Consider the following 72,089-nt stretch of genomic DNA (forward strand, 5'->3'; position numbering starts at 1 on the left):
GCGGATACTTTTTCCCCGGAAAAAATTTCCCGGAAAAAATTTTCCGGAAAAAATTTCCCGGAAAAAATTAAAAAAAAAATCCTCTGGAAAAAATTTCTTGTATACTTGTACTGTTTGTGTTGTGGTGAAAATAAAATCGGGAAATTTTTTCCGGGAAATTTTTTCCGAGGAAAAAAATTCCTACAATCATTAATTCTCATAGAATGATTGAAATAAAATTTACATTAATAATCCATTAATTTTGCCATTAAATTATGAATTTTCAATTGCAAAATTCCCCCAAAAGTTGCCTGGAACTGTCACTGAAAAAACAAATGAAAAGAAAAATAAAATGAAAATGAAATTTAAAAAATATGAAAATGTTTTTGAATGAACCATCATAGGGGGTAAAACGGTTTGAAATATTGTGCGATATTTTGATCCCCAGACGACTTGAAAATGCTGGCGCTATTCAGATGTTAGAACAGCCCGACTGAAATATCGGGGTATTTGCCTTGGGCCTCCGTAGAGTGAGACACAACTTAAGCCATTCGGGTGTCGAGAAATGGGTATATACGAGTGAAAGACAAGTGCCTCGCAGGCTGAGACTTGAGCACTCGGAGGAACTAGCGGCTGGAGGAGCTTGAGTAAATGTGTCATAAAGCAGACGTCAGTTTCCCACAATTAAAGCTGTTATCCCATCTTCTTTGTTCCACACACTCGACTCGCCGAGTTTTCCCACACGAGATGCTGGCATTCGGTGACAATTGCAATGGTGCAGGGGCTCGGATTTTCACACACGGCGAGTAAACATTGTTTGCAATGGGGTTTTGATGGCATCCAGTCGAAATGAGTTGGATTGTGGCACTCTGAAGGGTGCATCGTTCTCATTGCAAAAAGCAATACGACCGATGACAATCATATGTCCCAATTTATCAGCTGCTAAATTTTCGTATTACAAGACATGATTTGCTCATGTTCTAATTCCTACGCTCTCTGAATAAGATTTTAATCATAATTACAATTCAATTCCTTCTAGAACACATTTTAGAGTCTGAATTTCTGGAATTCAGTGTTTGTTGATGCTCTGGTCAAAGTGCGTGCCCACACTGTTATCAATTTTTAATTAGCTCACACGGTAATTCAATTAATCTGTTGTTCATCTCATCAATATAATTCCGTGCTTAGAATATTGTCATCTCGTGTTTTCAGCACCAAATTAAAAATTCAAACTTCATTTCAGTAGCGAAGCGGTAAACCGGGTTAAGTCGATTTTGACTATTAACCAGTTTTTGACGCATATCTGGGAATCTAAAAGAGAGAAAAAATTTTGTCATAACCTTTTTTGTAGAGTCAAGTGAGGGTTATAAAAAAGGTAATGAGCAAAATTTTGCTATCTCTCTTAGATTCCGAGATATTTGTCAAAAAATGGCCAAAAGTCAAAATCGACTTGACCCGGTTTACCGCTTCGCTACTGATTTGGAATATTGAGTCACAGCTTCTTTTTATTCATATCAGAAATTTTGTATTTGGATATTAATATTATCTGTTCAAAGTGAAAAAATCGATCATTATTTTCACTATATTGCATTCAGATTCTCCTATCCTTAACGTCAAAAATGTGAGATAATCTCATAATTCTAGCTATTAATTCTAATCAACTTTGTTCGAAAACAACCTTAGTATAGGAAACGCAATATTAAGAAAGTACAATTATTATATTTTCCTCTGACCTAAATGATTTGGACAATTATGATTCGTTTACTCATGTTTCATAGAATGGCATTCAACTCGCTTTTGTTCGTTAGGCGGGCTTCATCAAAATTCGAATGCCTTTTTCCATTCGTTCGACATATCGCCCATGCTTGTCCAATAAACATCATAATCTCATTATTTTTCTCTCGAGGCCGAAATCTAAAAAAAATCAAACATCACTCTAACGTTCACATGAAATACCTCAAGAAACTTAACATAAACGTCTCTCCAACGTCTCGAGTTAACCCCTCTCCCCTTCAACTCTCAAAAATAGCCCGATGCCAAGCCCGCAAGCAATACCACCCGCATAAACTCCAAGAACTCCCCTCCAACCCCACCCATTATTAAGCCCACAATATCGTACCTGTTGCCATATATTCCCCACAAACAACCCCGTCTTTGACCCCGCCGGCCCCTTTGAGCAGTCCAAACATCTGAAGGCAAATCCTCATAACAATCCCACCAACTTTACCCTACTCACCTCCTGCGGATGAATACACCCTTTTTTTTCTTCTCCAAAGTTTTCCTCGACAGATCGACCCAAAATCATTTGTCTCGTCTCATAATGCGGATGACCCTGTTTAAAAATTCAATCTCGCGATCGACTTGCTGCGGGCTCGTCGTGCGAGATTACACATTACGACGATAGGGTGAACTGCCCATTTACGGAACATTTAAGCCGTTTCAGAAGTTTACACAGTCATGAAATATTGAAATTTTCTCTTGAAAAATTTAAGAAAAATACTGCCTAATTCCAAATTTAGTCTATTTTCTGAGAAAAAATGAAGGAACCTATCACTTGATGGGAAATAATTGGAAATAATTAATAAGTACACGCACATCGAATATACCAAGGACGGAACACTTTTGCCAAGAGTGGAACATCGTCTGCCCATTTACGGAACATTGGAGGTTAGTGTGACGTTGAGAGATTAATTCCTGATGCGAAGTCATATCGAGGAGGATATTAATCAGAAAATATACAATTTTGTTCAATTCCTCCCGAAATTTATATCTTTTCGGTGGATTTCCCCAACTGTCAATACAGACTGACGACCATGAGAGTATCCAGATACTTTGTCGTTGACTCGTGAATGCAATGTAGTTTTGGGGATACCATAATTAATTGATGCATTATTTAGAGAGCTGTTCCCCGATTTCACAGCCTCAATCGCTTCTTCTAGATTTTTTTTGTGTATTCAAACCGTTGAGAGGGTTTCCTAACCTCTTCTGCCTTGGCTGATTGTTCTCCCTCCTCTTCGTGTATTTTTCGTGTGTTTTTACCTTTTGAAGCCATCTACGCGAAAAAATGAAGAAAATAAACTAATTTAGGGATACGATTCCGATTAACTTCATTAAATTATTAGTTCATTAACCGCCAATACACTTTCCACAGTATCACCGTATTCCCACTTGACATAGGTATATGTGGATATCCACCCGTATGAGTGTTCCGTTCGTTTGGAATTCCGTGGAAAACTAACCCTAAAGACGGAACCCCCATATATTCAATACAATAGCATTTTTCTGATGAAATTGATATGGAAATATTGAAGAATAAAGGATTTTATATCAATATCTATCACAACTTACCGCATTTTGTGATTTAAAATCTAAAAAACATCGCTTCAAAAAAAACCCGTCAAATGGCACGCGTAACTATCAATCACCGCAAACTGGCTGCTGCCAGGATTTTTCTCCAATATTCAGCAGGAGGTAATCGATAGCCGATCAGATTTGTGATGACGTCATGGGGAGGGATATAAACTTAATTTAGAAAAAAAAATCAAATCGATAGCTTGGCCAAAATTTGAGAAATCTCGTAAAATCTGAGAAATGTTCCGTTCTTGGGTAGTGTTCCGCATATGGGCAGTTCACCCTAGTCACTCTAAGGAGCGCAGCGGGCTCACCGCGCACTGCTGCCGCGCTGCAAAGGGTCAATCCCCGTGTTGGACTTCTCACAGACGTGAGAAGCGACACTGATGCGGGATTCATGAGCGCGAATGGAGAAGTCTCCATAACCTCCAATGGTAATGACAGAATTATCAAAACTTGGAACACGTAAATTCATCAAACATTAATACAATATATTTTAACACATTGCGAAGTTCTTCGCGGTGAGAGTGAAAATGTGACGGAGGTTTTAGCAGTATTTTGCAGTTATTACTTTTCCCTACAGAAGGATATTTTGTTGTACTCTAGTAACTCTCAAGATTCCACTATTTCTCTTCAGATCGAACATTTTTATCAGTCAGTGAACGATAACAGGGAATGAATATGGAAATCCGAGGAATTGAGGAAGGCTCAGTCGTTCGACAAAAGTCAGAATAATGTAGAAAAATAACAATCCCACAAATTCATCCCACTCACCTCCCGCGGGTAAATACACCCTTTTTTTCTCCAAAGTTTGCCTCGACAGATTTGTGGCAGCCGCTCTTCCCAGGAGCAACAACATTATAGTCAACGGCTTACGACAAAAGGGCGGCCCCTGTAAACCAGACTATCGCAAACATATTGTGACCCGAATATATAACGCAAGCACTTGCCACCGAGCGATCCTTTACCGAGAGTTACCACAGATTCACCGGAGGATCCGCTTCTGTATAGATTCGCTCCAGGCGATCAGCCCCGCTCCCCGCTGAAGGGGGATGGCCGTTGTTAATTCATTGACGCATAACTTGTCACGTAACTTTCCGCACAATAACTGAAACACAATGATACAACTCCGAAGCATTCAATGCTCCCCGAAAGTTGGCCTTTCGCCAGTTCATTCCAAATTTAATAGTAATTTCCTTCGGAACTGCATGCTCTCACCATAATTGCGAATGCTAGATGGGGATAATTGTAACGGACCTTAACGAGCATGTCAGCACATAGTATTTTTACGGGATAGAATTGTTGCGTGATCTCGTGGCCCCGAGGGCTTTTAACCATTAGGTGAAGTGGAATTGTTGATTATCTACGTGCAACATGTTTAACGGAAGGCTTTGAGATATGGGGGCTAAACGATCTCGCGGATAATTCAATTAGCAGTTGTTGCCTGCGGGTGCATTTCGACGAGGTGCTTTCTTCGTGACTTTTAGTTAGCGCAGTTGATCTTGAATTTCAAAGAAGAATTTAGAAAATTACTCTTGGAATTATGAGTAAAAAATCTTGACATTTTTATCAACGAATAATTTACATGGAATTTCTATTGTTCTTGTTATTGATAAATCAGTCAATGTTCTTGAATATTCAATGAAATTTGATTTCTCATGTTCATACGGCAATGAAAATTACTGGAAATCCTGAAAATTCAGGCAATTTTACTTCGGAATTTTTAATCTGTTATTTAATTTTCACGATAGGTTTGAAAATCTAAATTGTCATTGAAAATTCAATGACCGTTCATAATGAAAAACTTAATTTTAGTGAATTTCCAAGATGAATCAGGAATTCCATTAGCAATTTACTCTGAAATTGGATTCAAGTTCAGAATCCTATTCTAAAAAGAACATACACCGTAAGGTGTAGCGTAACGCTCATTCCTCGAATTTCATTGGTCGAACATTCGGATCCGCCGGCACGTTTTCGACTTCGGTCGGCTTTCGCTTTCGCGATTGTTCTCGTATTGAAAAATCAAATGTATCTGTTACGTAAATTTCAAATAATTTCTAACAGTGTAGCAAATTTTACGGAACCGTCACGGAATTTTTCTGAAGCGTTCTGTAATTTTTACCTGAATCTCCTGTGAAAAATTATGATACCGTCACTCCAATTTTCTGAGTCCATTCCGTAATCGGTGAACGAGTTGTGAAAAAATTGTTATGCAATTTCAAGTTTAGAATTCACGGGAATTCATAAGGTTTCAGGAGGAGTTCAGTGATGCCGCGAGACATCACGAGACAAAACTTTGGAGAGATGATCTCGGTCTCAATGAACATGGAAATCTTTGCTCTCGTCTCAGTCTCGAAATACGCAATATCGACTTCTTTCGTCATGATCCCGACTAAATTTATCTCATCTCATTTTTCAGTTTTTCGGGTTTTTTATATATAGAAAACCGAGACGAGACAAACCGAGACAAAAGCCGAGATTTTACATTAAAAAACACAAAAAACTGGAGACCGAAATGAGATAAATTGACTCGAAGTCATCACGAGTGGAGTCGATACTCCGTATTTCGAGACTGAGACGAGAGCAATGATTTCCATGTTCATTGGGACCGAGATCATCTCTCCAACGTTATGTCTCGTAAAGTGTCTCGCGGCATTACTATGGGAGTGAGATGGAAATTTCACAACTCGATTGAATTTTCAATGAAACATGAATATTCAGAAACAAAATATAATGAATTTTTAATTTTTCCCTGAATTTTTCCTGAATAATTTAACTGAAAAATCAAATATTCTGGAAATCAATAAAATATTCAATCAACAATATTCAATATTATGTCAATCAAATATTCTGAAAATCAATAAAATATTTGATTTTTCAATGACAAGATTTCCTGAAATTTCAGTGAAACTTCAACACGATAAAAATTTCGGATTTCGACACGGAAAATTCAGACAAAAATTTTTAACATTTCAAACTCCCATATATTCAATTGTTTCACATGTTCACTCTAGTTCTTTCGCCCTGAAATTTCGCGCTTGCCAAAATCGCCCAGTATTTGTCTTTATCGACAGCCTCACCGAATCCATCCCTGGACTATTCGAAATTCATCCACAATTCCCCTCCCCCCGGCGCAGTCTCTTTTCCGGGCGACCCCCGGCTTCCAATTAAAGTAATCAACGTTCTCACGTTCAATCTCTCCCGTTGACACTGTTGGAGGTACCTTTAATCCGCATCCCCCCGTGGCAAAGTGAACAAACCTTCCAATCACCGCGGGCGAGGGTCGTGTAATTAAGTGTGAACTTTACTGGGTGTCTCCGTCTGGGGGTCATATGGCATTAATGGGAAATTACCCGACGTCCGTCTGGTGGTTTCGGGTGGGCCAGAGCGATGGCCCCAACATCATTTGTCTCGTCTCATAATCCGGATGACCCTGTTTAGGAATTCAATCTCGCGATCGACTCGCTGCGGGCTCGTCGTACGAGATTACACATTACGGCGATAGTCACTCTAAGGAGCGCTGCGGGCTCGCCGCTCACTGCTGCCGCGCTGCAGAGGGTCAACCCCGCGTTGGACTTCTCACAGACGTGAGAAGCGACATTGATGCGGGATTCCTAAGCGTGAAGGGAGACCCTAGTGGAAAAACCTAAGGCAGAGGCGTAACACGCCTGATCAGAATTTCGGATCGGACTTGATCAGTTTCTGATCAAGACCTGAACAGAATTTCCACTCGGGGAAGTCTCCATAACCTCGAATGATAATGACAGAATTATCAAAACTTAGAACACGTAAATTCATAAAACATTAATACAATATATTTTAACACATTGCGAAGTTCTTCGCGGTGAGAGTGAAAATGTGATCGAGGGTTTAGCAGTTTTTTGCAGTTATTACTTTTCCCTACAGAAGGATAAGAGAGAAATTTTTGATAAAAATTACCCTACCGTTCTATAAAAGTGTATCACGAGTCATCGTTTCTACATTTCTATCGCAAAATTTAGTAAAAATTAATATATGATGATCAAATTTTATTCTACGTAAGAGAAATTTTATCCTGACGCATAATAAATTTTACCCTTCCAGTCCAGTAATTTTTATGTAGATAACAATGAAAGTTCTAGAACGGTTGGTCAATTTTACTCTACCGGCACGGTAATTATTATTTTTTGTCAGGATAAAATTTCTCTAACGTAGAATAAAATTTGATCATCATATATTAATTTTTACTAAATTTCGGGATAGAAATGAAATGATGACTCATGATACACTTTTATAGAACGGTAGGGTAATTTTTATCGAAAATTTCTCTCCGTGTAGTAACTATATCAAGATTCCGCTATTTCTCTTGAGATCTAACATTTTTATCAGTCAATGAACGATAATAGGGAATAAATATGAAAATCCAAAATCCGAAGAATTGAGGAAGGCTTAGTCGTTCGACAAAAGTCAAAATAATGTAGAAAAATGATTACGAGTATTTGAATTCAATGGTTTTTTGCCATTCAATGAGAATGTCTAGAGTAAAGTTAGGTAATCTCAAACTCAATATCAATTTTCATATTTTGGAAATTTTCTCCTCCATTCCATTCATAATTCTATATTTTTTCTCTCACTGTCACTTTTTGTACTTGATATTTCAATGAAACCTATAAAACCTGTTGCATAACCTGCCACAACCGCTTCGACATAAAGAGAGATTGTACAATTCAATTCCACTCATATAAATTTTGGTCTGTTTGACTTGAGTGACTGCATTTCACACTAATGCAATTTCAATCAAACCGCCATATCTATCTCCCCGCATACCTCATCACTTCAAAATTCAGCCGATGTACCGTATAGCCAATGTTCAATCCCCATTATCCAAATTACTGATCCATGGTACCGAACGTCCCTAACATCCGTACAATCTCAACAGTAACATCATTCAAGGGTATAATTGGATGCTGCATACATCAGACCTCCACCAAAGTACTGAACCCAATTTCCAAATCCCTTCGTCCCGGGAAAAAACCTGTGCCCCCGCATCGTGATGAAAGAATATTCTTCATAAGCGAAATTTTACAACCTATCGTGGCCTCGTGAATGCACGAGCATCAACGGATATGTCTTCCGACGAGTGCTCAAGAGAGGCCATTATCGAAATTGCACCTAGGACAGAGCAATATCGACCCCCGTCCCACTTCCTCCTGTCAGGCCGCAGGACAGACGCGCTCAGTTATTCACCGGATCTCACCAGGGCCCACCCCAACGATTAGTCCCTACTAGAGTTATGCTCGGGGACGTGCATTTTACCTCACCACATAAATCGGATTATCATTCCATCGGTATTCCAATCACTTCGAAGTTCTCCAGAGTGAGAATCCCCTTTTAAAAAAAGCATGTAACGTTTTTTGTCACCGTTTTTTGCGGCATAGCTTAGCTATCACGTATAAAAAATGAGAAAAAAAAATTAATATTTTTGAAAAATATAATATATCATATATATAATACATTATATATATATATATATATATATATATATATATATATATATATAATGTATTATTAATTTTGAAAAATTTTAAAATTAATTAAATCTATTAATTAAAAAATTTAATACACTTAAAATTTTTTAAGTGAAACGTGCTGTTTGAACGTTATCATCATCATTATTCTTATTATCCCTTTCTTCTATAGAACCGATTGTCTTTTTTACAGTTCTATCGCTCCCCCCAGCCCTTCAATAAAATTCGAAATTTTCAATAATCATCATAAAAATCAAATCATCCAATATAGCTATCGTAATTATCTTTAAACTTCGACGTAATGGCTTGAAGCACACATTTTAAGCTATGATTGAATTCAATTTGAAGCATGATATTCAAAGATATCCCCTGAATTCTGATTTTCAAAAAATACAAAATTTATGCAAACTTTCAAATAAATCAAAATAACAATTATTGCTATCGCCTTTAAATTATTCTTATACATTTCTATGTTAATTGTTGATTATTTTTTCCAATCGGATTTCTACCAATTAGAGCGCAGTATTTGAGGCTACACGACAGTTTTATTTCGAAAATTTCTGCCTGGCTTTTGAATATTTCGCAGTAGTTCTTCATTTTTTTATCTGAATAAATCTACATTCTTATACATTTAGATGAATAAAAATTGATTCATGTAAAAAATTTTCACAATCGCTTGTTTTCCACTCGATGTTTAGTTGTTCTTTTCGCCGCCCTTGTCCCACGTCAACAGACCTAGTTCTCACTGATTTATAACGTTTTCCCAATAAAATTCGCAGAAGCGTACGGTAAATGTACAGCCCTACACAACGTTATAACACACCCCCCCTGACAAAGTATCAGTCAGCATCATAAAACTTGAGTACTCACTGCGCTGCGGAGGATCGTCACGTTATCCTCACAATGTCGTAACGAGCTGCAAGGTTGCTACTTTAATCGCATACCATTATTGGAATTGCGAGCGCGAAAAACAATCCACCAGAGATGATGCGCGTAAAAGTTTTAGTACGCGTTTGATGAACGGATTAAACTCTCCGTTTTCGCTGAGTTTCGACGCTTGATTAATTTATTTTATCCCAAAATTGTCATCAGGGGAAATGATTTCAACTGTATTTTGATTATAATCAATCATATGCGATGGAATCGAGAACAAATTTGAAGTAAATAAATAAGTTTTTTTAAACAGAACGAAATAATGTTTTTGTTCAAATTGAAAAATTTTCTTTCCGTGGGGTTTTGATTATATTAAATAAATGTTTCTTTATTATTAATCAATCTTTATTCGATCCACGTCAATTCATCACTGGAAATAAATACGGATTTTGCTTGCATTAAATTTTCTTTATGTCGAATTAAATACATTTTTTGTTCAATCTTAATAAAAATTTATTTGAAATTAATAAATGGTTTATTTGATATGATTAAATCCTTGCTTTTTGAAACAAGCGAAATATCTCTCTATATCTCTCTATATAAATAAAAAAATAAGGCGAAAAATTCAGGGGACACTCAAGTTCAGGGGACGCTTAAATTCAGGGGACGCTCAAATTCAGGGGACGTTGGGTGCCTATACGAGGAGGTGCGTGTATTTATAAGGGATGTCTATATGAGGGGGTGGTCATAAAGGGGATATCGATATTTATGGAGGATTACTATATTAGGGGGTGCTCATATGGAAGATGTTTATGGGTACGGTCACACCGCTGCGGTCACACGGACGGGGGGGGAGCGAGCGAAGCGAGCGAGGGGGGCAAAGCCCCCCCCCGGGTTGGCGAGCGGAGCGAGCAGGGGACGAAGCCCCCTAGTTTAGAATAAAGATTTTTGAGAGACAAAATTAGCTCTACCGAAAAAATATATATTCCACGTGATAATATTTGATGGAGTGAAACAGATTTACTTGAGGAAAATTAACCAATTAAGAAGGAAATTTAATATTCTTCACAAAAATTAAATTTTCGTCGCGATCATCAGAAATATCCCCAGAAGAATTCGAACTGTTGGCCGGAAAAAATATAATCTATTGTACAACAATCATTTGATCTGAGAGAACTCCACAGGTTTATACCATAGAAAGAATACATTGACGAGGAAAGAATATTTTTTTCCCAAAAAAATTGTCCCCTCGAAATTATTTAGTTTTGCCAATAGCACAGTTTTCGGCAAGAAAATTGTAGTTTCCTCTTGAACTTATCATTTGTTCCATGGAAATTATAAGTGTTTATTGGACAAAGATGTACACTACTCAATAACATTTACTTGATAAAACCGGAGCCTCATATAATTCTCTGTAGAACGAATGTATTTACCCGAAAGACATATAAATGTCTCACGAGACCAATTACTACTACGATGAAAATTGTCATATTTTGATGGAAACTTTCTTTGTTGTGAACAAGTAAATTGGCACGACAAAAGTCCTCTTCAGGGTAGGATATAATTTCTCGGCGGAACTAATTTTTTCCCTCAGTGTGCAGTCATTCCATCGAAAGCAAAATGACGACACATTTGGCGTCCCACGAGTAAACCACAACCCCGAATTAATGAAACCTGCATCGCGATAGAAACAATCGACCCGCATTATTTCAGAGAAGCCTTTGGCGGAATAACCGTTGGATTATTATGCAGCCCCGATCACCCACGCCCCCTGTCCCCCGGGAATAAAATGCGCGACAGAACCGCCCTCATTTCCCTTTTCTTCCGAGCGAAATGCGAATAATGCCATTCCTTTCACCTCGCACTTCCCTGCGCTGCAGACCTTAGCGCCTGGAATAACTCGACGGTACATGCGCCACTGATGGAACCCGAGCAAACAGCCCTCCAATACCGAACGTTGTCCTCTGGCGAATCTTGATTATATGAATAACAATATCATACGTTATCAACAATATCACAAACGATAGAGTCCGGGGGAGAAGCAATATCCGCGGGAATGAATATGGAAATTCGAAGACCGAGAAGCATTCGATTGGTTTCTAATACAAGGAGAGTTCGGTGGGAGTCTGCTTATTTTCATGTTCAAGCAGTGGGGAAGGACTCCGGAAATAAATGTTCAGGAGGGAGAACAATTTTCAGGACAGAACAATTCGTCTCATATTCAGGACGAATAATTTTCAGGACAGTTACACTGGATACGATTTAGGGGAAAAAAATTCCTGAAATCACGCACGAAAAAAATTAATAGAAAAACCTATCGGATTCGTTAGAAAATTTTATTGAATTTCTATTAAACTTTCTATTAGTTTTTGGCTGATTCTATTGATATGTTCAATAGAAAACATTCAATAGGAAAAGTCAACAGAATTCGATTTTTCTATATAACTTATTCTTTTCATATATTTTCCATAGAATTTGCTCGAGTCGAATTTTATAAGTTTTTTTCGTTCTATTTTTGTTTTCTTCTCATCAAGAAAATCAAACGAAAAAACTTGGAAAATTTGAGCCGAGGAAATTCCATAGAAAATATCTCATCAATGGAATAAGTTATATAGAAAAATTGAATTCTATTGACTTTTTCTACTGAATATTTTCTATTGAACATTTCAATAGAATTGGCCAAAAACTAATAGAACAGTTCAATAGAAATTCAATAGAATTTTCTAACAAATTTGATAGGTTTTTCTATTAAATTTTTTCATCCGTGATTTCAGGTTTCACTGAAAATTCAGAAAAAGTCCAGGATTTTAAGGGACATAAACGCCGAGAATTCCTTAACTTATTGAAATTTCTAATCTATATGACTATTCAGTGTCAAATTGGATTGAATTTTCAGTGAAATCTGAAATTTCACGATTTTTCCCCCTAAATCGCATTTACTGTCCTGAAAATAACAGAATTTTCTGGTTTTCTATTCGTTTTCGGGTAAAAATGGAATGAAAATTTACAGTTCTGTTTGATTTTATCACGAAATTCTGAATTTTCGATGACGAGATTTCCTGAAATTGCAGTGAAATTGCAACACGATAAAAATTTCCGGAATTTGGCACGGAAAATTCCGACAAAAATGTTTAACAGTGTAAGGAAGATTAAATATGGTTTTTCACTTTGATTATTCAATAAATCCCCCTCTCCCTCGTCCTTTGAAAGGTAGAGGGAATATTTTTTTAACCGACGGAGTAAAAATTCATGTTTATGCTTCTAAATTTTACTCGTCTCAATTGAAAATTCAACTTTTATGCTATCATTTTTTCCTATAACGACTCTCAATTTTTAACATGTTCAACAGTAATTTTTTCAACTATCTCCATCATATTTTAATTTTGTCAGCCGTATTTCTTTAATTTTTTCTCAAAATTGCCATGTTAAATAGTAAATTTTCGAGTGTGACGGGTATGATTCTGCATTCTATTTCTCATATTAAAAATTACGATTGAATTGAATTGAATTTGAATCTTGATACTGAACCGTTAGAAATCATTTTAAAAATCTGAAAAAAATTAGAAATTTGTTTACTTTTGGAAGCGGATTGATGAAATGATTTTAAAATAGCAATTTTTGAAAATTCCAAGCATTTCCTATAAATAATTTATAAACAATAAATTTTCCACCGTAAAAATCATGTGTTCGGAATCGTAACAAATTTATTCATATTCTTAATTTTACCAGAACTCAACGTCACTCTTAAAAAAAAATTAATGAAGACTCCGAAAGTTTAAACAATTTCGATTGTTTATGTATAAGCAAGGAATGTTTAACAAAATAATAATTCTTTAGCATTCAAATTAAAAAAAAAAATTCTCACGAAATTTAATTGACAAATTTGACGATTAAAAATAATTAAATCCATGGTACTTCTATATTCTTAATGCTTTAAATTCATACGTCGCCGGCGAAAAGGACCAGCCGTTAAGGGAAAAACAATTCCCAAAGCCGTCAATCATCAGTGCCGCTTCCCTCCGTCGTCGCGGAGTGCCGTGACTCCCTGAAAAATGCATTCTCATAAACAGAAGAAACTTCCCCCATCCATCCACTTCAATATTAAATGGAACACACGAGACTGAACGGGTATCTCCTCCCCGATCTGTGCCATCCGAATTAATTGGCGGTTGCGCCCTGCTCGAAATACCAACCTCGTCAACACGAGGAGGGACGCAGAGGGTGGGTGAGAGTGAGCGGAGTAGGTTGATGTCGTCCCTTTGGGGTCGGAGGATCCCTGGGATCTCCGTCAATGCGACAGGCCAGACGTGCATCCACACTCACTCGGGCGCCGAGGTATGCTCTCGCTGGAAGCTCCTACGTGATCTCAAGCACCTTTGTGCATCCCAAAATTCCCTGGGCTTGTTGGCATGACGCACAATGTCATGCATTTGTCGGAGATTTATAAAACCACGCCCTCCAGGCCTCTATCATATCGTGGACTTTGTTTTCGGAGGGTTGGGCTGTTAGGGTCGTGATCTAAGAGCGAAAAAATCATGAAATTTCATGTTTCAGTGAATTTCATGGTTCAAGTGAATTCCGAATTTTTTCGCTGAAGAAAGATGAGAATTACAGGGCATCACTGAAATATTGAAGATTGAACTGTGTATTTACCGGATTTTTATGGAATTTTACAGTTTTCATAGATTTTTCCATGAAATTGTGAATTTCATGGAATTTTTTGTGACAAAATTCCTTGAAATTTTAGTGGGGTTTTTACATGTTACATATTTGTGAGGACTTTACTGGAAATTACATCCAAAAATATTTCACAGAGTGCGGACAATGTTAGAAAAAATAAAAATGAGCAGTATTGAATTCAATTTCGCGAAGACAAACTCATGAAATTTCACATTTCAGAGAAGAAAGATGAAAATTACAGAAAGTTAATGAGACATTGAAGATTGAAAAGTATATTTACCTGGATTTTACGGATTGCGGCAAATCTTTATGGAAAAATTGAACTGATATTAAGAGTTTTCATCAATTTTTTCATGAAACTGTGAATTCTTTATGACTAAATTCCTTGAAAGTTCAGCGGAATTTAAACTTGATAATAAAATTCGAAAATTTTGCGGGAATTACTGCCAAAAACATTTCAGAGGGTGTGCAGATATCCGAAAAAAATAAAATGAGCGATATCAAATTCAATTTCCGAAAGAGAAAATCATGAAATTTCACATTACAGCGAAAGTTTAATGGAATCCCGTATTTTTGAGCAACAGGAACACAAGAATTACACAACTTACTTGAATTTTCAATTTAAACATTAATATTTAGTATCAAAACGCTCAAGATTTCCAATCAATTAAAAATTGAAGCATTTTTTATCTGAATTCTACTCAATTTGATGGAATAATTGAACTAAAATTTCTAGTTTTCATTGATTTTCCCATCAAATTGTGAGTTTTCAATCGCGAAATTCCTTGAAATTTCAGTGAAACTGGCACTTTATGAAAATTTCCAAGGAATTTACCAAAAATATCTTCAAAAATTTTAGTAGTAACTTTCAAGAGGCCCTATTGAATCCCATTTACCGAAGGAAGAATCATGAAATTTCACATTTCGCTAACAGTCTAATGAAATTCCAATTTTTTGAGCGGCCGAAAGAGGAAAATTACCCAATTCTCTTAGATTTCCAATCAAAACATCAATATTCCGTACCAAATCGCGCTGAATTTTCAATTTTCATATTAGAACCTCAAAAGAACATTCACCAAAATTTCCTCATTTCCACACAACAATTGACCTTAAATTCACAGTTCCTCTTAACTGTCTCATTAAATTGCGCATTTGCAATAACGAATGCCCTCAGAATCTCCCTGCAACTGTTGATAAAAAATACAGAAAAAAGTACCACAAAATTTCTAGCAGTGCACCACCGATTCCTCCCACCCCGTTCTGAGACCGATACGTCAATTGCAGTGGATACACTCTAACCCCAGTATTGAATGTCAAATCAAACGATTGAAATCAATGAATGCACCCTCTGAGTTTGAGTGCACATTTCTGGCTGTCTCCCCCACCGAGCCACCGAAATGCCACACGCTACGATGATAAATCCATCTGGGATGCTATGTCACATTCAATTTAAGCACGATGTAGCATCCAAAGTTGCATGCAAACGTCGCGTTTCATAGTATGCCATGACTAGCAAGCCCCCACCTCCCATCAATGTCTCTGGCAATGCATTCGCGAGACTTGAGGTCGATGCACGATGCCGTGTATCCCGATGCATCTTCCAGGGTGGAAATTATGGTCTGTCGTCTTGTAGGAAGGATCCAGCATGAAGATTTGTGGAGCAAGGGGTGACACTGCTCTGTGTCAGCTGTGGGTACTCATAAATTCAGGGGGAAAGGGGAATCGTCGTGAAAATTTTTTTAATCCACGAAATTACGTCGCATCGAGCGGATGTGATCAACGATGCAAATTTCGAGAGCTCGAGGGGAAATTTATGAGACGGGTAAGGTGTAGTGACGCCACCGCTAGGTGGTGTCACGGCACTATGAAGTAATTCAATAGAAAAATCTAGCGAATTCGCTAGACAATCCTATTGAGTTTGTATTGAAGTTTCGAATTTTATTCTATTGAGGTATTTTCTATACAATTTCCTCGGCTCAAATTTTCTAAATTTTTTTTGTTTGATTTTCCCGTAAAAAGAAAAACAGAATGAAAATTTGACATCATGAACAAATATGACATTTTCACTTGGAAAATTTGAAATTATGGTCTGTCATCTTGTAGGAAGGATCCAGCATGAAGATTTGTGGAGCAAGGGGTGACACTGCTCTGTGCCAGCTGTGGGTACTCATAAATTCAGGGAGAAAGGGGAATCGTCGTGAAAATTTTTTTAATCCACGAAATTACGTCGCATCGAGCGGATGTGATCAACGATGCAAATTTCGAGAGCTCGAGGGGAAATTTATGAGATGGGTAAGGTGCAGTGACGCCACCGCTAGGTGGTGTCACGGCACTATGAAGTAATTCAATAGAAAAATCTAGCGAATTCGCTAGACAATCCTATTGAATTTCTATTGAAGGTTCGTTTATTTTTTGGCAGATTCTATTGAGATGTTGAGTGCAAAATATTCTGTAGAAAAAGTCAATAGAATTCGATTTTTCTGTAGAACTTATTCTATTGAGGTATTTTCTATAGAATTTCCTCGGCTCAAATTTTCTAAATTTTTTTTGTTTGATTTTCTCGTAAAGAGAAACACGTAGAATGAAAATTTGACATTATGAACAAATATGAGAATTTAACAGAAAAACCTAGCGAATTCATTAAACAATCCTATTGAATTTCTATTGAACTTTCCATTAGTTTTTGGTTGATTCTACTGAAATATTTTATGGGATGGGTAAAGTGCAGTGACGCCACCGCTAGGTGGCGTCTATGAAATTATGCAACAGAAAAACCTAGCGAATTCGTTGGACAATCCTATTGAATTTCTATTGAACTTTCTTTTAGTTTTTGGCCGATTTTATGGAAAATTTTAATAAAAAATGTTTTGTAGAAAAAGTCAATGAAATTTTATTTTTCTATTTGAAATATTTTCGATAGAAGTACCTCCGCTCAAATTTTCCAAATTTTTTTGTTCAATTGTCTTGAAAAAAAAAGAAAAATAGAATGAAAAACACTTAGAAAATTAAAAATTATGGCCTGTCTTCTTGTAAGAAGGATCCAGAATGAAGATTTGTGGAGCAAGGGGTGACACTACTTAGTGTGTCAACTGTGGGTACTGCTCATAAATTCAGGGATAGAGGAAAATCGTCGTAAACATTTTTTTAATCCACGAAATTACGCGGCATTGGGCGCATGTGATCAACGATGCGAATTTCGAGAGCTGGAAGTTCTTTGTGAGGGAAAATTTATGAGAATTTATGAGGGTAGAGGTATTGTAGACGGTATTTCATATATTTTTTGGGTTAAATGAAAGTTTCATTCGGGCGTAAAAGGGAGATCTGGACGATGGTTATTGGGTTTTTTATGGGCTATTAATCGGGGAGTTTTTCAGCTATTGGATGAACCTCATTAAAATTTGAGATGGAGTATACGGGGCTGGAGAGAGTACTTGGACTAGTTTTCAGGCGATAAATAGTGAATTGTGAATATTATTGGCATTTTAGGGAGACGGATGGATAGTCAGGGAGTATTTATTGGGTTGGCTTGAGCGCCACCTAACGGTGGCGTCACTGTACTCAGATTGTCAGACCCAAAATTTGAGAATAGGAAAAATCACCATTTGATAAGCAAGAATTTTCGCAACTTATGATCCCAATTTTCTGAATTGAAAAAATATATAATTTTAAAATAAAAGTAAATGATCATAAATATCCTGCAGAATGACGATACGAAATCCGATCTTTTTGTCCGATTTATCACGCAAATGTTCTGAGAGTTAATGGATATTTTATTGAAGCTTCATTCGGGAATAAAAGATAAACTCTGGGCAGTGGATATTGGGTTTTTTATGGGGTATTAATGGAATGGGGGACATTTTCCGTTATTGCTTCACCTCATTAAAATTTAAGGTGAAGTATCTGGACTAGCTGGGCGAGTTTTCAAGTAATGAATAATGAATTATGAATATTATTGCGATTTTAGAAGACGGATTACGTATCCGGGGGTTACCTATCCCTGAGGGTGAGTTTATTAGGCTGGCGCCACCTAGCGTTGGCGTCACTGTACTCGCATAGCCAGAACCTGAATTTTAGAACAGGAAAAATCATTATTTGATAAGTGATTATTTTCGCAATTCAAGTTCCCAAAGGTTCCGAATTCCAGAAAAAATTGTATCTCGAAATGAAAATAGATGGCAAAAAATACTCTGGATAAAAATGAGACGAATTTCAAACTTTTTATCTGATCAATAATACCAATACGCTCAGAATAAATAAAATGTTTATTAAAGTTTTATTAGAGCATAAAAAATAGGCGCTGAGTGATGGATATTGAGATTTTATTGGATAGTAATGGAATGGAGACATTTTCCGTTATTCGTTTACCTCATTAAAATTTGAGGAGGAGTAGTGGTGTTGAAGAGACTAGCTGGACTAGTGTTTATGTGATATATTTAATAAATTATGAATATTATTGGAATTTTAGGAGATTGATGAATAGGGGGTATTTATTGGGTTGGCTATGGCGCCACCTGGCGGAGGCGTCACTGTACTCACATACGCAGAACCTGAATTTTAGAACAGGTAAAATCATTACCTTAAATAAATACATTAAATAAATCAATACATGAATAAATTTATTTAAAGTAATCAATAAATAAATTTTCTCTTCCATTCCTCACGATCAACTTCAAACCCCCCACTAAAACTCCTGTGCAATCACAATACTCTCTCCACATAACAATTTCTCCGCTAGATTGAACTCGTAATATCCAGCTACCCACTTGAATCTTCAATTATATCGAACCCACCAACTACAACTGAAATACCGGAATCACTGTCCTCCGAGACGGAAGGTTGTTTCGTAAAGCTGTTACTGAATTCTCCGAGTTGCGTCGTGTGTCATCCTTCAGCGGGTTGGTACATAATCAGGAGATATTCACGTGGATGCGGCGGTGACTTGGCTATTCCATTTCCATTCGAAATGGAGGTGTTCGCAAGACATGCATGACTCTCCACGCTCCGACGAGCATTACCTTGAGGGATTTGAAACAAATATGAGAATTGGGCTCTCTGTCATCAGTGAATCCTTGAAAATTTTCAGTATGATCTCTATATTATAAAAATCCAAATTGATTTCTCGTGATGAAAATTTAGTACTCGAAATTTAGACTCCAAAATTAAGGGTCAGAAATGAAGGGTCGTGGGCAAAAATGCGAGGATCAAAATAAGATTCACGACGGTCAGATTAAGGGTCACAAGGGTTAATAAGGGTCCTGGAGGTCACATGGGTTCCGAAAAAAAATTGAAGTAAGAATTCGTTCCCAAAATATTTACAAATATTAATCACTTCCACTTCAATTTTTTTTAATAAATTTTTGGACAATTAACAACTTTTGCACCTGAATTTTTTTGGCTCAAACTAAAATTAATCCTCAAAATTAATCGAGACTCCCTGCAACACCTCAACTAATCGCTCTATGTTTGTGTTTCGCTTGTTTCAGACGCCTAACACTAGCATAACAACCGACCGATCGATCGTCGATTTTTAATCTCTCGAGAGGATTCGAAAGTTCTCGAGGAAAAAAAATTGAAGAAAAAATTAAGGAGAAAAGTGAAACAGGCTGAGCTACCAGTGAATTCAAATGCCTCACCCCTGAGGCGGGATCGCGCCATCAGGGAGACCCGGGTGAGTTCTCCACCCCGCACTGTGGACACTTCATTTCAACGCTCATTATCTAGTCAATCGATACGCACAGACATGGGTGAAGACGGGCTTTGTCATACTCTCACGTCTTGATTCCCCGAAGCTATTATCATTCCTCAGGTTTTTCACGCCCCACTGGGGGATCTTAAAGGAGTCATGTTATAACATCTTTCCCTATTCAAAATACGAATGAAAAGAAAACCGAAAAAAACTTTTTTGAAAAATAAAAATTTGGCTTCATAATAAAAAATAATAATACCTTGTTTTTCCTATATTGTGATGGGGCAAAACGGGTCTTTTTTAGGGTCATCCATGAATTTCTCCAATTTTTCCTGCTCATGAAGTGAGAAAAATTGTTCTGAATTTAAGAAAAAATTGAGTTTTTTCTTCTAAAAAAGAAATCTCTGGAAAAATTTTTTTTCTCATGTGTTCTGATAATCAAAATTTACACCTTTATGTCAATATCAGTCACAGTCGTGTTTTATTTTATTTTCTTCAATAGTCATGAACTGAGAAAAATTATTCTAAATCTAAAAAAAAGTTGAAATTGTTCTGCTGAAAAAAAAAAACATCTACCGGAATGATAAATGGGTCACCCTCCCTTTTTATATTCCTCTTCCAATATCATTCCCCTCGCAACTGCATAAAATTGATTTGTATCCCCAAAAAAAGTCGACAATAAGAAAAATAACGCGTGAAATCCCATGTGGATTTTTTGCCACGCGTGTTTTTGTTAGCTAAATTTATTGCCTTTAAGCCAATATCATTCCTCAGATTTTCCAGATCGTGCTGAGAGATCCTACAAGTGATGGTATAATATTTTCCCCTATTCGAAATACAAATAAAAAAAAAATCAAATAAATTTTTCAAGTACTTTTGCAAAAGGAGTTTTTTTTTTCATATTAAAGTAAATAAATTTCTCGTTTTCCAATATTGTAATGGGGCAAAACGGGCCTTTTTCACTCATCCATTAATTTTTCCAGTTTTTCCTACTCATGACGTGAGAAAATTTATTCTGAATATAAAAAAAGAGGGGATTTTTCTTCCAAAAAACAACAATTTACCAGAAGGACAAATATGAGTCCCCCTGCCCTTCTATCATCCTCTCTCAATATTATTCTCCTCTCAGAAAAAAAAGACACAATAAAAAAATTCGCAATTCATTTGAAGAAAAAAATCTTTATAATTTTTAAATTCTTCTATAATTTTGAAAATTGTTAAAAATTTAATTCCTCACTCGTTCTCATATTCTGAAAAATAACGGGGCAAAAGGGGTCTCTATTCTAATGAATTATTCAATTTTCCTACATCTCCATATAACCTTGAACTCAAGTCCTCAAGTGTGAAAAATTATTCTGAATGTAGAGAAGTTGTGATTTTTCTTTTCTAAAAAAACGAAAAAAATCCACCGGAAAGACAAATATGGGTCACTCTCCCCTCCTATCATCCTCATTCAATATTATTCTCCTCACAACTGCATAAAATTGATCTGCATCCCAAAAAAACCGTGAAAACAAGAAAAGTATAACATAAAAACTTGTGTAGATTATTTCTCCCTACCTCTTTTTTTTATGAAAAAATTTAGTTGGTTGAATATGAAACCATGAATAGTCGATTGTCACATCTGGTACGAGCAGTCCAAACCAGAAGAAAACAGAGAGAGAGAGAGAGAGGATGCGGGAGAGATGGGAAATCGTAGCCAGAATAAATTTCTTCGTGAAGGCAAACTCCCGATTCAATGGATTTATCACGAGGGGTTGGGCAAGAGGGGTAACGCAGAATACACGTGGAGAGTAGAAGGATCGGGACTGATCTGGAATTGGTGTGCCATGTACAGCCTATATGGAAAGCCTGGAAAATTCACAGAGAAATGGTGAATCGCGTCCGACGAAATCCAATGAACGGTTAAATCCACTTGTCGGGTGATGATGCAGCGGAAAAATAATGGAAATAAAAAAGTTAATGGAAAGAGGAAAACGGCCAGTTTCAGCGGGATGTAGGGGCTAATGAAATAGACTCACGATCAATTTTGTTTTTTTCAATCAGTTGTTTTTATTATTTATTTTTCCTGACGTAATGGCTTTCCCTTAATCAATGGAAGAAATGAATATTTCGCAATTTGGAAAACCATTCGTTTTTTTACGGACACTGGCCCATTTTCTTGAGAGCCTGGCTCAAATCTTGTGGACACGGGCCCTTTTTTTTTAAATTCTCGACCATTTCCTTGAAAACCTGGCCAAATTCTTTGAAATGCTGTCCCAATTTTATGATAATCTGACCCAATTCCTTGGAAGGCTGACCCAATCTCTGAAATTCGGGCCCAATCTGTGGGACTCCAGCGCAATTTCTCTAGAGCCGGACCCAATTTTCGTGGACGCTGCCCCAATTTTTTGGGGCCGTGTTTGAATTTTCCGAGATAGGTCCATTTTTTAAGGACACTGGCCCAATTTCTCAAGCTCCTCGACCATTACTTTAAAACCAGGCCCAATTCTTTAGGAAGCTGGCCCAATTTCGTGAAATCCTGCCCCAATTCCTTTCCCTTTCGAACGGCTGACCCAATTTCTGAGATTCTGGCTCCATTAATTGTAAGGCTGGCCCATTTTTCTAAGTGCCTGGTCTAACTTTTTGAAATTCGGGCCCAATTCCTAGGAAGGCAGACCCAATTTCTTGAACTCCAAGCCAATTTCGGGGACTTGGGCCCGATTTTTGACTTTTCCCCAATTCCCATGAAGACTGACCCAATTTCTTGAAAGGCTGGCCGAATTTTATGGATCTCTGACCCAATTTCCTAGATCCAATCTTCATACTTTCGTTAACATAATCGTCTTATCTCAATGAAAATAATAAAAATGAATATTCAGTGCATGAAATAATTTCAGGAAGTGCACGAAACGCAACGGAAGTAAGAAAACAAACTGTTGCAAATAAAGAAAGCCAGGAGAGGGAAAAAATTTTGAGGATAAATAAGATAAGACACAGGAAACGGAAAAAATAACAGACGAAAGCGTACCCCTGGGCCTTTCGTGCTGTTGTCTGCAGGGGGCGGTGGTGGTGGTGGTGGTGGAGGCGGCGGCGGCGGCGGTTGCCGGCGTCGTGAATACGAACGACGCAGTGGTGGCGCTCGGGGTGCTCGGTCATCCGGCGTCACAACCATCAGCTCCTCCGTCGCGGGGAGCGCTGGGGGCTGCGGCCCCGTGGTGGGGCTCCCCTCCTACAAGAAACGCCAAGGTATCCATTTTTTATCTTCAAATTGGGACCGAAAAGAGTTACTTGGAAAAAGAATCGTGGACCAAAAATTCATAGATTTTCGAATACATTTTTTGGCCCACATATTTTTGTGCACTTAGAAAACTAAGTAGGATATTTCTCTCACGAGTTAGTGGAGGTTTTTTTAAAAATTGGGACGGTGTCCCAATTTCTTGGAATGTAGTCCCAAATTTTTGGAACCCCATCGTGAATTTTTGAGACAGTCTTAATTTTTTCATAATGTCACATGATTTTATATGGGCCCAATTTTTCAATAATGTTGTCCTAATTTAATGGCACACATTCCGTATTGACAAAAGCAAGTTCCAATTGCCTGCGACAATTGTTCGAGACTGATACATACTCCTACCACCAGAGAGTCTAACCATAAGGAAAATTGTTCGAAACTCAGGCCCAATGATCAGAGAAACTGACCCATTTTTGCTCAATTTTTTTAGGTACGGGCTCAACTTTTTCGCAATAGTATTCCATTTACTAGAATCCTGGCCCCATTTCCTGCAGTGCAGTTCCAATTTTCAGAGACTGGTCCAATTTTTTGGGACTCAAGCTCAAAGTTCTTTAGACAATGTTTCAATTTTCCGGGACTTCCAGGATTTTTCTATAATCCTGTCTCATAATTTTACATGGGTCAATTTTTCCACAGTGCTGTCCTAATTGAATGGCCCACACAGCCCAATTTTTTGGGACTCAGGCCTAATTATCTGATAAACTGGCCCATTTTTGGGAACCAAGTCTCAATTTTTTCGGACCCAATTTCCTGAGAAACTGGTCAATTTTTTCGGACCCAATTTCCTGAACAACAGGCCCATTTTTTGGGACTCCACCCCAATTTTACCGATACAATCATCGTAAATTCTAAAAAAAACTTCACTAACAATAAAAAAAGTGATGTTTCTCCGCAAAAAAACCTCACATCCATGAAATTCGAAGGGAGCTCAGCATCATGGGGACGAGGTGGACGTGGACGTGACAGAGGTCGCGGGGGTGGCAGTGGAACACCGCCCATCGGATATCGTCTGGATTCAGGCGTTGCCCCCGCGAACTATCCATCAGGACATCAGAATGTTGGTCCCGGATTTCGGGAGGTCGTGAATATTCTAGGCGCGAGAAATCAAGTGGGCACATTGACTGGCGTTGGGCCACCACCTGGCGCCGAAGAAACCGACGAGGAGGAGGACGAGGAAGAGGGAATAACCCCAAAACGACCGCCAAGGCCGCTGTACAGGAGATTTATCAACTATGTACGTCAAGCGTGGACGGGCGTCAAATTTGCATTAGGTAATTAACACCCTATTTTCGCGCTTTTCGTGTGTATTTTGTAGCTTTGCTTCTGCATTATGGCTGAACGTTTTGTATGCTTTAACGTGGAGTGAGAATTAACTGAAAATTATTTCTCAGGTTATTTTTAACAGTTATTTGATGTACAATTGGGGAAAATTGTTCATTTTTTTTACCACATTATTTGTCTCGAAAAATTAATGTCTGAAATTAAGACATTCAGGCGTGTATCCTAGTTATTCTTGGTGTTTATTCAAATATTTTTCATTTCAAATTCATGTTTTATTTTTTTTCGAATACTTTATTTATTTTTTCCCAATGATAATACTGAAATCGAAAAAATTTCAAAAGATTACCATCAACCATTAATTCAAAATGGCGTTTATGTGGATTAAACGATGCAAATAACATTTTATTTGTCACGTTTGATGACTTTGAAATAACGAATGGTCAAGCTCTACCCGGCACGTATCGCCGTTGATTAAAAACGAGCTATTCAGGTGGAGAGTAAACGCGACGGGGATGAAACTGAATTTAATATGGAAGCTTTATAGTTGGATTAACACACCTCCAGGATCAATGATTCTTCATAAAAATAAATAACCGTGTATTGGGTTTACGGGTAATAACACACGCCAGACGTGTTTCGAGCTTGTCAGTGATATTGACGGAGTAGATTCCACGGAATGCGTTTTCATTTTCGACATGACAGGTACTAACGTTGCAGTGCTTTGTCATATTTCCAAAGAATTTATAACCGTTTTAGGTCGGTTGAATGTAGTAAAATCGTCAATTGCTGTTACCCGCAGCTGCCAGTGATATCAGAGAGGCAATGAAGCTTGGTTATGGACTGTTGGGTATTGTTCAGGGCCTTTTTCAGCTGGTGATTTAGGTCATGATTTATAAAATCAATATTAACGTCCGCTATTGGATGTTGAAATCCAACATTGAATGTCGACATTCGACATTTAATATCATCATCTGACATTGCATGCTGTTATCCAACATTAAATATTGGTATCCAACATTAAATTTCGTCATCCGACATGGCATGTTGAATTCTGACATTAAATATTGGCATCCAACATTAAATCAAATTATCCGACATTTAATGTTGACACCCGAGATTACCTGTTGACATCCAACATAGAATGTTGAATTCTGACATTAAATATTGGCATCCAACATTAAATCAAAATATCCGGCATTTAATATTGACATTCAACATTAAATGTCATCATCCGACGTTACATATTGACATCCGACATTGAATGTCGCCTTTCAACATTGAAAGTCATCATCCAACATTCAATGTCAAAGTTCGAAATCCTAGAATCAACTTTGAAACGATTCGAATTATTGAGATTCGAGATTAAATGTTATCATGCGACATTGCATGTTGACATTCGACATTAAATGTCGTCATCCGACATTGAAGGTCGAAATCCGACATTAAATATTGGTATCCAACATTAAATTTCATCCTCCAACATTAAACATCGACACCCAACATTCAATGTTAACATCCGACATTGCATGTCGCCGTTCAACATTAAAAGTCATTATTCAACATTCAATGCCACACTAGAATCAACTTTAAAACTCCTCGAATCATCATTTTCTTTCCTTTTCTTAAACATAAAAATCCATAAGCCAACGAAAATCAATAGATCCATTCAAAAAGTTGATCATCTTCATCGAAACCAAATGACTCCACCATTACCAAAAAAACTCTGACCCTCAATGTCTAATACACTTCCCATTCCTCCAACACATTAAAAAAAAAAGCCCCTTCCATTTCAGACTCGGAATACGAGGAGGAGCAGACACCTAGATACAGACCAGACTCGTTGGCGAGTCTCTGCAGGGCGACAAGATTTACCGAGGCTGAGTTGAAAAGAATATACCGGGGATTCAAAGCCGAGTGTCCCACGGGTGTTGTCAGAGAGGACACCTTCAAATGCATTTACTCACAGTTCTTTCCCCAAGGAGGTGAGCCATGCTTTTTTGTTTCATTAGTCGCAGCGATGATGAAGAGCTGACGCACTCGTGATGTGTCACCGCGAGAGAATTATCACCTGTGTTAGCAGTTTTCGCGCCGTGTTCAGTGGTACGAACGTACTTTGGTCAGCCGTCAGGACATTTCCACTGACACGACCTTGAATTTCAAAGTTTTCACTGATATTTTCATATGTTGCGAAAAAATTGAATTTCATAATGAGAAAAGACTTGGTGAATGTCAGGATTTTCCCGCTTTTACTCGGCCCTAGGAAAATTCGAGAGAAATAGTTATTTTTACCCGAACGAAATTCTCATTTTATCCTCAATTTATCGTACACCAGGCGAAATCAGCGCCGGCACAGGGTCAATATGGGGCATGGCTTCAAATGAAGGGAGGTAAAAGCGAATATTTACGATGTAGAAGCACGTAATAAAAGTGTCCAAAGGGGCTTTTGAGTAAATGGAATACGTCGATACATCTTCACAAGCCGTCCTGCAATCTAAAAGCCCCGGGTTTCATCCATTCCCGAGATTCCTGGTGTGCCTTCACCGAAAGTAACCCAGGAATGCATAAGTAATTTCTCCCCGCCTTAATAATTTTTTTTCCATAATCCTCTATTTATGAATACCATGAATATTCCCAACCCAGTCTTGCTCGTTTTTTTTTATTATTCTTCATTTAGGCTGACACAATTCTATAACTAGAGGATGAAAAAATGAGGCGAGTCGAGTCATAACTGTCATCCAATTCCGTAAACAAGAAACGCCCGTGCGCGCCATCTAGAGTGACGCTCTCACATCAGCGGTGTTATTACACTCTTGCACCCGGTGGTGGCGTAATCAAAAGCGCAATCAGTGCCCACATAGTGCGACAAAAAGGAGAGTGCGAGTTGAGGGCCCAGGGAAAATGTACATCAGTTAATGTTGATTACTCGATTCTCTGGTGTTTTCATTTCATTCGTGTGGGAAATTCCGTGTGGAGGTACATGCGGAGAGAATTTTGGCGAAAATTATACTAGGTGTTTGAAAAAAAAGTATAACTTTGCTCTTTTTGCAAAATAAAAAATCTTTTCAACAATTTATGTCCGATATTTTTTGTATAAAAATCAGTGTCTATTTTTTCTATCGGAAAAAGGAGTTGGGGCGAAAAATTGATGGGACTGTCTAATAGAATTTCAAAAGAATTGAAATAATTGGGATTGTAGAAGATGGTATTAATCCGCAATATGTGTGCGTGCACCCGGCAGTTTGTCAATTTACGGGGTGAGGTCAGATGGAAAAGTAGAACAAAGCTTTGGGATGAGCTGGAGCGGCTAGACGTTGGGGGTATGAGTCAACCACGCGGATGAGCATATTTACCGGGCCACCCTAATTAAAGCTAAATTCAGCCTCATTCTACATGGCAGAAGCATACTATGGTGACTCTTCAGTTTACCATTGGGAGAGTACAATGACCAATTTAATCATCTCCTGCCAGAGAGACGGGTGCAGCTAATCTAGCGGGGGCTAAACATTTGGGTTCTACTAAACTAGATTTTATGCGAATAATTAGGTATGAATGGTTATATGTGAATGATTAGGTATGTATCACCGTCTCTTTCGCTCGAAATGTCGAATAAATTCAAGGAGGTTATGATAATTATAGTACAGAGACGCCACCGCAGGGGGGCGCAACAGCTAACGATGACCACTAAATCTTTTCTTTCTTGACAACTGCTAGTTTCTCATGAATTATCTGTCTCACATCATTCCAATAATAATATTTTAATTCGCTTAAATTTTTATTTATTAGTCTTGCAGTCTATTTTATATCAAAAATTCATCATTGAATTAAAAAACTCGTCAATGTTTTGGTTCTTGTTTTGAATCTCTCCAGTCGTTTCTTTCCAAAATATCTACAATCCGTAGGTCAACAGTTGTCCATTGAGCTTAAGACCTCAGTGCAAGGACGCCACCGCAAGGTGGCGCAGTAGCTAATCACAATCACTCTACCCCTCCACCACTCAATACGACCCGTCTCATATCATAAAAATAATATTATAATTCACTACTGGTCATCCGTGACCCATCACTCCTCAAGGTTATGACAACCTGAATGTCACCATCACCTCAACTTCATCGTTATTATGATGTTGATCCGATCACTCGCCGATAAAACATCCCCTCGGAAATTTCAATTGAGTCCCGTCGACTGTGAGAAAACAATAACGTTACTGCTGACGTTTGTTTGGACAGCAACGGGGCCACGAGGTACAAATAACAATGAGAGAACCGTGCATACACCCTCTCTGTCAGCATTATCTTTTTTGTCGCTTCGGTGCAATCGAAATCGAATCAAACGATGCGATCCGACGAACACCACCCACTCTACTCTTGTTTTTACAAGGCTAATGCCGGGAGATAATGGCTTTTGGAAGCTCTCAGCGGTTTTATTCCACCGCGTTTTCTTATTATGTATTGAACGCAGGCCAAGTCTCCCGGGAAATTCAAGTCAAGCGGGGGAATAAAAGTGAAGGATTGCGGGAGCTACTTGAGAGTTCACTGGGACTTATCAATAATGAGGTGTGGAGGGTTGTGAAGTTTATCGGGCGAGTTCTTAGGATGAATATGAAGGTTTTGAAAACGAGACGCGATGAATCTTTTTCATTCTTCAATCTCAGAATTTATAGGTGAAGAAAATTGAAAATTGCGGGTATGTCTGTTGTTGAATGTTTCGGAAGATTAATGAGGGAGCTCAACGGTTGTGAATGGGTCGTTCTTCTTCGGAGTTTCTTGGTGATGATCTGTAGATTCTGATGGTGGAGAGATGACGATTGGAATGAGAAAATTCGATTTCCCTCGAATTGTAATCATCTTTTGTAATGAATTGAGGAGTACTGCTCTGCGAGTCATTTCTGTGAGGGTCAGATGGTTCAATGTAGTGGGATAAAATGAACTTTTGCAAGACATTTCGGAGGTTTTGTATCCGCTCGTTTGTAATCCGCTTACGGGGGGATTGAATCTCTTATGATGATTCTACTTTGATTACTTCTGATGAAATGGAAAATTGAATTATGATTCAGCACACTGAGAGACAAAATCACTTCTGCCCGAGATGTATGTGTTCCACGTGAGAGATCTTTTGATGTGTTGAATCAATTTAGTTGTAGACAATAGAGCAAATTTCCATCAGAACTCGATAACATCCGTGGAAATTATTTTTTTGGTGAGAAATTCATACCTCTTTCGGGTGAATGCATTAGTTCTACAGAAAATTATGTGAGGGTTTGACGGTGTCAAGTGAAGGTTATCGAGTGGAGTATATATTTCGCCAGTAAACAATTCCAATTTTCACGAAATGAATGAAAATCCCAAGATAAAAGTCCAATTGTTGGGCGGAAATAATTTTTCCTCCCGATGCATTATTCATTCCGTCTTGCATGCGCATAATGTAAATCCCAATTGCCCTCCATTTGTTGTATTTATATTACTATAAATTCACCAGCATATTCTTCGAGAATAAAAGACTCTCAAACGTCCGTCCCATCATTATTTAACCTCCGTTATGGTCCATTCTTGGGCATCCAGTTGAGGATAATCTCCCCGACATCCTATATCCCTGGACCGGAGGAGTTCAAGACATTTTTCTCAGTTTCCAAGAATAATTTCAAATGAAAATCCCGGTGGAGTTGGTGCGCGCAGTCTGCTTTCATAATCAAATGAAAAATTGAAATCTCGGGGTAGATAGATGGGCTACGGAAGCCGAACAGAAGTTTAAATGTAAATTTGAGTCAAACTTGCTGAGAAAACATTTGCCATTTCCGAGTATTGTATGCCTTTGTCGGCATGACATTACCGGAAATTTCAAACATTTTTATGTATTTCTTATTCAACGATGAGACAAATGGTCCAATGATCGTGCAGATGTACTATGATTTTATTCCAACTAATAATTTCTTTCAATTCTCAATTCTTCAATGACTGTTTTAGCGTGCATTTGAACCAAAATTAATGCCGTAATTTGGGGCTTTAAGAATGACTTAAAGATGGGAATAGTTCCTAGACTATTTCATCTAGTATTTTTTCCAATATTTCTCTCCGTGGGAGAATAATACCAGATGCAATTTTTCTTCTTTTGTATCAGCAGCGTAAAAATCCATGAAAGCTGCATACATCATTCTCGAGCGTCATCCCGTAATTTATGGGTGTATGGAGTACGAAGATTGATGGATATGGGTGATTCGACGCTCATAAAAATTTTGACACGAATCAATCGATTGTTGAGGGAGAGAGAGAGTCTCTTATCTAGTCTCCTGCCCCGTCGATTCTCCGGAGGGAGAATCGACCCTTGAGTAATGATTCTCGAGAGGGAAGGGAGCCTTTCATTCAGCAGGAAATAATGACGAGAGTTATAATTCGGACGTTCGACCCACGCGGAAAGAATATCTGCGGATAATTGTACACATATTCATCGATTCAGTGAGGAAAGAAACCCGCGAAGTTCTCCTCATGTCACATCATAATTGATGAAGATAATGAAGAGATATTGAAGAGACAAGGACGTGAATTTCCGTGTAAAATTTCGTATAAAATAAAAGTGTGCAGGCTGTGCCTTTTCAGAATGAAAATATCTCATATAGAGGAAAATTTATCAACAAATATTTTATCCCTAAGTTACAAGATTGCTATCATATCATTATTATTGTTTCATTTAAGGGTTCATTTCTTGTCTGTGATTATTAGACAACCGAAACGAAAAACTACTAGCCCTTGTTTCGCATAAAACAAAGGTTTTTCGAGAGCAAAATATGTATGGGAGTATCGAATAATGAAGGAGTAGTGCTAGAAATGGAATTTCTTGCGTGTACAGAGAATGCAATTTTTTTTGAACTACTAAATCTATTTTTGCGACAAAAATTTTTCATTCCGATGCGCTCTCTGCATGTTTGGCACAAAAAAATCCTTTTTTGATCATTTTCAAAAAACTATTTTCTTTGCACAAGTAAGACCTGTTTGAAAACATTGTCGTTTTTCTCTCAGCGTAGATTAATTCAAATAATACCAAGTACGAGCATCAATTAGTACAGCGACGCCACCGCCAGGTGACGCCCCCACGGAAGCTAGCGTGTTGAACAAGTCTCAATTCAAATCGTCTTAATTCAATAATTTTAGAGAACTACAACTTTTTTTCTGTTTATTTTATCAATTAAATAATTTATCTTATGGGCAATTCCCATTTCTCACTCTCCAGAAAAATCGGTGACAGCATTTAAAAGAGAAATGTACTTGACAGATGTGTCACATGCATGATACATCGCTCCTCGATCTTCCCGTGATAGTTTTCCATTTATAAACTGTCGTATTCAATATCTTACGATATTGCACGCGATATTTGTCACTCAATCACGGCTAGAGCCCAATATTACTACGAGGCGGGTGTGAAATGGGGTCAGTTTTATGTAGGGAATGAAGAATTCTTCCTGAGGAAATGACACGAACTTTTGGTTCTAATGGAAGTCACGTCACACACGAATTGTATGCGTTACCTCGATATTTTTATCGTAAATACTGCACGAAAATGTTGTGCTCCTCACGCGAGTAAACCACTTAATACCACAAAACTAATTCAGTAATTAGTAACAATAATTTTGAAATTAATATATGAATAATTTTATTCACACGAATAATCTGTCTCCAACAAAATGTCTCAGCTGTTGTGGACGAATGAGCTGCACACAAAAAACAATATTTTTGGCAAATATTCATTTACTTGAGAGAAACATTAATTTCTTCAAAATCGTATTTCTCCGGTCGAGTCATTCCCAGGCGAGCCTGATTAGATTTCAATTATGACAATCATGTTGCTCTAGAGGATGACTATGTTGCACATGAACTTGGTTAACTCCTCCAATGATTATTCATTTTTCCTAAATTTCTCATTTTCTAGAGGGAAGAATTTCGATTAATTTTTTGATGTTGATAATTATTGAGGGAGTTCACTCAAGGTCATAACATGATCATCTTCTAGAGCAATGCAATTGTCATAAATGAAACCTAATGAGAATTACCTGGGAGTGACTCGATTAGAAAAATACGGCATTCAAAAAGTAAAAACTTCTCTCAAGTAAATGGATATTTAGCAAAAAAATTTTTTTTCTTAGGGTGAGGTTCTATATTCGGAAAATATTCGCTATTGGTTGTTTATCAGCTGTAAATTAGAGAGGTTATCTAGATTCTAGTACAGAGACGCTACCGCGAGGCGGCGCAGGAACAAATCACAAGCTCCAAATCCCCTCCATCACTTCTCCCATACAAATAATTTCTCATTAATTATACTCTTCACATAAATATTAAATACAATGCCGCAAGACTTAATCAGCGCATTATTCCCTTTGTTTCAGCGAATACGAGTCAATACGCCCACTACGTCTTCAACACCCTGGATCAAGATCACAGCGGATTATTAAGTTTCGAAGTGAGTACTCCTTATTTATAATTTATCCTCTCTTTTCTCCTTTGAACTGAAGCCGATCCTCTCATCTCGACTGCGAAATGCATCACACTTCATTATTCATGAAGCTGCGATATAGGAAGGCAACAAAAGAGAGTGGAAGACAATGTCAAATTTTCTGGAGAGATGGAAAAATATTACCCTGCGATATATTGTGTTGTTTCCGTTCGCGCTCTCCCCCACCCCTTGAAGAATCCCTCGTATATCGCCAAACTTCCGGAAAGTCTTCTAATCCCATTAGTCTTTGTCTCCCCTACCTCAGAAATTTGTATGCGGAGACCGGAAGTCTACGTCACGACTCTATACCTCATCCCCTGAATTTTTCCGAGTCTCAACGATCATTAAATGATTAATTGCGATTGATGATGCCGCGGGTAAATGCCATGTAATGGGGGCAATTCCGGAATTTTATTAATTTAAAAATGTGAGTGATCTGAATTTTTAAGTTATTGGGATTACACGTGTTATCTTTTTCCTAACACTTTCACTATTCAACTGCTAAACTTGTTCCCCTTGATGACTTGAAGAAAGTAAATATTCAGTTCAATCTTAGAATTTATAGTTGGAGAAAATTTAAAATTGAGATGATTCATAGATTCTGACGGTGGAGAGATGACGATTGGAATGGGAAAATTCTATTTCGCTAGATTTATAATCATCTTCCGTAATGAATTGAGGATTACTGCACTTCCAGTCATTCCTGTGAGGGCCAGATGGTTCAATGTAGAGGAATAAAATGAACTTTTGCAAGACATTCCGGAGAATTTGTATCCACTCGTTCGTAATCCTCTTACATGGGGGATTGAATCTCTTACGATGATTCTACTTTGATTACTTCTGATGAAATAGAAAATTGAATTATGATTCAGCACACTGAGAGACAAAATCACTTGTGCCCGAGATGTATATGTTCCACGTGAGAGATCTTTTGATGTGTTGAATCAATTTAGTTGTAGACAATTGAGCAAGTTTCCATCAGAACTCGATAACTTCCGTGGAAATTTTTTTTTTCGGTGAGAAATTGATACCTCTTTCGGGTGAATACATTAGTTCTACAGAAAATTATGTGAGGGTTTGACTGTGTCAAGTGAATGTTATCGAGTGGAGTATATATTTCGCCAGTAAACAATTCCAATTTTCACGAAATGAATGAAAAACCCAAGATAAAATTCCAATTGTTGGGCGGAAATAATTTTTCCTCCCGGTGCATTATTCATTCCGTCATGCATGGGCATAATGTAAATCCCAATTGCCCACCATTTGTTGCATTTATACTATTATAAATTCACCAGCATATTCTTTGAGAAAAAATACCCTCGAATGTCCGTCCCATCATAATTTAAACGTCGTTATCAATCATTCTTGTCGTCCCGTGTCCTAGACCTGAAAGTTACGAAAACTTCCGTGGAAATTTTCTTGGCGAGAAATTCCTACGCCCTTTGAATGAAAACATTATTCTACACAAGATTATTCTACACAGTTCTACACAAGATTATGATGCTTTTACTCCGCGAAATGAACATTATTGAGTGCAGTATATATTTCTCCAGTAAACCGTGATAATATCCCGAGAATAAATGAAAATTTTGCCATTCAGAACTTTCAATTTTTTCGTCTTTATGAAATTGAAATCGCAGGAAGACTTCCTCTCTCGATAAGCGACCGCCTTTTCCCGTAATTTCCGTTCCTTGGAGATTGACTCCTGATTCTGACCTTCGCCAATAAAAAAACATTGGGGACCAGTGGAGCTGTTGAGGAAATTGCCAGCGCCCCAGAGCCGCGGTGGAGTGAGATTATCAATGGAAGTGGGAGGACGAATAAAAAAAAGTTGGCGGAAAAGTATAAAAGATTCTTGGTGCGGAATTTAATTGAAAAGTTTCGCGGAGGCGTCGGACCGTTTTTGAGTCGAGTATTTTAATGAAGGTTTTAATGACTAATGCTGAGTCCTCCTGCGGGTGATGCCGGCGGGCATTACGAAATACCAACAATAATCAGGCTATTTGCATGGGGGATGCTTGTTGACTGGATCATGTTAGATGTGGTTATGGGTGTTTGCTGAGTGAATAGTGCGAGATAGGTTCATTATAGGGGAATATTAGCATTAGTTAGTAATTTATTATTAGTATTAGTTAGTAAAATGATCAATAAAAAAGGTAAAAAGTTTAATTAAATTACACTAGATCTCCGGTCAGGATAATTTTTCATGTGATTATGAAAGCCTGCGCGCACCAACTCCAACGGTATTGAAGATTTTCAGACAAAAAATATCTTTTCAAGGGTCATCATGTTAAAGTTTTTTCGTCATTCAGGCCCGTTAGGTAGCGCCTACTATAGCTGTCTTGAGGGAAGCTAAATGGCGTTTAACAGACCAGGTCCGTTAAACGAAGCACAGGTATGGTTAACTCGAGTTAGCAGCCCTAGGACAATAAAAACATACAGTTTCTAGATGGGCAACCCACAAAACCTTCGTAGGAATACAACATGAAGTGTGCGGTTATCGCTGTCACTTGCTTGAAAACTCGGCGGATCGTTCACCACTAATACGATGCGCCACCGTCATTGCCGATGACATCAGGAGTTGTTATTCCGTTGCTAGGGAGTCAGTCGTAACTTGAGGGTTATATTGACAAAATATTAGTTTAATAAAGAGATTATATTCACTTTCTCGTTATATATCTATTTTGAATAGATTATATATATATTTCTATTAAAATGTGATGAAAAATTTGAGTATGTTGTGAGAAGAAGAGGAACGATGAAAAAGAAAAGTTGTAAACTGTAGATGTTCACACGTTGATTTTCTCATGAGAATAAATTTAGAAAAATGATTAATCCTTCTTTTTATTCTTTCAATTTGTTGCAATTTCCATTTCAGGAGGAGGAAGATTTCCATTCTCATCTAGATGTTTTTTGAATGTTTTTGACAGACTCCGTGAATTACAACTTTTGCATTCGTTCTTTCGAATCTCAATTTAGGATTTTGCATCTCTTTTTCTTCAATATTTTCTCTTCACTTGTCATTTCGTTTTTCTACAGTGGGGGGGGCTTCGCCCCCCCAACCCCCCCCACCGGGGCCTGCGGCCCCTGGACCCCGCTTCTGCGCCCCCTCACCTTCAACGGGCCTTCATGACAAAAAATAGTATGTGTCATCGGACCGTCACGTCGGTTTGCGATTCGTGTGAGTTAGCAGCACTCATCGCAAACCTCCGTCTACGGTCCTAATGACACAATATACTAATTGAATGTTTCAATAAAGTTTTGTCAAAGCTGAATTTTTTATTGAAATTGACCAGAATTACGTCATTATTCAACATTTTCTGCAATTCATCCATTCTAGAAATACTGAAAAACAAACAATTAGTTTTTCCCAATCAATTAAATTTTCTTTTACAATTTCGAAAAAATGACCATGAAAAATGTTTTGTGTATTCTTTTTATTGAAAATTCCCAGACAAAGAATATCTTTTCAAGGGTCATCATGTTAAAGTTTATTGAATGTTTCAATAAAATTTTGTCAAAGCTGAATTTTTTATGGAAATTAATCAGAATTACGTAATTATTCAGAATTGTTTGCGATTCATTCATTTTAGAAATATTGAAGAACAAACAATTAGTTTTTCCCAATCAATTAAATTTGCTTTTACAATTTTGGAAAAATGAAAAACACGAAAAATGTTTTGTGTATTCTTTTTATTGAAAATTCCCAGACAACAATAATCTTTTCAAAAGTCATCCTATTAATGTGGTTGCTGAGTAAATAGTGCGAGATAAGTTCATTATATGGAATTATTAGCATTAGTTAATAAATTATTATTAGTATTAGTTAGTAAAATAATCAGTAAATGTAAAAAGTTTAATTAAATTACACTAGATCTGCGGTCGGGACAATTTTTCATTTGACTATGAAAGCTTGGGCGCACTAACTCCACCGGATTTTCATTTGAAATTATTCTTGAAAACTGAGAAAACTGTCTTGAACTCCTCCGGTCCAGAGACATAGGATGTCGGGGAGATTATCCTCAACTGGATGCCCAAGAATGGACGATAACGGAGGTTAAATAATGATGGGACGGACGTTTGAGAGTCTTTTATTCTCGAAGAATATGCTGGTGGATTTATAGTAATATAAATGCAACAAATGGAGGGCAACTGGGATTAACATTATGCGCATGAATGACGGAATGAATAATGCATCGGGAGGAAAAATTATTTCCGCCCAACAATTGGGCTTTTATCTTGGAATTTTCATTCATTTCGTGAAAATTGGAATTGTTTACTGGCGAAATATATACTCCACTCGATAACCTTCACTTGACACCGTCAAACCCTCACATAATTTTCTGTAGAACTAATGCATTCACCCGAAAGAGGTATCAATTTCTCACCAAAAAAATGATTTCCACGGAAGTTATCGAGTTCTGATGGAAACTTGCTCTATTGTCTACAACTAAATTGATTCAACACATCAAAAGATCTCTCACGTGGAACACATACATCTCGGACAGATGTGATTTTGTCTCTCAGTGTGCTGAATCATAATTCAATTTTCTATTTCATCAGAAGTAATCAAAGTAGAATCATCGTAAGAGATTCAATCCCCCATGTAAGAGGATTACGAACGAGTGGATACAAATCCTCCGGAATGTCTTGCAAAAGTTCATTTTATCCCTCTACATTGAACTATCTGCCCCTCACAGGAATGACTGGAAGAGCGGTAATCCTCAATTCATTACGAAAGATGATTATAAATCGAGCGGAATGGAATTTTCCCATTCCAATCGTCATCTCTCCACCGTCAGAATCTATTAATCATCCTCCAGATGACTGTGAAGTTCAGGGAAGTGAATAATCCATGAGGAGTGATCTCTAGGATAATCCTGCCAGTCCCGATATTTTTCCTTCTCCAACTGCATTTTCCCTTGGCAAACGGGGAAATTGGAAAGTTGCATGAGTATCTCCGCCCTCAATCAACTCACCTACCTAATGCACTCATTCACCCTCTCAGGCGCCTTCATATTCAACGTTTCAATGGGTAAATGACGTATACCGTTGAGGGGGCACGTTGGCAAACACGTAGATGGGCTTGCAAGCAGCGTAAACAGTGCGCACAGTATCTAGTACTTGGTCCATACGAATAGTGTTGATTCTATGGAGGCACTGATTGCACGTCTTCTGTCAACGTTTATTCTGGATTGGGAGATTGAAATTGTTCTTATCCGGCGCGAGTAAACATTGATGATGGCAGGGGTCAGGGTTTCTCAACCAAATTCGACATCTACATGTCAATATTGTCTGACATTTAGGGTCTTAAGGGTCAAAAAAATCTCTGAGAATCATCTGAATAATCATCATATTTTAATTAATTTTTAATAGTCTAGATGAATTTAAACTCTGTTGATCAGAATTCAGTTTAATTTTGCAATAAAAAAAACTCATTATTATCAATTGAAAATGGTGAGCCAAAAATATTTTTTCACGCCTCCATCATGTCGGAGTTTATGACACGTCATATAACGCCGATAAAAGGGTACAATGATGATGCATATCACTTGTTCGCATACAGTAAGTACGGCAATTATAAATAATGGGCATGAGTCATTGGAGTCACTCTATTTGATGGCCCGAACAAAATACGAAAATCCTCTCGCAGTCCTTGGCACGAAATCCCGTGTAAATTGTGCTTTGTACGTCTGATTCTCTCGCACAACTACTCTACCCACGCTCAATTCTCCAACCTCTCGTAATTGGAGTATGCGAACACGGTGTACATCAACTTTCAACAATGGAGCCCTGTGGAAAAAACCCGTTGGTGTATTGAATCGAATTAATCGTTGACAGGAGTTTAGAGTTGATCCCTGAAAAAACAGAGAGGTAAATCGATTTTCGGAAGTTGAAACCGTGAGAATTATCCGGTTCATTGCATTGAGCAAAGGATTTCGCGTGTGTGTAATTGGAGGAGTGATTGATTATTGCTGGAATTCCCATCCAATTGAATTTGTGAATGTAAAATTTTTAACTGGTTCCAGACGATTTTTATTCACTGAGAAAAATTATTAATTTGCTTTCAAAGGGAACTCATATGAAGATTTATTTTGATTGAATTCAATAATTGATTGAATTTAATTGGTAGTCAACATTGCCCCGGAGTTCGCAATGGAAATTGACAATTCAAGGAGATATTTACTTGAATTTGGTTGGTTTTAAGGAAATTCTGCGGAATAATTGAATTGTAACTCACAGTTTCTATTGATTTTTTCATAAAAATCGTAATTTCATGATTTTAATTTGATGATAATATTTCAAGAAATGTCAGTAGATCAGATAAATTTTCTTGATAAATTTGGATAAAGTACTTGATAAATTTTCCAAAGAGTGTGGCCGATATTTCAGCCAAACATTTTTAACAATTCGTTGAATTCAATTTAGGGAATTCATGCAATTGTAAATTTCACTGAAAATTCAATGAAAATTAAAATTTTTCATCGCCAAGAAGACGACAATTTCGTGTTTCACATAAATTTCCAATCACAACTTGAGTATTCAATACTAAATGACACTAAATTCTCAATTAATCGAAAATTCAGGAATATATTCACCTCAACTTTCCTGATTTTTTAAAATTTTCATAAAACAATTAATCTGAAAATTACGTTTTCCATCAATTTTTCCGTCAAATTATGAATTTTCATTGACGAAATTCCCCGAAATCTCAGTGGAACTGCCTTAATAAAATTTTTCATAAAGTGAAGTCAAAATTCAATTGAATTCAATTTAAGGAATTCATGGAAATTAGAATTTTTGAACGCCTAAACGACAAAAATTCTCTATTCTATTTGAATTTTCAATCATGAATATTTAGTCCTAAATTACACTGAATTTCCAATTAATCAAAAATTCCAGAATATATTCACCCTCAACCTCCTGATTTTTATTAATTTTCATCGAACGATTGAACTCAAATTTACATTTTCCATTAATTTTCCCATCAAATTATGAATTTCCATTGACGAAATTCCCTGAAATTCCAATGGAACTGCCTTGATAAAAATTTGCAAAAAGTATAGCCAAAATTTCAGCGAAAAATGTTTAACAGTGCATTGAATTAAATTCAAGGAATTCATGAAAATTAGAATTTTTATTTTTTAAATCATGAATATTTAGTCCTAAATTATTCTCAATTTTCAATTAGTCAAAAATTCAAGATATACTCACACTCATCTTCCCGATTTTTATGAATTTTCATCGAACGATTGAACTCAAATTTACATTTTTCTTCGATTTTTCCATCAAATTATCAAGTTCCATTGACAAAATTCCCCGAAATTTCAGCTAAAAAATTTTAACAGTGCATTGAATTCAATCTAAGGAATTTATGCACTTCCAAATTTCACTGGCGAAGAAGGCGAGAGGTTTCGTTTCCTGTATTTTTTCTTGTTTTTTGAATTTTTAATTCAAATATAAATATTCACTTCCAACACTGAATTTCCAATTAATCAAAAATTCAGGAATGCATTCACTCCAAAGCTCCAGATTTTTATCAATTTTCCTGAAATAATTGCACTGAAATTCACATTCTCCGCTGATTTTCCCAAGAAATTACGGATTTTCAATAAGAAAATCTTCAAAATTTCAATAGATTCAACTCTACAAAAATTTCCCTGAAGTTTATAAGAAATTAACCCCAAAAATGTTCAACAGAACAAATTAACCCTAAAAATGTTCAGTAGTGCAATACCTAGCATTACCTCCGTCGGATGCATTGTGAAACAGTGATAATTGACAGCATTAATTACCGACTGTGAGCCCCCGGTTTATCCCGCGGCTTTCGCAAGTTGCCAAATCCTCTCCCTCGATTACGAGTAACATGACAAGTTGGCGAACATCAGCTATGTCAGTAGTATTCCCGGATACATCTTCCGAATTGAGTTAAGAACTTGGCTTTCAGGATAGAGGCCCACCCCTCACCCCATCGCCGCTCTATCCCCAACTCGTTTATCCCCCATCTGACTATTCGATGTAATTCCATCTTCAATTTTCATCATTGAAACGAACTACATCGGCCTGGGATACCGAGGGTGAAAAGTTTATTTAAACTTTACGTTGCAAATTGCATGAGGTACGTCAAGGGACTCGGAGAATGCGAATAGGGTTGGTTTACACCATGTATCTGGGTCAGGAAATTATGCCGGAGATTCCCCTTCGTGTTTTATACCTGTGCCGGGAGACAATAGCGTCAGCATCTCGCCTCTCGGTAATTCTGGATCGCTGTTTCAGGTTTGAATAGCCAATAGTGAACATTTTTTCGAGATACAAAGGAAAAACTTGGATCTTGACAATTCAAGGAACAATTTATTTAATAAAAGTTGTCGGCTTTACGCACCTCTTTTGCACGGAGAGAAAAACGTTCTTCTGCCGAAAAATTATGCGCTCCGCGGGAGAGATCTTTTGTCGTGTTGAATCTCTTTACTTGCCGACAGTTCGAATTCTTCTAGGGATATGTCTGATGATCACGACAAAAATTCAATTTTTGTGAAAGATGTTAAATTTCCTTCTATCAAGTTGGTTAATTTCCCTGAAGTAAATCTGTTCCAGTCCATCAAATATTCGAGTGAAAAATGTTTTTGGACTATGAACAATGGAATTATTAAATTGAGAACACATTGTTGAAAGTTGGTCATAAAATTCACAATTTGATGGAGAAATCAATGAAGACACTAAATTTCAGTTCCTTTATTCCATGAAGAATAGAACTCATGAAAATTCATATATTTTTTTATAGGGGACTATGAAGGGAAAACTTAACTCGTAATAATTCAGAAGGAGAAACTTTTTCAATCAAAGTTGATTTATGCACTAGTTCACTATTTATGCTCAGTTCTCTCTTCTAGAACTGATCAATCGATTTCCGAAGAAAAATATTCGTACAAAAGTCGTCAACTCTTTGTAATCAGTCAGATAATACAGTTATTATGATCAAGTAATAAACTCTCATATTTGAATGCCGATAAACTATTCGCGATTATTATTGGGATTTATTCCTCTAAGGCTAGAACGTACTATAATTATAACCTACTATAGAACCTATTGCAACATTGAAGTTAATCAAATTTGAAACCGCTCAGGACCGAAAATATCTCACAAGTGGAGATAAATTGTGCCAATCCAAGTCACTAACTCCCGCTCTATCACGAGATGATGGGTTATCCAGTAGTTGAAATCTTAAATGGGTCAGACGGGAGGTGAAGCAACCGCAGACAGGTTTCCCGAGCCGACCACAAGCTGTGAGTGGTGTGTAATCCACCGCCATTACCAACCCCCAGTCATTCAGTCGGGTGTTTCAATCCTAGAAATTATTTTACTTTATTACCCATTTTATTTTAATATTTTTCCTTACAAAAATGTCAACAATACGGAGAAAAATCCTTTCGAAAAATTCTTGTGTCCGCACGCGAAAAGGGGCTCATTAAAAAATTGTAATGCTTAAAGATTGAAAAGTTTATAAAAAATTCCATTATTTTTGTTTTTTATTCATCATTTATTTATTTCCATTGAGGGAAAATAATGTTTTTCAAATTCTTAAAATCTAAAAACTAAAAAATCTATTTCTTAATGATATTTTATAAAACTATTAAAAAATAGTAATTTTTGAAACTTTGAAAAACAAATGTAGCAAAAAAATCATTTTTAATTAAGTTGTCTCGTCAGGAGGCCACACGAGGCCACTTACGAGATATTTTTGACATTTACACGATGAAAACGGTCAAAATTTCATTCTCGACACCGAAAAAAATCTCAAGGGAAAATTACATTTTTAAAATTTAGATTTTAAACTAATTTTTAAAAAATTTACTTCTTGATAACATTTTGTAGAATGATTGAAAAATGGTAATGTCTGAAGAATAAGAATTTTATAAGAATTTCCATTAATCATTCGAGATGACAATAAATTGTTTTTAACAAAAAGTCATTTGAATGTTGTTAATTATCTCTGAATTTTTCACAGTTCTCTCAAGCAATTTAATGTCCAAACTCAATGCTTAACATCTCAATCTATTCACCCCGATACAATCCAAGTTTCCTGAATATCCTCGAACAGCGCGAGCTAATGAGGCGCCAGTTAATTAATTCAGCCGCATCAGCCGCCTGACGAGACAACTTACGAGACACTTTTGACATTTACACGATGAAAACGGTCGTGTAGCAACCGAAAGACTGAATTTCTCCCTGATGCATAAAGTTTAGATTCCGGGATGTAAGTAAGATTAAGCGTTCCTGGGTGGCGATATATGCCGGGGCTTAGTGGTTCAACTGAAATTTATACAACGTCCAAGGTTCCACCGGAGCCATCTCACGTCTCCCCCCTCTCCCCCGTCCGCTTTCATCCGCACCAACTCGGTTTTCCTCCCTTTTCGCTTGGCACCCCCTTGCACGTGCCGTTACCAACATCTTTAACTCTACTTTTCCTCATGTTTTTTTTATCAGCTCACTTGCATACCTATTGGACTTTGTGAAACAGAAAAAATAAATGAAAACAAGTGGGTAATCGCATATTTCTGAATATTTGTATTCGCATGAAACTAAATGGAATTTTTAAAACCTGGAGAAATGAGAGATTCGAATGGAATAAATAAAACACTTTATTTTTAATTTTTCTATTCACTTCAATAATATTGTCGTTGGAAATTACGAACCATTCATTCCATTTAATTCCATTTTTAACGGATAAACTATTCATTCGGATGAAAAGAATATTTATTTATATTTTTTTTAAACTACTTATTTTATGTGAATAGACAAAGTTCAAATAAGTCTTATGTTTCGAGTTATTGAAATAAATCCATTGATTTAGTTCAAATAGAGTTTATTTAATTCGGTTAAATCCTTCCGCTTCAAATATTTTCGCCAGAAACTAAAAACTTTTGCTTGCATATATTTAATATTTTATGAAATTGAAAGAAACTAGCGCAGATCAGGTCCTACATCGATTCAAAAGTTAATAAAATTCTGTGCAAAATCAGAATGTATCCGTTCCATTCCCCCTCTTAAGTGATGAAGTATTTACTTCGATCAAACGAACATTTATTTACATTTCCAAAAAAAAAAACTCTTTCATGTGCATAAAACTTTTATTACGAGCTATTTGAATAAACTCATTCGTTTCATTCAAACAAACCCCTCATCTTCAAATATTTTTACTGGAAACTAAAACCTCCTGTTCTCCATACATTTAACATTTTGTAAAATAAAAAAACTAACGCATATCAAGTTCCCCATCCATTGAAAATTTCATGAAATTCTGTGCAGAATAAAAATCCATTTGAATCAGAATAAAAAAAGCAATAAAAAACGATTAGACAACAGAAATAAATATCCCTCCGCAGATACATCTGAAATTTAAAAGCCCAAACGGTCCTGCCCGCCCCTCACAGTTCACAAGCCAGAAGAATTTCTCTTCCCACTCCAAACCCCGTGTTTAATATGCATCAGCAATGATGGAAATAAAATAAAAAGGAGATTCTGAACTACAAGTACCGTGAAAAAAACTCAAAGAGTATTATAAAAATTTCAGGCACCCAGCACCGCGGGAGTCTGCCCCGGAGCCATCATTTTTCAGTTATTCTCTCCAGTTTCCGGGCTTCTGGTTCAACCTAAATACATCCACATAACACACGTACATCTGTCCTCTTCCTACGTCTATTCTTTGCTTCATTTTCCGGACGCTATTCGCCTTTAACAACCCGATGCCCGAGGCACTTTTACTCTTTTACGTGACTCGAGGCAATTTGCCGCATCAACAGCTCCAGGATACGTGCTTTTTTCTTACCGAGGTAGCGTCCTCAACGCACTCAAGATCTGTCTCTACGAGTGACTCTAACAATGCCCCCGGAAGGAGGGACGAATGCTTGTTATTAGGTTGGTTTCGATTGGAAGGGTTGTTTGGATGGCGTAGCGAACGGGAATTGATTATTATTGAGACAATGATCCTGTTCAATTTATCAATTTTTTTTTTTTCCACTTCTCTTGTGAGAATTGAAGACAGTCTGTTTTAGCCCACTCGTTCCTTTTACCATTCATTCAACTCCGTTTCTGTATTTAAAAAATATTGACTAGTCGATCGTTGTCAGGTGTGAATCAGGGAGGTGATGAAAGTCTTCGTATAGGGACGCCACCACAAGGTGGCGCAGTAGCAATTACGAATAGGTGCTCGCTTCAAGCGAAAAAAATCAAACTGTCTCATATAATTACAACAGTATCATAAAAATCAGTATCTATTCAAATTTAATTATGGGGAAATAAATGCCTTTCAATCTCGTTGATTATCATCTCAAGTTATGACAATAATATTATAATTTATCACCAGTTGTATATTTATAAATATCCACTATTTGTTGGACCTTACCTGTTAATCGAGGAGGTTATGCCAACCTGAGTAGAGGGAAGCCACCGCAAGGTGGCGCAGTAGCCAATCATCTTTCACTGATCAAGACATTATGTCTGTGTTGCAAAATTTTATAAATAATATTGAAGTTTTGATCTGATGTAGATGACGTAGTAAGATGATACATTCATGTGTACGAAATGTCAGAATAAAGGTAGATGGCGCCTTATTTCCTTCGTTCCTAGCACACCATCCGTTTTTCTAGTGTTCATGACAAAAATTGATACTCTCTATACCCATCTCTTCCCTTCAGTTCTGCATTTCAAAAATATTCACGATTCACTGATCAATAGCTGTTAATCGAGGAGGTTATGATCACGACAGTACAGGGACGCCACCGCAAGGTGGCGCAGCGATCAACCCCAACTTTAAAGATGAAACTAGCTGTCAGTCATTCACCAGCTGTCAGTGATGAAAATTACGATGACCTATGCAACCTAGACCCATTTTTGGCACGGGATTGCATCCAAGTGTCAAATGATGCGGTCCATTGTCCCGACATGATGATGCCGGTTGGGTTTAGCCGGCACAGATCCCTCGAAATTCTAGCGTAACAGTGACTCACTGCTCCCCACAGTCTTCCGGCGCTCGGAAAATTTGCATAATAATTGCAGCACAGTGGAATAGATACACCACTAGCCCAGTTAGGGATTTCACCTTTTGGAGGGTCCATTACTTGAATACATAGACGAGTGGGTTGTAGGTTTATCCTCAATCGGAGATGCATTGGACTGGGCTGGGTTATGCCCTTGGGTGTCCCTCAGGGGGATTAGCCCACAGGACCACCTGGACGACGAAAGTTTAGGCCTGCAGGGAGTATGCGATGGTGGAGCTGATAACTGTGCAGCAATTATCGTGAGATTATCGGGTTGCGGAGTCATTGGTGATCGGTGTAAATACCTCCACGACAGTTTACGCTTGGAATCGTTGTACTCGTCAAATCTAAAGTTTCCAATTTTTTGTATCAGGATAAGTAATCTTGGCCTCAGCAGTTTATTTATTATATTTTTTTTACATCAGATAAATACGTCAATATCACTTATAATTTTTTCAATGCAGACATTGAACTGTTCTATTAGTTTTTGGCCAATTCTATTGAAATGTTCAATAGAAAATATTCAGTAGAAAAAGTCAATAGAATTGAATTTTTCTATCCAACTTATTCCATCGAGATATTTTCTATAGAATTTCCTCGGCTCAAATTTTCCAAGATTTTTCGTTTGATTTTCTTGATGAGAAGAAAATAAAAATAGAATGAAAAAAACTTAGAAAATTTGAGTCGAGCAAATTCTATGGAAAATATATGAAAAGAATAAGTTATATAGAAAAATCGAATTCTGTTGAATTTTTCTAGTAAATGTTTTCTACTGAACATGTCAATAGAATCAGCCAAAAACTAATAGAAAGTTTGATAGAAATTCAATAGAATTTTCTAACGAATTCGATAGGTTTTCTTATTAAATTTTTTCGTGCGTGTCCTCACATTTACGTAATTAGCTCCTCTCGTCTAGAAAAATAGAGAAATATTCTGCGTACTTAAACAAACAAAAATCGGCTTACAGTCGTGGAATGGAAACCTTGAATAATTTAATCTTGCCCATTTTGTTGTTTTCGTATTTATGCAAACATTCTTGATGAGTATGAACATTGTAAACCGTTGATTCAAGAACTGTTCATTCAAAGCTCCAGCGAGAAACTCTGGGTTTCCAGATAAGATCAACATTACGAAGCAGTTCAAGATTCAGAATATCGTCCCGGTAATGCCGGCAAAATGTCGCCTTTATCTTTTCATAACGCAGAAAGTTGGAAGATTACGGTGTGAATTTAATGAGACTCGAATGAACAGGAGCATTAGCTTTTTGCAGAGTTAAGTTTCCAGAGAGTCTTACACTAAATTTTCAAAATTTTATTGAGGGAGAATATCACATTGTCTCGCGAGAAAATGAAGTTGTTGAAACTGAATTTTAAAGGGATAAATTTAACTAAAGATGAATGAAGTTGGATTAATGATCATGTAAATCTTCGTTTTTTTCAGGATTTCGTGACGGGACTGAGCATACTGTCGAGAGGATCCATGGATGAAAAACTGCGCTGGACTTTCTCTCTGTATGATATCAACGGAGACGGTGCCATCACCCGGGAGGAAATGACGGATATAGTGACGGCTGTGTACGAACTTATGGGAAAATTTTCCGATCCCAACATGGATCATGAAGGCGTTCGCAAGAAGGTGGATCGTATGTTTCAGGTATGGTGAGGCGTTTTGGTTTGATTACGAAATTAATGTTTTTTCGCTCGAAAGAATTTAATTGAAAAATATAGCGAAGTTGCTAGACATTTTTCTTGGATTTCTATTGAACTTTCTATAATTTTTAGCCGAGTCTATTAAGATGTTCAAAAAAGGCTAAGAATTGGATTTTTGTATACAGTTTCTGTTGAGATATTTTTTATGGAATTTCCTCGGTTTACATTTTCTGTTTTTTTCATTCCATTCTTTCTTCTTTTCATCAGGAAAATCAAAGAAAAAATCTTGGACAATTAGATAACAGATGTCCTGTCGGAAAAAAATGAAATTTAATGGACAGTATAGTAATATTTTTTCAGGAGCGCGACTGTGAATTCGATTTAGAAGAAAAAAATAACAGGAAATTGCTAATTTCACCGAAAATTCGATAGAATTGCAGCAGATTTTTAATTATTTGAAAATTTAGGAATATACTTACTTGAACTTTCTCGATTTTTATTGTTTTTCTGAAGTAATTGAACTGAAATTAATAGTTTCCATTGATTTTTTCTTCAAATTATGAATTTTCATTCATGAAATTCTTGGGAATTTCAGAGTTCATGGAAAGTTTGATGTAATTTCGAGTCTTTTTACAACAGGAAGCTAAGAATTCCTCAATTTCCGTGGATTCTCAATCGAAAAATAAATATCTAGTAGCAAATTACGCAGAATTTTCAATCATTTAAAAATTCAAGAGATTATTTCAAGTTTGTGAATTTTCATTGCGTAAATTTTTGCATCTGCCAGTTGATGAAAAATTGTACGAATTGTACATGAAATTTTAACCCAAAATTTTCATATAAACGTGACAATACACTCAATTTAAAGGGGACAAAAATGATGAAACTTCAAATTTAACTGAAAATTCAATAGAATTTCCAACTTTTCAGAATCAAAAAAATTACTCAGAAAAATGGTTCATTTAAATTAAATATACTTTATTTAAACTACATAATTTTTTTTATTGCAATGGACTATTTATTGGATTCAAATAACGTTTATTTCATTCAAATAAATCATTTTTCTTAGACTTAGATCAATTTTCAATTCATTACACCTTTCGAACGCTGAAAAATATATTCACTTGAATTTCTCTGATTTCTATCAGTTTTCATAGAATAATTTTTTCCATTAAAAACTGTGAATTCATAATGACGAAATTCTGTAAAATTTCTCTGGACCTGTCCCTTGATGAAAATTTCCAAAACGGAAAGAAATGTTCAGTAAAAATTACGGAACTCACAGTTCGCTCACCGATTACGGAATCGACTCAGAAAATTTAATTGACGGTATCGTAATTTCTCACAGGAGATTCAGGTAAAAATTAGGGAACGCTCTGGAAAAATTCCGTGATTTTAGGTAAAAATTACATGATAGTTGCCTAAAGTTTCCTACAACCACATTTCGCTCTGGAATTACGGAAAAAATACGTAATTTTTACTGAATATTTCTCTCCATGAAGAAGTTCCCCATAAATTTATTTATATTTGACGGGAAAAACCAACGAAAAATATCATTCACCAGAGATTTCGCACATCCTCAATCCTTAAAATCAGATTATTCAGGGGTTGGAGTCCTGACCAAAATTGAATCATTCCCGTTGAGCATAGGTGCATTCAAAACTAACCGAAGTTACTTACATCTTGGTCGGTCTAATAGAGCCGCGGTGAATTCAGCGAGATGACAGACTTGAGTTTCAACTCGAAGGCTTCCCGGACTATTTACCCACGCGGTTGCTCAGGTATCGGGCGCATAGGCGTATGTGTGAGTTACATTTCGAGGAGTTTCGAGTGCTCGAGGAGTTTCAGAGCCACTGATGTTTGTCTAAGAAGTCCCAGTTGATCCTGAGTAAATGTCTGAGTTTCCACTGCCACCGTATTGTCATTCGAGTGTCTCGAGAGGTTGTGGATGCCGCGGCATTCACGATAATTGCCACCATTCGGTGCTTTGATCGATTAATTGATTCCATTTCAATTCAAATTATCAGAATATATAAGCAGCTGTTGATTTCTCATTCAGTGTATTGACAGAGGAAGCGATCTGATATCATAAAACTAATTTCTTCAGTTGAAGTGTTTTCACAATAAAGGAATTCTAAAAGTTATTATTTGTATGTCTTAATTATTGAAATTAATTATGGAAATCATGAAATCTTACGATAAATCGTCATTAAACAAGCGCCAATATTTTTAATAATTTTTTTTGATATTTTTAGTGAAAGAAACATCACATTTTAATCTTTTCGTTTAACGAAGATATGCAACATTTGGATATTTTCACATAAAACCCTGTGTTAAATATTTGTTTTCAAATGTTTTTCCTTATAAAAACAAAAACGACAATCAAATGCTAAAAAAATTAGGATTGTGAATCTCATCGAGTTCTAGGGTAATTTCTTGTAGTTTTTCAAAATGTGTAATTGAAAAATAACATCCTAAGGATAGAGCTACTTTAGGCATATCATTTTTTTTGTTTAACCACATTTTTATTCAACAACACATAGATATTCACAGATACTTACAGTTACTTACATTAAAAATCTAGTATATAAAAATCACCGTTTTATACTTAGAATTTTTTTGGTAAACTTGGTCACTCGGTGACTCGAGTTTAAACACTGCAAATTTAATTTTATAATGTTTGCATAACAGTAGTTCAAGTTTTTTATTTTGCTCCAGGCGGTAGCAAAATAAAAAAACTTGAATTACTCATTGAATTCATGTTTGTGTGCTTGTTTTCCCGTTAAAAAAATAAAAAAATAAAAAAAGACATAAAGAAAAATGAAAAAATAAGCACATCATCTTTTTAAGACGAATGCCTTGTACAAATTCCGTGAAGCGTTCATGACGTGAAAATAAACATCAAACAGTAGTTGATCTCCCTTCCATGCCAGCTCAATTGCCCCTCAACGCAACAGCTTTCCTATCGGAAAATTAACAAATCATCAAAATCCAATAAACTGAGCACTTCAATGAAAACCTGATGTGGAAGAGGCCGCGAGGGATGAGTAAGAGCCCAGACTGGAATGAGAAAAAAGAACGTATGTAGCTTAATGACCGGGGGATAAAAGTTTACGGGCCCCAGTTCCATCGGTGAGCAGGGTAACCCGCGTAATAACATTTGACGTGTTAATGAAAATGCAGAAGAGCCACTGAAATTATGCAGCTCGCACTTTGCTGCCGTCCTAACGAATTCAATTGTCCCAATTAATTACTGAATACACATTTCGTTTAAATTATTGATAACGCGAGTGATATGGGTGCGTTCATTCAAGCGTGAATCAAGAGAATTGAAAAAAAAAGTGAAATAACGCCCGAAAGGGGGGGGGGGATCGTTCGCGGAGTGGAGGATTGACGGTTAAATGAAAACTGGGTCGAAAGGAAGACGTATATAGGATCCAGTCGATGAACGAGTCCCTCGAAAATAGCTTGTACTATTGGATCGTGAGGCTGGGTTATATTATTCATAATCTGGGGCTCATCACTATTTTTATTCATTCATTATTATAAATGATATTGATTTTGATATGAATTAATATATCTGTCACCCCCAACTTTACATGCCAAAAAAATGGTTACGAATGTGTATATTTTGTCTTCCTTTTGAGCTTTTTAATGTTTACAATTTTAATCAAGGAGATTATGACAACTTTAATATAGGGACGCCACCACAAGGTGGCGCAGTAGCCAAACACAACCACCAATCAAAACGATTTTGCAATCATTCCTTTATGTTTATATATAGTTTGAAGTTCAGTAAAAATACCTCTCCCTAATCTAGCGAAGTACTAAAAATCATTAATGTTGGTATTAATTTATGTATAAATAAATATATCCGCCACCTCCAATTTTATATTTCAAAATTATTGTTGAGAATATCTATTTCACTCGGTAAAATTCATCAAGTCTACATTCTTTTTTATTATTCATTCCTCTTTCTACCCTTTGGGTATTTATTCTTATTCATATTTTTTTCAATAAAGTATTTATTGAATATCTTTGCACCTTTCAATATCTACAATTCTTCAATTATCATCTTTGAATCAGGGAGGTTATGATACCCGTAATACAGAGACGCCACCGCAAGGTGGCGCAATGACCATACGAAACATAAATTCGTCCGATAGGAACGATTATACTATGACTCCTTCACGTGCTATAGATAATGTGATATTGCACCTTCTTCACAATAAAAATTCACCTCTTGCCACCATAAATTACACCCAACAAAGGAGAAAAAGTGACTCGCTAAGTTACATAATAGATTCTGCAGCGTTGACCAATCTCCCCTTTCTGGTTGATTCCCCTTCAACTCGGATTGATCTCTCCCATCAGCTCGATTCTCCCCACGCAAGCCTTCCACTCAACCCCTATAAACATTTTTCGTTCTAGAATTAATAGAAAAACACTGAATGCCATATCACTCGCGTCACTCATGCTTTCTTATCAATTATACTTCTCACAACCCCACAACAATATTAGAATCACCTTTCCCACATTTCTATATTAAAAAAAAATCACTATTCATTCATCAGCTGAAGTCGACTCCATCATCCATGATATTAAATTCTGGAGCACTGCCACTCCAATGAGGGCTCTTCGCACCTTTTATTCACTAAAAAAAGCAGATGAATCGAACGAAACGCAATCACTGCTAATTAATCAACTCATCGAAAATTAAATTACGATTCACAGTCCGGAGAATGCAGCGAGCCCATTCAAACTTAAACGAGAATTTTAATTAAAAACGCGTCGCACCATTGTTTCAATAAATCCACTCAACAAGAATGAGGGATGAGGTTTTTACGCTCTCATTAACCTCAACGGGCTAAATTTTCCAACGAAAAATACCACTCGGTAAATAAATACAACTGGAAAAAAGCAGAATATATTGGAGACGAATAAACATCCACTGGAATACATTTTCTGGTTTTCAATGCATCCCATTCTGTTTATTCTCACTGTAACGAAACTGAAAATTGATTCATCCCAATTTTCGCCTCGTCAGAGAATCCCCCGAATACAATCCAGTGAATAGCCCTCTCATTTCAATTGAAATTCAAAGTCTGAAAAAAGTGTGAACCCCATCATAATCTCTACTATTGTTCCGGGTAATCCAGCACTCGATAGCGGAAGCCAGTATTATTCCGCATATTGCACATTCGGTGGATGGAAAAAAGAATGAAAAGAAAATTTGAAATAAAAATGGAACAAAGGATTTGCAGCGTCGATTCGTTGAAATTCACCCGGTGGAGGGGGGAATTATTCCTGCCATTTGTTTAGTAAAATTGCACAGATGGTACAGTACATATTAATTTATTCCCTCTGGGAATGTGACGCATTCAAAGGAGATATGAAGCTGGAAATTCGCATTATTCAAATTCCTTCGATTGTCTTTGTTCTTAGTTTCATTTTTTAGAATTTTTTTCCGGCGAAAATCTTATTATGAATATCTATTTTCATCTCTAGAATCAACTATTTTTCTTTTCTCCCTTTTGACATTTATTTTTATTTTAGTTATTGATTTCAATCTAATATTTAATGAATATCATTGCGCATTTCATTCCAAATCAGGGAGGTTATGACGAGTTTAATACAGAGACGCCACCGCCAGCTGGCGCAGTAGCTGAACTCAACCATCAAATGCGAAAGATTGAAAAGATTTTGCTACGATTCCTTCGCGTGCTGAATATAACTTGACGTTATATTCTTTTTTTTTTAAATCATATTTGCTATGAACGCTCCTACGCTTTCCTCCGCGCCTTGGCGGCGGTCGAAGAGCTCCTTATGCAACGCGTGCTGGAAATCGAGCGCTCCGAAACGTCCTCGGAGAGCGTGGCATGCATTCTCCTAAGAGAAAACCCCAACGTAGCAAGACAACGTGAAGATATTGCCTTTGAGAACTCTCAAGATCTTCACGAGATCAATCTAGCATAGGACTAGAAATTATTATCATTATTTATTTACGGATGGACATATTTATCACCTTCAGTTTTAATATCACAGAAATATTGTTATAAATGTCTATTTCGTTTATTTTGTTTAGCATAAGTGCACAGATGGTCTAGTACATATTAATTTATTCCCTCTGGAAATATGATGGGTTCAAAGGCAATATGAAGTTGAAATTTACGTAATTAAAATTCCTTCAATCGCCTTTGTTGCATCTTTTTGAGGATTTTTTTTCGGGTGAAATAATAAATAATTATTTTACATGGGTGATGGTGGCCTGTGAGTGGTCCTGTACACAGTCAATGTTATGGATCCAAATATTTCGGAGCGCGCCCTCGGGCTTTATTTTGTTTTCGGGAATGGAATTAATGAGGCATGGAGGGGCGGCGCGGATTCTAATTCGGAGTGAATTTGCATGTTTGCGAATTGGGGTACGGGATTTTGAGGGAATTGCGGGGGTGTGAGGGGAAAATGTGTTGGAATGGAATGTTCATCAGTGGAGCCGTTCGGCTGGAAGCAGTTCTTGGGTTTTTCGGTCTTGAACTGATGAATTTTCCTGTTCTGAAACTAATCTACTCATATGTCAACTCTCGTTGGAAATATCTCTGAAATTTATAATTCTATACTATGAAAACTGCTCAAATTTCAAACAAAAAATCCTGAAATTTTTTACAACGACTGATTTTGAAGAAATTCTGTGAACGATTTTATCTCAAGATTCAATTGAAATTCAAGGGTAAAAGGCTTGTGGCTAGCTTTAATTCTTGATATCTTTGTTTTAAATCTGTGAGAAATAGGTCAGAGGAAAAAACAGCCTCGGAAAAAAATCCCAAGTTTCATGGATTTTGACACGTAATCGGTGCGTGGTAGTTTTTTCTGGGCCACCTTCTGTTTACAAACAGAAATTTTGGAATTTTGGGTCAATGACGAACTGTCGACTCTACCCCACCCTTTACTAATATGAAAAGTGTATCACGCAACACCTTGACATAATTAATGTTGACTCGTGTTCAATTACTCCTGGACTTTATCCCATTCTAGTGTTATCAGTTCAAAAATGCAGATGTTCTTAATTTGATAACTCGACTATTCTTGATTGAAAAACTTAGCTGCCCTGTTGAACAATTTAGGCTAAAATTTCCGCATATTTATTGATATTTATTTGTATCGTCTCTATTCATTTTGATAAAGTATTTAGTAAATATCCTTGTACCTTTCAATATTTACAATTCTTCGGTTATCGGCTGCGAATCAAGGAGGTTATGACTATTTTAATACAGAGACGCCACCGCAAGGTGGCGCACTAACGCTAAGATTCAGATGTTCTTAATTTAACTCAAACTTGGGGAACTCTCGTCTTTCCGCTGTTCAAAAATGTGGAATTTCCAATGAAATCTTAAATTTTGGGATTTTTTCCCCTCTAAATTGAATTAAATGTCACTCTCTTGAAAACTACCAGTCAATTATTCATAAAATAAAAAAAATATTAATATTAATTTTTATTTATTTATTCATTGTTCGACTCTTCGCTTTCAGAAAATGGACGAGAATAAAGACGGCGTTGTGACCCTAACCGAATTTTTGGACGCCTGTCGCGCCGATCCTGAAATCTCCACGTCAATGGCGGCCTTGGACACGGCCTTCTGACACGCGGCAAAGAAAAATCCCTCGCCATGGACCTGATGAAGTCCATTCTGAATTGAATACGCTCAAATATTTTTAAACTCACCTCCACGAGGAGAGTGTTGGACACTAGCCTTTCAGTGGTGTTTCCAACAATTGATGGAATTTTGGTCCTTTGAACGGAGCAACGGCTGAACGATGGAGAGAACACGTCGTCGAGTCATCGAGAGGGAAAATGAGAGTTGTAACTGTTGAGAATGGCTGAAGCCTTTGGAATGCTTGTACTCGGTGGAAGGAGGGTCAAAAGTTTGATTGCGGGAGCTGAAACTAGCGGAAGTTGTTCTTCGGCTGATGGAATGGAAGTTTCTCAAGATTTTATGACATCGTGAGGCTGGGGAATCCCATTGAATCTACACGGGGAAAAATTATTCTCGAATTTGTGTAGATCATTGGTCTTGATATTGAGAGTATTGACTTTGAGTTTGAAAACTTGATGAGATTGAAATATATGGATAATTCATTCATGAAATAACATGTGGGAAATTGTTTTCGTCTAGCATAGTCAATATATTTTTGCTAATAAATTAGCAATTTGCTTCCGACTGGAATTTCTGACGATGTATTTTAAATTGAATTCAATGATTCATTGAATTCAAGATTGCCTCAAGGGTTTGTGATGACTGTGTCTCCACTATGATTCTGTCTAGACGAAAAATTCCCGAGGAGAATTTCCCTGAATTTACCCAAATTCACAAAACTACTTCATTTCTCTCACACAGAAAATTAAAACCTAATTCTCAAAACTTTCCTGTCATAAACTTCTCATTCTCACCATGAAGCGAGTCCCAAATACATTACAGCTGGCAGCCAACATTGCCCCAACGCTAAAATTTTCTATCTTTCCCTTAAAATTGGTTTCAAAATAAATTTTCTAAAGAAATTTACGTAAAATGCATTTTCTCAATGTTGGTTGCCAACATTGGACCAACGGTGGCAGCCAACAATGCGCCAACTTAAAAAAAATTCAACTTTCCCTGAAAATTGGTTTCAAAATAAATTTTTTCAACAACAGATGATGCAATCAATCTCATGATCGAACTCGGTCAAGATGGCATTGGGAAGCGTATTTTAAATCACAATTGGATTAATTTAAAAAATTATTTTTCAGTTATTGTCGATAAACCATCGATCACATACACACACACACATACATACAGCCGGATATGGTATTAAAATCGCATATTCGAACTCCTGAGGCCAAAATTAATTATCCTAATACAAAAAATTGGAAATTTAAGTTTTGATGAATACAATGCTTCCATTCGGAAGCTAAAATATCGCACGTTGATAATTATCAAACCACAAATATTTATTTAAAAAATTCCAGTACTCGAAAAATGTTTGGTTGATGTCAAAACGGACCAAACGGCTGCATTTTTAGTGCGATAAATTTTTATGAAATGATTCACGGAAATTGTTATTTGCTCGTCGTTTCGGTTATTCAATACTCAAAGACAAGAACCGTCGACGGAAGATGAGAAATTACGTGCAGATTCCCATAATTCATCGGATCATCTTATCATTCATTTATAAAAAAATTAGATATTTGAATTAAACAATTCCTATCATGGCAATCACCAGAAAATTTCGGGGAATTCATCCACAAAAAAAAAGACGAGCCGCTTTAAAAATTTCAATCTTTCAAAGTTCTCAAACGAAAGAATTATCTCTGTGTAAGATGTTTTTATTTCACCCCGAAAATTACAAATTTACATGAAAATCTGACGATAAGTAAATTGTCGATACGTGACAACGATATATTCATACAAAATAAACATATATTTTTTTTTTCATGAGGTAGAAAAGAATTCGGGAAATGGAACAAAAAAATTGTCTATTGCATATCACCGTTGATATCGTTCACCACGTATGGTACAAAAATATTTGTGTACACTCGAGGAAGGGAATGGGTGTTGAAGTGGCAGAAAATATTGTGACAACCAGCATAACCATGCATCAGGGATTCTTTGTCGATAAATTTCACGCGTCAATATTTTTGTTTAATATGCGAGGATATGAAAATTGGGGGGGAGGGGAGGTGTGGCGTTGGGGATCTAAATGGGATGGCCGAAAATTATAGTTTTGAGGTGATGAATGAGGAATTGGTCGGTTGCACGATTTTTTTTCTTGAACAAAATGATGAAATATGAGAATTGGATAAAAAAATATTGAACTTATTTTTTTTAATGACGCTTTCAACTCATTATTTTTTTATTACACCCAGAGAAATGGTTTATTTGCATTAAATAATGATTACTTGAGTCAAATAAATCGTTTATTGGAAATTAACTAATTACTCATTTCATATAATTAAAATAATTTTCCTAAAATGAATAGAAAAATCTCAACTGTAATTTTTCAGGAGATCCCCTAGGATATCCTCAATTATCCAACGAATTCCATGTATTTTGAGGTAACCTGGGCAGCCATAACAAAAAAAATGTTGATGAAAAACTCGATACGAGAACGTTAATTATCGCTCGGCCGTGATGGGCTTTTCTCTTAGGGTGTAAACACGTACACGTAAAACAATATGAAATATTTATTTTTGTGACTGGTTAATGATAACAAAAAACATAGCTAACGATAAGTAAACATAAGGGTCCGGGCTGCTAATGATCGTTTATCACATGCGAATGAAAAAATCCATTGGACTGATTGTTTTTTTTCGGTCGAGACTGAATGGAAAATACCGAGGATTGAGACGTTTACGAGGTCTTCTCAACATCATTTTTCATCACTGCCTAACTTTGAGATTACATTTATGGATAAGCGGGGTGGGGACATCTGATACATCAATGTTATTGATTGATTAATTATCTGGCTTTTTTTATTTTGGGGGTGGAAGTATTCATGTCATGTCAGATTTTGGACTTTATTTTACTGAAAGTTTTGTTATTCATGTACCTCTTCACGGTGCGTTGAAAATTAGAAAACTTTTACGTATGAAAAATTTAATAGAAAAAATACAGATAAATTATTCTCTTGGAATTTTTTTTTCGAATTTTCAGCAAAAAAATGTTCCAAGTTTTTTCATTGCTGTCATTTTTTATTTTCTCGTCAAAAAAAAATTTGACAAAGTCAGACTCAAGAATTCTGATAGAAAAATCAAAATCTCTTGCTTTTTTTCCATCGAAAAAAATAGATATTTGAAATCAGCATGAAAAGTAAATGAATTGTCATCAATTTCATTGATTGATTAATTATTTCTCGCTTTTTATTTTTTTTGTGGTGAAAATAGTGTTTTATTTCAATCTTTTGGATTTAACTTCAATGCAAGTTTTCATATTCATGTACCACTTCACGATGCATCGAAAGCTACAACTTTTCACGTGAAAAATTTAATACGGAAAATTTACAAGTATTATTCTCTTTAGAAATTTTTCATGCTTGTCCACAGTATCTTCTTTTATTTTTCATCCAAAAAATATTTTCAAAAAGTTGTAAAATTCATGCTCAAGAATTTTTATAGAAAAACTACATTTCCTGTTTTTTCTCTCCAAAAAAAACATCTAAAAATTACTCGAGTTCTGCCTGCTGCATATTTTTGTTTCTCATTTTAAACCTTTTCAAAAATTCGGAAATTTCATGATCAAGAATTTTTATTAAAAAGTCAACACCCCTTCAATTTTTTCTATAAAAAAATATCTCATTTAAATTCGACATGAAAAAAAAATGGAATTTTCCATACAATTTGTCAGCTTTTCCTATTAAATTTTTCAAACACGTGATAATTTCACCGGACGTAAATGAGACCCTGAGCAACATAAATATCGATTTTTAGCAGCGCCTATTAGCATTAAGAATTACCATTTAAGACGAGATAACCCGAGATGAAACATCGAAACGTTATCTCATATCAACTCGATCACTACCGCATGTCTTTGAAAAATGTGTAAAAAAAAAGAAAAAACAAATGTTGCATCCATCGTGATTATCCCAGAGTCCCCCGGGCTGGGATGCGAGAGGTTTGCCCTTATTTGCATAATTAAGTCTCTGATGAGAATCTGAGGCATAGTTCAACGCTGAATAAACCACCCTTTTGGTCCCATCCCCGACGGACGGGATAGCCCTGGTGAGACACACATTCTAGTGTACCGATAGAGACGATAAAGAATTATGAAAATACTCGTCTATAATCTATGACTTAATGTAGAATCTAGTCTCTACGGTCATTACTGTCACTGTTATCTGTCGGAATTGATATTTTGTTTGATTCGTTGGAGAATAGCCTCTGATGCTCGGAATTAAAACGGAAGTACGAAATTTTTTCATTATGATTGGGAAAATCAAGATAATGTAGGGGAGAAGTTGCAAAAAAGGTGAATTGGTTATTAATTAGGAATGATAATGCTTTTGTTAATTATCATAATGGAATTGTTTTTTATTTAAATACAATTTTCATTTTTTTTCATTTCTTCAAAGTAAAATCATGAAATTTTGGATTGTAAAATTAAATGGAATTTTTCATTAATTGAAAATTCAAGAATATATTCACCTGAATTTTCCTGATTTTTATTAATTTTCATGACGTAATTCAACTGAAATTTTTAGTTTGCATTTATTTTTCACCAAATTGGGAATTTTGAATGAAAAAATTTAGAAGAATTTCGGCAAAAAATACAATATTCAATAGTGGATTTTAGGCACATAATTGTGTCTCACATTTTCAAAACACAAATTTCCAAATTCCCTAATTCATAATATTATTTTTCACGCTAACGTTGCAAAAGAAATTTGAAAATACATGGGATTGAATTCGATTTAGGAAAACAAAATAATGGAATCTCGAATTCTCCTGAAAATTCTATGGAGGTGACGCTTCAAAAATATATTTATCTGAATTTTTTAAATTTCCATTTATTCTCATGGAATAATTGAATTTAAATTTACATTTCCCATTGATTTTTTCCCCAAATTGTGAATTTTCAATTACGAAATTCCTTGAAATTTCAGAAGAATTATCACTTGATAAAAAATTCTAAGAAGTTTACCAGAAATTTTATAAAAAAATACAATTTTCAAAAGTGTATTTTAGACAAATGATTGTGTCTCACATCTTTCAAATGCAAATTTTCAAATTCCCTAATTCAGAATATTATTTTTCTCACGAACATTGCAAAAAAAATAAAAATCCACGGAATTCTAAATTTTTAAACCGCAAAAAAAAAAATTGCTCAACTCACTTGAATTTTCAATGAATTTAAACTTCAAGGATATATTTATCTAAATTTTTCTGATTTCTAATTCATTCTCCTTGGATAATAAAATTGAATATTACAGTTCTCATTGATTTTTCCTTGAAATTCCTTGACATTTCAGTCGAATTATCACTTCATAAAAAATTCCTACCAATTTCCAGAATTTTCATTAATTTTTCCACCAAATTATGAATCTTAAACGCCGAAATTCCTCGAAATTTCAGTGGAACTGTCACATCCCAAAAACGTAATCATTTCTTTCAAGAAATTTACCCAAGATTCCAGCCAAAAATTTCAGTTTTCAAGCCTGTTAATTTTTCACAATTTCTAAAAATGAAAAAAACCTATTCTACATTTTACAACTTCCCCCCTGACGACAACCCAATATCGAAATAAATTTGACAGAGAATCTCACTTAAACTCCATTGGAATAACGACACCAGTATTATCGTCTTGAATCTTCCTGAATGTACCTAGAGATACTATTAACCATTAGGAATTTAAAAAACAATCTATCTTCACTATATGCAACAAATCTTTGTCTCGATGGCTTCAACTTGCGTAGATTCTCTCAAGATAAATACCTAGATAGCAATAAAATGTACACATCCTCCACACGACTGGACAGGCACATGTCACAACGAAGACGTGTGAAAATTATAATTCGAGGGAGAAAGGGAGATGATGCTGTCAAGTCGTTTGTTATGGATGACTGAGGCCAAACTCGATGAACGATAAATATGGTCCGATGGTCCAATCATAGACTATTCTAGGAGAGAAGGTAGCCTAATCGTTATTCCCCGTGATTAATCGCCAGTACGATTGATCCGTCAAGGGAGAGAAGAGAATTATACTGACGTTAAATCTGAGAGATTTGAGGATGAAGAAGTGCAATAAAAGGACGACGAATATATTTTCAGTGTAAATCAAGTGTAAATGTCATAATGAACATTAAAGGTGAATTACCTGTTACATAGCTTTAAATAGATGAGAATAACGAATTGAAATTTATTCTTTTTTTTTGGCCGATGCGCAATTTTTATCAATGGGACAGAATGGACATCGATGTCTCAGGATACGTGGATTATTATCAATTGTAAATTCAATTATTCAGGTGTTGATATCTGTAATTGTTTGTGGTGCAGAAATATGGCGAATGTATTGTCTCTGTTGTTGAACAGGAAGAGAAAAATTCAGTGGTGGAGGGGAATTTTGGGGGAGTACTGGGAGATGGAAAAAATTTTGAAATGGATGGAGAAATTTTTTTACCGTTGCGGAATTTCAGAAGTCAGATTTTTTTTCGTTTAGATTTTGAGAGTTTTTGTGGAAACTACTTTCAATGAATGTATTTTATTTGGCGATAATTATGCGGTGGAGTGTCTCGGATCTGTTAGGGAGAACTGAAAAGTTATAAAAAACTGAGAATTCAGAACTCTAGATAACTTTCGCTTCAAATTGTTTTTTCCCAAATATCTCTCAAATTGAGGGAAATATCGAAAATGTTGAACAAATCTTTTTTATAGAGAATTTCAAGGGCTATTTAAAAGGTCTTAGTACTTTTTCATTATCTCGTTTAGATTCTGAGATATTTTATAAAAACACCTGACTGTTTACAATCAATTATTTTTGACTCGAGATGAATTTTTGATAAAAATCTCGAAATTAAAGTGAAGTAATGAAAATTTTATCAGGACTTCTTTTTGTGGTTTTTGAAATTTTGAAAAAAGTCCTCACAAAAATTTATTTCCCTCGGATTCTGGGATATTTATCGAAAACTGAAAATTTAATAATCTCAATCAATTTTATCTCAATATGAGTTTTCCCAAATATATCTTAAATTACAGGAAATATCGAAAATTTTGTAAAAATATTTTTTGTAGAGAATTTCCAGGGCTACGGAAAATGTCCTTAGAACTTTTTAACTTTTCATTATCTCATCAAGCTCCTGAGATTTTTCGTAAAAACCCCTTACCCTTTTCAATAAATTAATTTCGACGCCAGGTGCGATTTTGATAAAAATCTCGAAATTGAAGAGAGATGACGAAAATTTCATTAGCACCTTTTTTGTAGCCCTTGAAATTTTCTAAAAAAAAGATTCTATAAAAATTTCGGTATCTCCTCGAGATTTTGCGATATCCATCAAAAACTGAAAATTAAAAAATGTCCTTAAAAATTAAAAAAGCTCTTCTTTTGCAAAAAAATTCCCCTAAAATGTTCTCCACCTCCTTAATTCCCCAAAATATCCACGAAAAGCTGACCTCCACTACCGAATCGACCTATCACCCACAAGAACAACCAAAACTGCGCGCACCTGCCAGCCCGGAAATCGAGTGTGTAAAATAATTGTTTGGATGTTGATTGTTAAATGTTAGGGTAGATAATCAACAAGAGTTTAAAATCATACCCCAAACGAAGAAAAAAAAACTCGGAGAATTAACTTATCGCTGATGAATTTTATTTGCCTACAAATGCAATTTACAAAATGCAATTGGCCCCGGGTAATGCAGTCACTGCCTGTCATTCGTACGCTTGTGCAACATTTGCTTTTGAAACTGTAATTTTTTCGTTCAAAATTGCTTACTAACGAACAAACGAAGATGAAAAAAATCTCTCAGTCTCGATGAGAAACTAAAGTCAATGGAGTTGCTACGTTCAAAGTCATCTTAGTTATGCCAAACCAATTATTATGTTATTAGTTATTGTATTACAAAAAAACTGGGAGTATGTAACTATTTTATAAATAAAATAGATGAATTAACGTTGCAAGTGGTTTTGTATATTTAAAAAATACCTTTATGCCACTCATGCCTGAAACCGGCTGGATTACACACTCGACGCTTCGCGTCTCGTGTCTAATAAAAATATTTTTCGTAGAGAATTTCGAGGGCTACGGAAAATGTCCTTAGAATTTTTTTATTATCTCATCAAGCTCCTGAGATTTTTCGTAAAAACCCCTGACCCTTTTCAATAAATTAATTTCGACGCCAGGAGCGATTTTGATAAAAATCTCGAAATTGAAGAGAGATGATGAAAATTTCATTAGCACTCGACGCTTCGCGTCTCGTGTCTAATTCACCCGGTTTCAGGCTTCGTGACATAAAATTTTGTTCAGTACTTGTTGGGAAATTTCGTCCTTAACGTCTGTGGTTACATCACTCGCCTTTGGCTCATGCTGTAAACCCCACACACGTTAAAGACGAAATTGCCCCACACGTGCTGAAATATACTATTTCATTCGTTCAACATTTCTTTTTTAGACAAACTTCAGTTTTCTCAATAAATTAAATTTGACTCGAGGTAAGTCTTCGATAAAAGTGTCGTTCAATTTCACCTGAAGATCAGTTTCTCAAATGATGCTAGACCAATTAAATATATTGTAATGAATAGGCGATGAATTATAGAAAAGGGCGGATTTATTTCTTTTATGTCGCGCCGTGCAATAAGTCGAGTTTATCGCACGCTGCGCTTCGCGCAGCCTGCTCAAAACTCGACTTCTGCACGACTTGACATAAAATATTATAGAGCACTCGGTAATAAATTTCGTTTTCAACGAATGTGTGTACAGACCTCGCCTTCGGCTCGGCCTGTAAACTACACATTCGTTGAAAACGAAATTTGTGCCCTTGTACTCTAATGTACTATTAGTAATTGAATAATAAAATAAAACCCAAACCAAATATATCAGGAAGAGGGAAGAGGATCAATAAATTAAACATTCGATTCCGTTCAAATATCGAAAATATTGAGTGGTCCTTTGGCAGAAAATATGAAAACCTGCAATAAAGGTTCTTAGGGTGAGAAAAACTGGAAGTATATGACTATTTCATGAATAAAATAGGCAAATGAACGTTGCAAGTGGTTTTATACATTAAAAAAATCCCTTTTCAGTCGTTCAACATTTCTTTTTTAGAAAGACTCTTCAGTTTTCTCAACCTTCAGTTGGCGAAAAAATTCAATTTTGCCGAAAATCGACTTTCCCCCTGGAAAATTCCAAGATCTGACACTCTGGCCCCAGGTAAAAATGAAAATTTTTCGTCAAAAATGAAAATTTCTGGCGCCTCCCAGCGTGCACAAAAATTTCGCCCAAAATTGATGATTACCGGTCAAAAGATCGCCGTCATTTCGAAATGCGCCGTACAAAACCTTTTTCTCGTTGCTAATAGCTCATTTCCTTCTCCACTGGCGGATTCAACTTATTATATTCTACTGCCCGATGGCCAGTTCGATTCAGTTAGTAATTCCATTTGAAAAGAGAATAATCCCGCCATCTTTCATCGTGCCGCTGTACTAAACATGTCGATTGGGTAAGACTTTTTCAGAGGACATCTGCAATATCAAGCCCTGTTTAACCACCTCATCAGAATATTTTTTTTTGTTTAACAATTATAATGCTTTTATTCAGATAAAAACAATTATTTACAATATTTACATATATAAAAACTAGTTTATAAAAAATTAATGTACAGTATTGGGATTTAATATATAAACTTACGGCTGAATAGCAGCTCTCGAGTTTAAACTTTATTAATAGAATTTTAATTCTACATTTTAACTATTAGTAAAATACGTATTGAAAGAAAAAAAAATTTTTTTCTTTAATTATGCGCATTGTCACATGCGAACGCTATTTGTTTGCCACTATTATGCAAAAAAAAAAATATTTCAAAGATGCGCTGTGTTTTTAAAAAAAGGCATTAAATTATTGGCACAGAGAAGGGTAAAAATAAATAAATAAATAAATAAATCTTATGATATGCGAATTCTAGATGATAATTATAATAATCATAACAGGGTATCGGGGACCTCATCGGAATCTGCCTATCCGCGAATGTGTCCACAAATTTCCGTGTCCACCTGTTCCAGCGCCTCCCGTAGTGTCGCGATTTCTCTTAGAATGTGTCCAAANAAAACCCAAACCAAATATATCAGGAAGAGGGAAGAGGATCAATAAATTAAACATTCGATTCCGTTCAAATATCGAAAATATTGAGTGGTCCTTTGGCAGAAAATATGAAAACCTGCAATAAAGGTTCTTAGGGTGAGAAAAACTGGAAGTATATGACTATTTCATGAATAAAATAGGCAAATGAACGTTGCAAGTGGTTTTATACATTAAAAAAATCCCTTTTCAGTCGTTCAACATTTCTTTTTTAGAAAGACTCTTCAGTTTTCTCAACCTTCAGTTGGCGAAAAAATTCAATTTTGCCGAAAATCGACTTTCCCCCTGGAAAATTCCAAGATCTGACACTCTGGCCCCAGGTAAAAATGAAAATTTTTCGTCAAAAATGAAAATTTCTGGCGCCTCCCAGCGTGCACAAAAATTTCGCCCAAAATTGATGATTACCGGTCAAAAGATCGCCGTCATTTCGAAATGCGCCGTACAAAACCTTTTTCTCGTTGCTAATAGCTCATTTCCTTCTCCACTGGCGGATTCAACTTATTATATTCTACTGCCCGATGGCCAGTTCGATTCAGTTAGTAATTCCATTTGAAAAGAGAATAATCCCGCCATCTTTCATCGTGCCGCTGTACTAAACATGTCGATTGGGTAAGACTTTTTCAGAGGACATCTGCAATATCAAGCCCTGTTTAACCACCTCATCAGAATATTTTTTTTTGTTTAACAATTATAATGCTTTTATTCAGATAAAAACAATTATTTACAATATTTACATATATAAAAACTAGTTTATAAAAAATTAATGTACAGTATTGGGATTTAATATATAAACTTACGGCTGAATAGCAGCTCTCGAGTTTAAACTTTATTAATAGAATTTTAATTCTACATTTTAACTATTAGTAAAATACGTATTGAAAGAAAAAAAAATTTTTTTCTTTAATTATGCGCATTGTCACATGCGAACGCTATTTGTTTGCCACTATTATGCAAAAAAAAAAATATTTCAAAGATGCGCTGTGTTTTTAAAAAAAGGCATTAAATTATTGGCACAGAGAAGGGTAAAAATAAATAAATAAATAAATAAATCTTATGATATGCGAATTCTAGATGATAATTATAATAATCATAACAGGGTATCGGGGACCTCATCGGAATCTGCCTATCCGCGAATGTGTCCACAAATTTCCGTGTCCACCTGTTCCAGCGCCTCCCGTAGTGTCGCGATTTCTCTTAGAATGTGTCCAAAATGGAATGTGTCCACCTGAGATTGCACAAACGACCCCCCCCCCGCCCCCCGCTCGTCGAATAGCGAAACAAAACACACACACCAAATATATCAAAAAAAAGGAAGAGGATCAATAAATTGAACATTCGATTCCGTTGCAAGTGGTTTTGTACATTTAAAAAATTCCTTTTCAGTTTATTCAATATATTTTTTTGGAACACATGGACAAGGGGATGTTCATTTAACGATTCAACAAGCGGTTTTAAGTTTTTCAGACAATTGCTGGGTCACATAGTCCCAATACCGCCTGCGTATTCTATCGTGTTTCTCGGATAATTCTTTGCAGAGCTGTAAAAATTATTTCAAGGTTTTTTAAATAAGTTTTGAAAAATTATTTCTGTTGAATGTATTAATACTCGTGATTATTACGTGAAAAGTAAAGATTACTTTCTAAGTAATAATAATGACTGAATTACTTCAAGTGTTAATTACTTTTTTTGTGAATGAAAAAGTAAAGAATTTCTTTTCCTTATTTTTTATTTTCTTCGGAAAATACGTACCGTGAGGGCATTGTTTATATGGAATAGGGATTCTGTGGGCTCGTTCTTGTATCTCTCCTGACAAATATCGATGATGCATGCTAAGAGATGATTGACACGACAGCCGTTGTTGTACCATTCTTGACATTTTTTCAGGACTTTTTCGTTGTAGGCAAGTCCTCCTTTTTCGTCGTGTATTAATACCCTGAATCCAATATAAATTACTCATAGAATGAAATGTTTTTTTAAAGTATTGAGAATTCAACTTGCGAAAGAGAAAAATGTCAGAAAATATCGGAAAGAATATTTTATTACTCTTCATTTTCTCTCTAAAAAAAGTCTAATAATTGTGTTTTCTCCCTTAAATTGGAGGCGATTTATCTGAAAATATTCGCTATTGATTCTTATTAAATTAGTGATGACTCACCCTCTGAGATAGTTCCACGCACTCTCATTTCCCTTGACAATATCAATTGTCTCCAACGTGAAATCCACTTCTCTGTCTACAACTTCTGGTTCAAAATTGGTTGTATGATTCAGAACGAAGTATCTTTGATTCCAGGCTGAGTTATTTCTCACATCTTCTTTTAATAATCCTTCCACGTATTCTAGTTCTTTATCGAAGAGCCTGAAAATAATTAAACAAAGGATTTGTTGCATAAAATGGTAGGAAAAGTTTTTTCATGCGTAATGGAATGAATTTGAAACGTCATATTCGAAGAAATTTGGAGAATGAATTGAAATTTAATTAATGTCAATGGATAAGGCTAATCAATACCGACATTTGAAGAGAAAAATGATTGAATTCTATCTATTCATTTGCGAAAAATTATGGAAAAACATTTTTTCGTATTAGTATTATTCAAAAATGGAGTAATTAAATAGCTAAAGTAACTCAAAAAAATCTGAAATTTTGTCAGATTATAGGTCCTAATGAGGACTAGCTCTGTGCAAAATTTCAGCCCGATCGAGCTAATAGTTTTTGAGAATAAGCCATTCATTTTTATATCGTTTTCCGCAAATTTCTTCAAAACTACTGAACCGATTTTGATTTATTTTGTTTCAAAATATTCGTTTCGACGCCTTCTATCTAAATCAATCAAAACATGTACACCCGCTCATAAAAAGTTTTTGAGTTATTCCCGTTTTTGTTTTTTCATAAAAAAAACTTTGTAAACACTCTAGCTTGCGCAAAAATCGAGATATGAACGTAAAATTTGGACAGAATCTTTCTCTCATGACAACAATGTTTCGTATTGAAGATGGGTTCAATCGCATTAGTAGTTTCGAAGATATTCGACTTTTTCTAAAGATCATTTACATGGAATATCTTCAAAACTACGCAACCGATTTCACTTTTTCTTTCTTCAAAACATTCGTTTTGATGCCTTCTGTCTAGATCAATTAAAACACACATACCAGTTCATGAAAAGTTTTCAAGATATTCGCATTTTTCTGTTTTTTCATAAAAAAAACCTTGTAAACACTAGCTTGTGCAAAAATCGAGAGATCAACTTGAAATTTGAACAGAAAACCTGCATGTCACTCTGTGCCATGCTCATTGTCACATGGCGCACTATCATATGCTTGCTGTTCCCTGCTTGTTTCAACTTTTTTTTAATTTCACAATGGTAATTTTTTAAGAAAAATCATAAAATCCCATTGCTTTATTAGCGTAAAATTGTAATTATAATAATATTCAATTATTCAATATTTAGGATGTATTAAGAAGTCCATGAATACAGACCGAAAAGCAGTTAGCACCCACTGTCTGTGCTGCCAGGTGTGATAATTCTTGGCGTCTTTCTCCAGAATCCGAGCAGTGAACTCCAACTCTTGACTGGGATCCTGCAGCCACTCGACAATGGCCCTCCGGTGATGCCAGACCTGGTAGTTCTTCTGGTTCGAGTCAATCACAGAGTCAATGTATTTCAATTCCTCCCTCAAATCCTTTCCAAGAGCCTTCAGAATGTCACGACGATACTGCCAGACTGTGTAATTAGCTGGATTAAGCCAGATGCAGTCGGTGGTGAGGGCGAGAGCTCGTTCTGATTTTTCTCCGGATTTTAAAATTGCCCGGAAGTAGTCATAAGTATCTTTGACTGGAATTCAGTGAATTAATTGGAAATTTGATTTTTTTTATCGATGAATATCAAAACTGCATGATAAATGTTAGACATGTATTTTTTTATTTATGTGAAGAATGAAAATATTATGAGTTGTAGGAAGAAAGTATAACGTTTGTCCGAGTTAAATTATTCAAATAATATTTGAAACTATGAGAAATGGTTTATCGGAATGTAATATATTTGATTTGAACCAGACAAATGGTTTTTTCAATATAAAAAAATGTTTTTTGATCCAAATCAAGACTTTTGTTGTTGAAAATGGAAGCACTGTTTAGATAGTGGAGAATACGACTTTATTAAAATGTCAAAATCCTTTATTTCGATCAAATAAGTTGCTTATTTCGTTTTAATAAAGGATTTACTTTGAATGAATGAATTATTGATTTATTATAATAGTAATTTTCATTGAAATAAATATACGAGTATAAATTCACAACAAAAATATTGTGGAAATAAATAAAATAACTTCAGATAAATAGCTATATTTAATTAAATATGTAATTTTTACAGTTGCAACAAATACAAAAAATGCAATAAGTGAATTCCTGATTCTCACATATTTACTTTTCTCCGGATTTTAAAATTTCTCGAAAGTCGTCATAAGTATCTTTGACTGATATTCAGTGCACGAATTAGGGCTTTCAATTTTTTTTCATTATTGAATACCAGAATTGGATGAAAAATATCAGAGATGTGTGTTCATATTCATATGAATAATTAAAAATTAATGAGTTATAAGGAAAAAGTAGATTTAGTTAGTAGATAGTCAGCTGCAGTTAACTAAATCGTCAGTTAAGGAAAAATATAAATTTGCATGTTGCGTGGATTTTTTTTACCAGGAAGAGTACCTAAAATTTTTTCCGCGAACAAAAAATATAAATGAATCCCGGGGTAAAAGTAGTGTTGACTCAAATGAGGATAAATTTTACCCTAAAGTGTATTGGTGCAACTAAACCTCAGGCCTTAGCCAAATTATTCAAATATCAAAATCACGTTCAAAAGAAAAATCCAGACTTTAAATTTTGTTAAAATCCTAAAGCCCAGTTGCACCATCTCCGGGGAACGAGAACGTCAGATAAGAAAAAAAGTAAATTTGGATGTTTGATGGATTATTTTACCAGGGAGAGTATCTTAAATTTATCGCAGGAAGAAAAAATGCAATTTAATTCCAAGATTAAATCAGTGTTAATTCAAATGGGGCTACAGGATAAATAAAAATTTATTCTTCTGGTCAAATATTGAAAAATTATGACCCCTACGATATAATTGACCCGGAGCATAACTTTTACCCTGGGGTTTATTGGGATAACAGGGCTTGGTGCAACGGGGCCTAAATTAGGAAAATGATAATTATGAAGTTACATTAATCACTCAGATGCAAATTTCTAAATTATTAATTTGCAACTTTCTCGCCGTGGAATTTATACCTTAATAATTCTTAAAAAACGTTCTCTAAGAATGTTCCGCTTTCTTCTACTTCTTCTTCATTTTACAATAATTTTTGGCAAATCTAGCACTCTGATACTGAATGACAAGTGGACAATGCATAAGAGTATCAAAATAAAAAAATCAAGATCACGTTCGAAAGATAATCCACTCGGGCCTTGAATAAAACAACCGCAATCATGAAAGAATTAATTTTAAGGTTAGAACTATCACCCAAACCTACATTTCTCCGAGTACGCGATGGCAACAATTGGGTGGGGTCCATCATCTTGTGGCACTGGCACAACGTCCTTCCACTCGTCACGATTTTTGTACAACACCCAGGGCCCATCCTCGAGGCTGTCCTCAGAGCTGTCTGACATTTCACGAGTTTTTATGCAACAAGAACACTCCAGTCACGCCAAAAATCATTCGCAGCTGACCGGCGACTGCGGGCTGAAGTGTATTTGGGCGAATTGAAGGGGGGTGGCTGGGGGGGCCCATTCTTACTTCCGCAACTGTACACATCCACGGCTGTCCACAAATTTGTGAAAAATGTGAGGGAAGAACTGTACACGACACATCTGTGCACGGTCCTTGCAGTCGGTCAAACAGTGTCGGTAGAGTAGAAATTGCATTCGTTTAATTTGTAGTTGATATTAATTGTGGAGAGCGCCATGTGTCCCACTATTTGCACGACAAATGATCGTCAAGATCCGATCAATTAGCCCCTCATGTATAGATATTCCAAATTTTTATTTTTTTCCTCATTGAAATAGTTTTGAAGAAAATTGCGAGCTAATAAAAAACATTTGCTAGTTAGTACTTTTTTTAAAATAAATTTTTGAAAAATCACCCCTGAAAAAAAAGGCGTTATCCTCCGTATTTCATTATTTCCAAAAAAATTTATCACCAATCGGTAGCAAATTGTTTGAAGATTTTTGCGAGTTAAGAAAAAATCGTCAATGCACTCCTATTATTGTGTAAATTAACAATTCCAATTTCAACTGAAAACCAGAGTTGATGACCAGAGTTTGTAGTAGAGATGTCAGACAAGATATGAATGTTTTTTTGGGCTCAAATGAAAGAGCCGCTCGAGAAAAGACGTGCTAGAGCCTCTAAACATGACAAGTGTCTCTAAAGATGATATCTGTTTTCAATTGAAAAGCAGAGTTGTGACAACATTGTCCAGTGGGGT

At 36.0% G+C, this 72,089-nt stretch overlaps 2 protein-coding genes across 2 annotated transcripts; one reads left to right on the forward strand and one right to left on the reverse strand.

Moving 5' to 3' along the window:
• Positions 1 to 23,165: 23,165 nt before the first annotated feature.
• Positions 23,166 to 55,940, forward strand: LOC107048395 (Kv channel-interacting protein 1; the record flags this gene model as incomplete). Its single annotated transcript, XM_015271543.1, has 6 exons — positions 23,166 to 23,304; positions 24,274 to 24,621; positions 26,425 to 26,613; positions 33,003 to 33,076; positions 47,587 to 47,799; positions 55,323 to 55,940. Coding segments are annotated over 6 exons (1,074 nt in total), but the record flags the coding sequence as incomplete, so codon positions are not given.
• An 11,008-nt stretch (positions 55,941 to 66,948) lies between these two features.
• On the reverse strand, positions 66,949 to 71,465 carry LOC107048416 (protein farnesyltransferase/geranylgeranyltransferase type-1 subunit alpha). The gene is made up of 5 exons (XM_015271574.1): positions 71,136 to 71,465; positions 69,085 to 69,439; positions 67,765 to 67,965; positions 67,359 to 67,542; positions 66,949 to 67,146 (listed from the first exon to the last, which is right to left on the reverse strand). Exons 1-5 carry the CDS (start codon positions 71,272 to 71,274, stop codon positions 67,048 to 67,050), a joined length of 978 nt encoding a protein of 325 aa, XP_015127060.1. The 5' UTR covers positions 71,275 to 71,465; the 3' UTR covers positions 66,949 to 67,047.
• Between the last annotated feature and the right edge of the window lie 624 nt (positions 71,466 to 72,089).

This window comes from Diachasma alloeum, unplaced genomic scaffold (genome assembly GCF_001412515.2).
Source record: "Diachasma alloeum isolate Michigan unplaced genomic scaffold, Dall2.0 Dall_scaffold_00192, whole genome shotgun sequence".
Taxonomy (NCBI): Eukaryota; Metazoa; Arthropoda; class Insecta; order Hymenoptera; family Braconidae; genus Diachasma; species Diachasma alloeum.

Excerpts from the sequence above, each read along its gene's own strand:
- LOC107048416 (XM_015271574.1), bottom strand. The coding sequence starts at position 71,274 with ATGTCAGACAGCTCTGAGGACAGCCTCGAGGATGGGCCCTGGGTGTTG. Across the intron at positions 67,543-67,764 it reads GCGTGGAACTATCTCAGAGG|GGTATTAATACACGACGAAA; the intron begins GTGAGTCATCAC and ends TATTGGATTCAG. Across the intron at positions 67,147-67,358 it reads ATATAAACAATGCCCTCACG|CTCTGCAAAGAATTATCCGA; the intron begins GTACGTATTTTC and ends TAATTTTTACAG.